Source organism: Lactuca saligna, chromosome 8 (assembly GCF_052625555.1).
Source record: "Lactuca saligna cultivar CGN05327 chromosome 8, ASM5262555v1, whole genome shotgun sequence".
In the NCBI taxonomy this organism is placed as follows: Eukaryota; Viridiplantae; Streptophyta; class Magnoliopsida; order Asterales; family Asteraceae; genus Lactuca; species Lactuca saligna.
This window is the reverse complement of record NC_136424.1, coordinates 276,803,146-276,875,234: the sequence shown is the minus strand read 5'-3', so window position 1 is coordinate 276,875,234 and position 72,089 is coordinate 276,803,146. Positions and strand designations below refer to the sequence as shown.

Genomic DNA, 72,089 nt, shown 5'->3' with positions numbered 1-72,089 from the left:
AAACCCATATGATGCTCCATGGATGCTCCATGGTGTATTTGAACCCATGGATCCAAGGAAATGGAAGGTCATGAGAATTAGGGTTTACCCTAATTGTATAACTATATAAGCATCTTATTCTTGATCAAAATCGGCCACTAGAGAGACAAAAAAGGGCTAGCCGATTTCATGAAGTGTAGAATTCTCCCAAGTCATTCCAAGTGTATTTGGTGTTGTGTGAACCATTTGAGGTGTTAGACTTGGGGCACTAGGCACTCATGCTTCATGAAGCCATTCTACATCAAAGAGGTATGTATTCTATCTTGTTATATTGATAGTTTTGTATGCTAGATTAGGATAATACCTTGGATGTTCATATTTGCATGTATAATAGAGAAAACATAGATCCAAGGTATTTAGGGTTGCATGTACACTTAGGAGTGCTAGAATGCTCATAACCCAACAATTTTATGCAAAAGGATGTTCAAAGAAATGTACTTTGAGTGAGAGACATCACATCTATGGAATTGTCTTGTAACAATCTCCGATAGAGGACTTTGTAATTTCATTGGCAATAGTCATTGTCATTTTAGTGCAATGACATTACGAAAGGATCATTGCATAAAGGGTTAGAATCTAACATATTCTATAAGTGGCAAGAATTTGATATTCTTACACTTGTGGAAAGGATTAGGAGTTATGAAATGAGTATGATTGGAAATGTATTCATTTGATCTATTTCACAAAAGTAAGAACCACATGTAAACATTGTGTGCATGCTGAGAGCATGGGACAAGTGTTGTAATTCAAGTAAGAATTTGATTACCTGAAACGAAAAATAATGAGTAACCGATATGGTGATAAATAAAAGGTGTTTTATTTATACTCAAGGCTTTGGGGCCATATGGGATTAGTATTATCCTTGTGTTTCACTTTGCATGTTCTGACTTCCTGAATAATTTAATTGGTTAGGAATAGTCAAATTATTCGAACGGGCCACAGTCGTTCATATGCTGGAAGTAGGTATGAATGAAGACTGTCATGAATTGGTGTGTGAATGTCTAAAAGAGTATTAGACATAAGCAAATGTTTGCTGCAACGTTCATGAGTGCTTAGGAATATGATTTGAGCATTGGATTAAACCCACACTCACTTGGAACACTTCATGGATTTTTATCACGATTGATTAGTGAGACGATAACATCTTATATTCTTGAAACCGAGATGTGTGAGTTGTACGTTGTGAGTCTGTTGCACATTGATAATATGTAAACGCACTAGTAACTTGGTGTTATAAAACATATTGTTATGTGTAATTCGGTGAGTGAATGCAAGCGAGCATTGAGTCAAAGTTTATCCGTTCCTTTTATTCAAAGTAGGATAAAAGCGATATCTTTGGGCCCCTCAATGATTTAGTGATGACAAATGTAAATGCTCGGCCGGGCTAGGGCTAATTTGATTTGTTCAATTAGTCAGTTGTCATAAATCGGAAATCGAGAAATAGTACAGAAAGAATGATTTGAAATCATTTCTTATACGATATCTAGAATGGAGGAATAGATGATCCCTTATCTAAAGGACACGCGTATCTGATATGATCAGAGTTGACAGCGGTTTTGGAAAGCTATGATTGCAGATTAGGATCTGAAGTCATATGCAGTATAGTTATTTGACTTACCGAAGTGGGAGACTGTTATATTAGTGTCTAAGTCCATAACTATTTTGGTATGTACTTGACCCGATGGTGCATGGTCCTTTTGGGTTGCCTTCACCAAAGCAACTTGATAGGATGAATAATGGAGAGAAAGGATTAAATATGATTTATTAATATATTATGGGAAAAATATATTAAAGGAGAAATCATATTGTTTAATTAATATTAGTCAAGAATTAATAAGAATTAAGTTTGTGACTAAAAGAGATTAACCAAACTTAAGGGACTGGAATTGTAATTATAAGATAATCGCAATTGGGCTATGGATTACCTTATTATATAAGGTTGGACAAATTCTATCGGAAAACCCATAAGAAATCGTCCAAGTGCCTTAAATAAAAGGAGTCCATGGTTTGCTTAGGGCTTAAGCATCCAAATTAGGGTTTCCTTGTTAGATAACCCTAATAGCCTTACTATATATAGATCCCTTAAGCCCCAAAAACGTGGGGAACTTGTTCTCTAGGGTTTTGGACAGTTTTGGGCTGCCTCTTGCTCTTCTCTTCTTCATCCTCTTGCTCTTGGTGTTTGTGAACCATTAGAGGAGTGACATTTGTGACTCTAAGCTTCCTAAAGTCATTAAAAGAAGGATTTGTGATTGTTATTGGTACATAACAATCAAGGCATGATCTAAACCCTAATTATATGTTATATTGATTATCATATGCTAGATCTAGGGTTTATAGTCTTGGATAAATTGCATGTACAATAGAGAAACCTAGATCCAAGCATTAGGGTTTGTATGAGCACATAGGATGTTCTTATGACTAAAACCCATCATTTAGATGATATTCGAGACTTAGGGCTTAAGTTTGGACCCTATTAAGCCATGTAAAGTCATAAAGTAAGGAACTTTATGACTTGAGATATCCCTTAGAGGTTAGATGGACATACGTATGATGGACGTACGTATGCATACGCTTAGCGTAATTCATGGCTTCCTTGATTCCTCATTTTGGCAGGTTGTACTCTAAGCTTCATCATGTAGTATGTGGAACGTACTAGTCTGGTACGCACGGTGTACTTGTGAGATGCTCTTATTGGACCTTTTTGACCTAAGGTCTTTTGGGAGTAGGGGCATGAGTTTTGGGTCAGATATAGGAAGGTTAAAATTTTCTTTCATGTGTTGGAATGGTATAAAATGAATCGGACATTGGATTATGAGGAATTATCTTAATTATTGTGTAGGAATAATTTGGTTGTGGTCAGTGTGAGGAACCCGATAGCAGCAACACATGTGTTAGAATTATATCGGATTGAGTTGAGTCTCGTCACCATAATCATGGGTCGAAGCCACCAATGTCAGACCACTAGGATATGTTAAGTGCTTGTTGTAACGCCCGTAGATCCGGGCTAGTCAATTTAGAGGCAATAGGGGTCGAAAATGACTTTTCAAAAAAAGATTATTTAGAATAAATAATCTTTACCAAGTTGTGGAATATGTCACAAGGTTTCCGTACATATAAAGAACGTCGAAATCAGAGTTATAACGAAGAAGTTATGGCCCGTCGAAGCTGTACGGCAAAACCGGCACGGCACTGGGAAGCGTAAATAGTGAATTTACGATAGAGCGAGATTTATCCTTAGCAATCTAAACGAAAGTCGTAGAATATGTTAAACTAAGAGCGTCGATAAAAAGAACGCCCAAATCTGACTTCGTATGAGGAAGTTATGATTTTTCTAACATTCGGCTTAGTAGTGTACAGCCCGAAACTCGAATTTTAGTTTGAGCGGTTTTTGGCTTACGTGCCCTAAATGAGAGTTGAAGGTCTCATTAATAGGAACTAAACGGTAAAAAGAAAGATGAAAACGGAGTCCGTATGAAGGAGTTATGATATCTTCGCGGTCATTTAACAGTCTAAACGCCTCCTACTGTTAAATTTGAGATTGGTTAAGAATTAGCTGACGGAGTCTAAACGAAAGTTGTAGATCTTGATTATACCTACGCGTGGATATAAAGAACGTCAAAAACGGAGCTCATATACGAAAGTTATGATTTTTCTAAGTTTGAAGGCTAATACACGATAGGGGGTGATGTGGCACCACCAGAATTGGACACGTGGCACCACCAGAAGGCCACCACATGGACCAACTCGGCGAGTAGGTCCCCCCTACTCGGCGAGTAGACCAGTCAGCACCCCTATAAATAGAGGTGTCGGGTTCCATTCATTCTCACACCTTCAAACCCTTCTTTCTCTCTCTAAACTCTCTCTCTAAGCCCCTAACCCCCCTAAAAACCTAGGTAAACCCCCTAGCACCCGAAGGAAGCCCCGAGGCTCCCGAAGTCCCGAGAGAAGAGCCTTTCGGCTCGGGAACGCTGCTCCAGCAAAGCCCTGTTTTCAAGAAAAATCCGCTGTAAGTGAGCTGTACCTATCCTATCTTTAGTTTAGCATATATTTTAATATAAGAATGTTATTAGGTCCTTAAAATAATTATTTGGGCTATTATTATGAGTTATATTGAGTGTTATTAACGCTTATATAATAATAATAATAGTCAGATAATTAATTAGTCGCGGTTATCGTTATACTAAACCCTAGTGGTGTTGATACTAGGTTTTATCGAAGGAAATTGTTTTGAGGGTATCGAAGCGGTGTCCGAGTGTTGAGTCACCACCTATCAAGTGAGTGCATAGTCCCTTTCATCTTACACATAGATATGAAGTATTTATTGTATAATTTACGTGTTGTGAGTGCATAGTCCCTTTCATCTTACACATAGATATGAAGTATTTATTATATAATTTACGTGTTGTGAGTGCATGGTCCCTTTCATCTTACACATAGATATGAAATATTTATTATATAATTTACATGTTGTGAGTGCATCGTCCCTCTCATCTTACACATAGATATGAAGTGTTTATTATATAATTTACGTGTTGTGAGTGCATAGTCCCTTTCATCTTACACATAGATATGAAGTATTTATTATATAATTTACGTGTTGTGAGTGCATGGTCGCTTTCATCTTACACATAGATATGAAGTATTTATTATATAATTTACATGTTGTGAGTGCATAGTCCCTTTCATCTTACACATTGATATGAAGTATTTTAATATAAATTACGTGCGGTGTGTGCATATTGTCTGAATACTTGTTGTTTATGCTGGGTGAAAGATTTTATACATGTTTTAAATGATTTAAACTATATATGTATTTTATATCTACGAAAATGTTGGGGTAAAACATGGGTAGATATAATAGATGAAATATGAGTTGGATGATGATTTGAGAGGTGATATAGACTATGAGGTGTGGGTGAGAGGTGTACGATGTGAGAAGCCCTTTCCCAAACGATGTCCCCGTCATTCAGCAGAGTATGGATGACAACCATGGACTATCCTAGATAGTCCAGTGGAACACTAGCAGGCTCGCAACATGTAGGTGTTGTGAACGATGTGTTCACCCGGTGTACTCAAAACCTTGGTGATCATGCAGACTTGATACCTAGACCCTGGCGATCATGCAGACTTGGTGACAAAACCTTGGCGACTATGCAGACTTAATGCCTATTGTATAAATTCTGGCGACTATGCAGACTTAGTGCCTAAACCCCGGTGATGTGGACTTCGTGCCGATTCCTTAGGATGATCCTTCGGAATGTATGAACGAGGAATAGTTGATTCTTGGGGTAGATCCTTAAGAATAAAATAGATAATGGGGATGGGTAATTGGGTTGATTGTTTGATTGTTTGAAAATAATAATTATATTATTGTGGGTTGAAAACCCTATGTACTCACCAGGTTTCCCAACCTGACCCACTCAGTTTATTTATATCACAAGTGTTGATACGAAGTCACTTTACACTGAGAGATTTAAAGAGATGTAGATCACTAGTGTAAATAAATGTAAGTTCTGTTTATGCTTATGTTTCTATATTAACGATGACATCCCAAACGTTTTGAAATGAATAAAATACGTTTCTCCGAAAATGTTTTAATAACGTATTTATCATGTTTTTCTGGGAACAAATTCCGCAACATTTTTATTAAAAGAACTCTGATTTTTATAAAGCATAAACAAAATCGGTCTTTTCTGGCCGTGAAAATGGGGATGTCACAGTTGGTATCAGAGCATTAGTTTAAGCGAACTAGCAATGTGGATTTATTTCTAGACTTAAACTTAGAATGCTAAGCAATGATTGTGAGGAGTGTGTTTAATAAAATTTAGGTAATACACCTGAATAGACACAAGCACTAGCTTATTTAGGGAAAATTCCTAACATGCTTTTATGTGTTAAATGATTTATGTTATGCATTATATGATCTGATCTATGGTCTGTTGCCGACCGGATCTGAAAATTTTATGTGCTCAGGTTTCTAAAGGTTTAATTACGATATTAGAACTGGCATGTAACTTTTTGGAGAAATAAGGAGGAATACGTGTCTAATTCTTCCTCTATCTATATTCTCGTCTCGATACACCAACCGCTTTCTTTGGAGAATAGAATATCATGATAAGGACTCATAGAGAATTGAGTAAGTGGATGAAATGAAAAGGCTTACGATAGTGAGTGACACCTATCGGAAGATATCATAAGAGTGGTATCTTGCCTTTAGAATATGTCATGCAGTACATTTAGAGGAGTACAGTACGTCCGAAGTACACCTTCGATTGGCAGGATGATGGAATGATTGGCGTAATTCATGAAGCTGACCCATCGTATGGTATTTCCACCGAGCTGAAGCAGAATTGATGATTGAAGATACGCATAGAAGAAGTCCTAGTAGAGTCTAGGGAAAATTTTGTGATTGTTTGGACACATTTTTATGTGTTAAAAATTGTTTTGTGATAATAACTTGGGAAACTGCGAGACAATACTTGGGTCGAGTATGAGTAGGTGTGAAAGGTAGTAGATGCATATACTACCGGAAGCATAGGACTCACGCTTGGATCAGGGAAAGTCACAAGGTTACCAAGAAACTAGTAATTGATTTCGATTTATTCAAGTGTGATGTTACCATTGTTTCGGTAATGACTAAGACGATTGTTGATATTCCGAACCTAGTGGTCATATCGAATTGAGTCCGACTACGATGAGTATGTTACATGGTTCAGAGAACCAAGTTTGATGTAGCGTCCGACTTAAACCAAACGATTGAAATCAAAGCGATCAATAGAAGTATCGTGCTCGTTGTTAAAAGAAGATGGTTGTTAGAGATGCTACCTTTTTAGATGTGACTAGAACATGAAGGAAGGTATAGACTGTTTTGGAATTTGACTCTAAGAGACCTGAGTCTGAGCATTGCAACATACGATGAGAGGTCATTAGAATATGACACATCGGTCCATTGTATTAATAAAAGAACTTATCTTAAGTTCGTATCCAGGGAGGATCGAGATTGTGACTTGAAGGTCATAATTTGGAGTCTAACGTGAGATAGAGAGCGTATGCAAGATCGAGCACCGCCTGTAGTCAAGGAGTGTAAGAGTTAGATACACGTTCGAAGAAACATCGAAGTTATGACTTAGGATGAATAGATAACAAATGTAGTCATCATGTGAGCCCTGTTTAGTTGATGATTCCGGGACGTAATCATCCTAAGGGGGAGATAATTGTAACGCCCGTAGATCCGGGCTAGTAAATTTAGAGGCAATAGGGGTCGAAAATGACTTTTCGAAAAAAGATTATTTAGAATAAATAATCTTAACCAAGTTGTGGAATATTTCACAAGGTTTCCGTACATATAAAGAACGCTGAAATCCGAGTTATAACGAAGAAGTTATGGCCCGTCGAAGTTTTAAGGCAAAACCGGCACGGCACCGGGAAGTGTAAATAGTGAATTTACGATAGAGCGAGATTTATCCTTAGCAATCTAAACAAAAGTCGTAGAATATGTTAATCTAAGAGCGTCGATAAAAAGAACGCCCAAATCTGACTTCGTATGAGAAAGTTATGATTTTTCTAATATTCGGCTTAACAATGTACAGCCCGAAACTCGAATTTTAGTTCGAGCGGTTTTTGGCATACGCGACCTAAATGAGAGTTAAAGGTCTCATTAATAGGAACTCAACGGTAAAAAGACACACGAAAACGGAGTCCGTATGAAGGAGTTATGATATCTTCGCGGTCATTTAACAGTCTAAACGCCTCCTACTGTTAAATTTGAGATCGGTCGAGACTTAGCCGACGGAGTCTAAACGAAAGTTGTAGATCTTGAATATACCTATGCGTGTATATAAAGAACGTCAAAAACGGAGCTCATATGCGAAAGTTATGATTTTTCTAAGTTTGAAGGTTGATACGCGATAGGGGGTGACGTGGCACCACCAGAATTGGACACGTGGCACCACCAGAAGGCCACCACATGGACCAACTCGGCGAGTAGGTCCCCCCTACTCGGCGAGTAGACCAGTCAGCACCCCTATAAATAGAGGTGTCGGGTTCCATTCATTCTCACATCTTCAAACTCTTCTTTCTCTCTCTAAACTCTCTCTCTAACCCCCTAACCACCCTAAAAGCCTAGGTAAACCCCCTAGCACCCGGAGGAAGCCCCGAGGCTCCCGGAGTCCCGAGAAAAGAGCCTTTCGGCTTGGGAACGCTGCTCCAGCAAAGCCTGGTTTTCGAGAAAAACCCGCTAAAAGTGAGTTGTACCTATCATATCTTTAGTTTAGCTTATATTTTAATATATGATTGTTGTTAGGTCCTTCAAATAATTATTTGGGCTATTATTATGAGTTATATTGAGTGTTATTAACGCTTATAGTCAGATAATTAATTAGTCGTGGTTATCGTTAGACTAAACCCTAGTGGTGTTGATACTAGGTTTTATCGAAGGAAATTGTTTTGAGGGTATCGAAGCGATGTCCGAGTATTGAGTCACCACCTATCAAGTGAGTGCATAGTCCCTTTCATCATACACATAGATATGAAGTATGTATTATATAATTTACGTGTTGTGAGTGCATAGTCCCTTTCATCTTACACATAGATATGAAGTATTTATTATATAATTTACGTGTTGTGAGTGCATGGTCCTTTTCATCTTACACATAGATATGAAGTATTTATTATATAATTCACGTGTTGTGAGTGCATAGTCCCTTTCATCTTACACATAGATATGAAGTATTTATTATATAATTTACGTGTTGTGAGTGCAAAGTCCCTTTCATCTTACACATAGATATGAAGTATTTATTATATAATTTACGTGTTGTGAGTGCATGGTCCCTTTCATCTTACACATAGATCTAAAGTATTTATTATATAATTTACCTGTTGTGAGTGCATAGGCCCTTTCATCTTACACGTAGATATGAAGTATTTATTATATAATTTACGTGTTGTGAGTGCATGGTCCCTTTCATCTTACACATAGATATGAAGTATTTATTATATAATTTACGTGTTGTGAGTGCATAGTCCCTTTCATCTTACACATAGATATGAAGTATTTTAATATAAATTACGCGCGGTGTGTGCATATTGTCTGAATACTTGCTGTCTATGCTGGGTGAAAGATTTTATACATGTTTTAAATGATTTAAACTGTATATGTATTTTATATCTACGAAAATGTTGGGGTAAAACATGGGTAGATATAATAGATGAAATATGAGTTGGATGATGAGTTAAGAGGTGATATAGACTATGAGGTGTGGGTGAGAGGTAAACGATGTGAGAAGCCCTTTCCCAAACGATGTCCCCATCATTCAGCAGAGTATGGATGACAACCACGGACTATCCTAGATAGTCCAGTGGAACACTAGCAGGCTCGCAACATGTAGGTGTTGTGAACGATGTGTTCACCCGGTGTACTCAAAAACTTGGTGATCATGCAGACTTGATACCTAGACCCTGGCGATCATGCAGACTTGGTGCCAAAACCTTGGTGACTATGCAGACTTAGTGCCTATTGTATAAATTCTGGCGACTATGCAGACTTAGTGCCTAGACCCCGGTGACGATGGACTTCGTGCCGATTCCTTAGGATGATCCTTAGGAATGTATGAACGAGGAATAGTTGATTCTTAGGGTAGATCCTTAAGAATAAAATAGATAATGGGGATGGGTAATTGGGTTGATTGTTTGATTGTTTGAAAATTATAATTATATTATTGTGGGTTGAAAACCCTATGTACTCACCAGGTTTCCCAACCTGACCCACTCAGTTTATTTATATCACAGGTGTTGATACGAAGTCACTTTACACTGAGAGATTTAAAGAGATGTAGATCACTAGTGTAAATAAATGTAAGTTCTGTTTATGCTTATGTTTCTGTATTAACGATGACATCCCAAACGTTTTGAAATGAATAAAATACGTTTCTCTGAAAATGTTTTAATAACGTATTTATCATGTTTTTCTGGGAACAAGTTCCGCAACATTTTTATTAAAAGAAGAACTTTGATTTTTATAAAGCATAAACAAAATCGGTCTTTTCTGGCTGTGAAAATGGGGATGTCACACTTGTTGTCTTTGTAACTCTTAATGTATGTATGTATGCTTGTTAGTTACATGTATGTGGGGTGAAATGAACCAATGGTGAAATAGACACGATACAACCTTAAGTTGACACACGAATTGAAATAGACTCGGGGGTGAAATAGACCTGGGGGTGAAATAGAGCTGGTACAACCTTAACATGACTTATGAGTTGGAATAGACTCGGGTATGAAATAGACATGGTACAACCTTGATCTATCATATATCTATGGTATGTTGTGTTTTGTGGAACTCACTAAGCTTTGTGCTTAAAGTGTATGTTTATGGTTTTAGGTAATTCTGGTTCGAAAGGGAAGGGCCTGGATTGATTGCAATGCATTTACCCATGTTTCCGCATTTTATGATGTTGGGATTTTACTCTGATAACTAATTTCACTTTGGCATGCTTTTAAATGGTTGATAAGAATAAATGGTGTTTATATCTTGAAATAAAAATGAGATTTTTACGTTATGGTTTTTGGGATGTTACAAGTTGGTATCAAATCCTTGGTTTGACGGATTGGTACACACTTCTAGTATTTCTGAAATCAAACTAAGGAATTGATAATCTTTTTAAAGAAAATGAATTGTATAAAAATATTATAGAGAAGAAGATGTGTGATGCATGCATTCAGCCGAGCTTAAGTAAGTATTTCCCATAGTACCCATACATGTTTTTTATGTTATATGCTATGAGAATTGGATGATATACTAGGGATAAGGATCTACATAGGATTCCATGCCAAGAGAGATGCAATTGTATGCATGTTGATTGAGTTTTTAGAATTGCGCACTACTATGGATTTCAGATGATTGGGATAGATTGGCCTGATTACGTTATACACTGGTTAGAGTTTTCGATGCTTGGATGTTACATGCTTTGTGCTTTGTGGCACTCATATTAATGTGAAAAAATTATTTCATGAATATGTTAAGTTGCAAGTTGTGAAGGATAACTCTTGAGGAAAGTATGGATAAGTGTGGAAGGTGATATTCAACCCATACTACTAAATGTACAAGATCCATACTCAAATCAAGGGGAGTCACGGATAATCTAGGAATCTAGTGGGATGAAGATTCCTTGAGTATGTTCTATTTATAGTATGATTGCTTTTCAGTATGGTGATAAGAACTTGTGGCGAAGGATCTGGTTCAGGATTCAGTGCTGCCACCGAGACGATGGATGAGTGGATGTGGGGGATCATCTCATTGGAGATCACCCTTGGTATTTTGGAGTAGAGTCCTGTGATTTTTTGTCCCATCAAGGAAGGGTTCATGGAGATGATTCAGGGGCGTCAGAACGCGCACTGCACTGGGATTACAGAGTTGCTGGATGAGCGAGTCGGGGCCGTTTAGACCGAGATCATGAGAATACATTTGGGATCGCATACTCCCTTATTTTGGGAGAGAGCTTTGTTTGTTCCGCATTATGCGGAAGACGAGTAAATGAAGAAGGCGAGGTATCATGATATGTTGAGGGATGACATAAGTGAGCTTGTGAGCTTGTCGGGGTGCAATACCCTTAATTATATGATTTCTAGAGCCTCATAGTGGGATATTGATCTGGAGGAGCAGATTCAGACGGTAGTGGGCCATGTGAAGAGGCCCATTGTTTATGATTTGTGTTTGGGAGGCCAAAAGGGTTGGGGCCATTGTGGCAAGTGTGGGAGGCTTTCGGGAGACAAGGATAAGATGCTTCAATTGCGTTTAAATGGGTCATTTCAGTAGGGATTGCCCTCGAGGATTGATTATGATGTGTTTTCACTGCAACTAAGTGGGCCACAAGAAGGCCCACTATCCATAGTTGATGAGGGGAGCTCTGAGGGCACCTGCTCTAGCCACCTTGAGGATTACTGACAATTGCATGGGCAAAGTGGATGTTCTTGTGGTGATGAGTCGACCATTGCAATCATGGGCCAAAGAGATCCAAGTTCCACCAGTCGACGTTGCGGGTATCTGTTGTAGTAACTTCTTTCATGCCTTTATGAATAATTTTGTTTATGATTATTTATTTTAGCATGAGCTGCTATGTGTGGTTTTCTTAAGTCTCCACCAAGAATTCATAATTCTTCTCATGATGGTTTCGGCATTTTATTTTGAGAATATTCATATGCCCTTTTGCATACTGAGAGCCTTGTTATGTGGATATTCGAGTAAACAAAATTTGGATTTCGATGTTGGAGGTATTGACAAACATCAGAACAAGCTTAAAGTGGGGGAAGATCAACAATTTGTTCGATACTTGGTGGTATCAACAAGAACTCAAGGAATCTGTAAGGTGGGTATGTCAGGTTTAAATGCAGGATATGTAAGGGTTCTTCTTGGTTTCAAGGCAATGAGGAATTGGTTTGATCGTGTGTGTCAGATCAGCAGTTTCCAAGTTCACACCTTCTAAGCATGGTCAGTTTTAGGTTCACATGGTAATCACTCTAGTGCAATTAAGTTGTTGAATTAGTTAGGTACATGTTTCGATAACTGAGATTTTGGTTCTTCATCAACTGATAAAGTCGTTGAGGACTTGTATTAGATTAAGTGGAAGGTTTCTTAGGGATGTTGAGTTCATTAAGATACTCGGGCGTGTTCATCTAATTTTGGAGTGTGTGGTTGCTAGGATTGGCTGGCCAAGTAATGTTAGTTCTTGTAAGGCCAGGTTGTCGACAACTTTGGGTAGTAAAGTTGTTGGATGGATAGGAAGTATATCAATTGTGTGGTTGGAAGAGCCTAGTCAACTCCAAGTATGGGAGAATCGTTCATACTACAAGTTACGCAAGAATGGATATCCAGGTTACATTGTGTATCTGTGGTGGTGCATGGTGGTTATGTGATCAGGTTTAGGTTGAGGGATGTGTTAGAACCTTTCTTCATGTTCTTGTTTAAGAAAAGATTTGGGTTCAAAGCATAACCCAAACACTTTCTTGGGGTATAGTTGGATAAGGGTTCGACTCATGATTATTATGATTGTTATGGTAAGACCATGGGTTGGGTCCATGGTAGTTGTGCAAGTGTTGTAACACTACGGGGTGGCCATAACATTCACTAGATTGGCAGGTAGTGATAGAAGAGTTGTAAGATTGTAGGTAGGCTGTAGCATTCACTAGATTGGCAGGTGGTAATAGAAGCGTTGTAAGACTACAGTTTGGACTTAGTATTCAGTAGATTCACAAGCAGTGATTGAGGTGATGTAAGACTACGGGGGTGGCCGTAGCATTCATTGAGTTGATAAGTGCTCATTAAAGTTTTTTAAGTCTAAGGTGTGACCCGTAGCATTCATCTAGTCCATGAGCACTTATGAAAGTGTGGTGATTTGTGATTTGGCTCATAGTTTCCTCTAGTTGAGATTAAGCCACGACAGGGCAGGTAGTGAGACTATGGGAAGGCCACAATATTCATGAATGTAAGCAAGATTATGGGCCATATTAGGCTGGTTGTGATGTAAGAATATAGTTAGACATGAAGCATTCATGTGTAGAAAATTTGATTATGTTGCATTGGTATAATGGTAGGTTATGTTATCCCTAGTTAGATCAGAAGGACTGTTGGAGCCATTATCGCGAGTAGGCTAGAATAGCTCTTGAAAAGGAGGTCTCAATTATATCAAAAATTGTAATTATGGGACAATAAGATGAGCCTGATATGGTACCGATGACTAAGACTCGTGTTAGGAGTCACCTTGTTACCGATTGAACGGTTTCCGATAGTGATAAATGGTCATGGATTCTTTTTCCACTGGAAAACAAGATAATAATTCAGGGTCAGAATGGTTTACGTTGGGTTTGGGTTACGAAGTGGAGTTGTATTGAAAATGATTGATAATGGTTTTGTATGATAGGAGGTCATATAATGTATTGGATTCTTGGATTTCAGCTGAGTAGTGATGGATGTCCTTCATTGGTTATGGTTATCGGGAGCAAGGATTCGTTTATCATCAGTATGTGAGTTCTACTAAGGATGGGTTCAATTATTGGAAGGCTCTTGTATGTTACGGTCGACTTTTATTAGTGATGTGGATGAATCTAGTGGATCGTTTGATTGCCTAAAAAGTAGCAAGGAGTGATTTCAAGGACGAAATCAAACTTAAGTGGGGGAGAGTTGTAACACCTTGTTTCGAGTCGTTTCATAATTCAGGGTCGTAACCCGAAGTTCAAGTATCATTAGGATTTGGGCTTTGGTAAAGAGAGGTTTAGAGCCATTTAGATGTGGGTAATGTAGGTCATGGGAAACGAGAGTATAGTTTGAGATTTGGAGCCCAAGGGTATAATGGTAAAAGTGATGGATTGGGCCTTTCATTAGTTAAGGATTATAGTTTGATGTGTTTTAAATGAAATGTAATAAGATAGGGTTATGGAGATCCTCAATACCTTTCCATGGATATAAGGATCCTTGAAAATGAAATTGGAAAAAAGAAGTTATGACTATTTTAAGTTATAAGGGTTTTAGGCTAATATGAGTACGTTGGCGTATAGGATGTACCCTGGGCGTACTATTTTGGGATGATCGTGGAGTGCCATTGAGGACGTTGGGCATAACCAGAGTACGCATGGCATACTCGAGTTAGATACAAACCCTCCAATGGTGGTGGTTCTTATGAGTAGAAGTTACTCTACAATGTTTGAGCCTAATATTTGGTTCTGGTTGAGGTCATTAAGTCCTAAAAGTTGGATCTCTATTAGTATAATAATTCCATGCATGAAATGATGGTCTTTAGATGAAGTTTGAAACTTAGGGATTTAGTTTATAGATCATTAAGCCATTTAACGTCATCAGGTCATGAACTTTACGACTTAAGACATCCCTTAGAGGTTACATCTGAGTTTGGATGTTATGGTCTTAAGCATTAAGTCCTAAAATTGAGAAATGGTCACCAAGGAGGTACGTTGGGTATACATATGTGTTGGACTAGATGTCTAAGCCCCATAACTGTAATTAGTATGTACTTGATCCGATAGTAGCCTGGTCTATTTCGGGTTGCCTTCACCATAATTATAATTAGTGAATTATTAAAATATTATAAGGATAATATATTAATCAAGAAATGATATTATTTAACTAGCATTGATCAAGAATTAGTTGGAATTAATTGAGTGATCAAAAGAGACTAGTGAAGTTAACGGGGATTGATTATGTAAAGCAGTGATACATATGGTTTGGGCTAATGATCCACGATTGATTTGTGATGGGCTAAGCTTATGAGTTAGTCCATGAAGTGTTAGTCCAAATCAAAGTAGTAGCCTGCTCCATATTGGGTTGCCTTCACCATACCTATAATTAGTGATTTATTAAAATATTATAAGAATAATATATTAATCGAGAAATGATATTATTTAATTATCATTCATCAAGAATTAATTGGAATTAATTTAGTGATCAAAAGAGACTACTTAAATCAACGTGGATTGATTATGTAAATCAGTGATACATATGGTTTGGGTTTATGATCCATGATTGATTGGTGATGGGCTAAGCTTATGATTTATTAAAATATTATAAGAATAATATATTAATCGAGAAATGATATTATTTAATTAGCATTGATCAAGAATTAATTGGAATTAATTTAGTGATCAAAAGAGACTAGCTAAATGAACGGGGTTTGATTATGTAAATCAATGATACATATGATTTGGATGTTATTGTTTAAAGCATTCAGTCCTAAAAATGAGAAATGGTCACCAAGGGGGTACGTTGGATGTACGTATGTGTTGGATTACGTGTCTAAGCCCATAACTATAATTAGTGTCTACTTGACCCGATAGTAGCCTGGTCCATTTTAGGTTGCCTTCACCATAACTATAGTTACTGATTTATTAAAATATTATAAGAATAATATATTAATCAAGTTAGATACAAACCCTAATTTCAGGTCTTGACCCTATTTAAAGACCTTAACTCATTTCCGACCCTCCTTATCTTCAGCCTCCCTCACCTTAAACCCTAAATTCGAAACCCTAGCCCCATTTGGAAGGATATTGAGCATTTGAGTGATTTTTAGTTGACTTTTGTGCATTTGAAAGAAGATGAACTCCTTAGAGTAGTGTTGGTTGCCATGGAGCTTATAGATCTAGACCTTGTTCACCTTGATCTTTATTTTGGAGGTATAAAGCTTTAATCTTGATGGAATTCTCATGTAGATTTAGTTTGGGTTATGGTTTGTCATGTTTTGGTCCCATGGTGGTGGTTCTTATGAGTAGAAGTTACTCCATAATGTTTGAGCCTCATATTTGGTTCTGGTTGAGGTCATTAAGTCCTAAAAATTGGATCTTGATTAGTATAATAATTCCATGCATGAATTGGTGGTCTTTAGATGAAGTTTGAAACTTAGGGATTTGGTTTGGAAACCATTAAGCCATTTAAAGTCATCAAGTCTTGAATTTTATGACTTAAGACATCCCTTAGAGGTTAGATCTGAGTTTGGACGTTATGGTCTTAAGCATTAAGTCCTAAAAATAAGAAATGCTCACCAAGGGGGTACATTGGGCGTACGTATGTGTTGGATTAGGTGTCTAAGCCCATAACTATAATTAGTATGTACTTGACCCGATAGTAGCCTGGTCCATTTCAGGTTGCCTTCACCATAACTATAATTACTGATTTATTAAAATATTATAAGAATAATATATTAATCGAGAAATGATATTATTTAAATAGAATTTATCAAGAATTAATTGGAATTAATTTAGTGATCAAAAGAGACTAATTAAATGAACGGGGATTGATTATGTAAACCAGTGATACCTATGGTTTGGACTAATGATCCATGATTGATTTGTGATGGGCTAAGCTTATGAGTTAGTCCATGAAGTGTTTGTCCAAATCAAAGTGTTGGATCATAAGCTTAAGTGTAAGAATTATGGTTATACATATGAATCTTGGAATTCTACACTATAAATGTATATGCTAAGCCCTAAAAATCGGACACCTTTGCATTCTCAGAAGAGCTAGCCGATTTTAGAGTCTCATAAACCTCTCTCATATTCATCTAGTTGTTTATTGGTGTTTGTGACTTATTTGAGGAATCAAACACGAGGTAATAAGTTCTCTTAAGGCGAAGATTCTACAAGCTACTGTTGGGTTTTGAGCAATCTAACACTCCTAAGTCTACATGCAACCCTAAATACCTTGGATCTATGTTCTCTCCATTATACATGCAAATATCAACTTTCCAAGGTATTTTACTATTCTAGCATACAAAACATTGAATAACACAAGTTAGAATAACATACCTTTTGTTGGTGCTTGTCTTCATGAAGCTTGAGTGCCTAGTGCCCCAAGTGTGACACCTCAAATGGTTCATACAACACCATAAGCACTTGGAATAACTTACAGAGAAATTAGAACACTTCATGAAAACATCTAGCCCTCATACACACCCATAGTGTACGATTTCTTGAGCCATGGGATTCTTTTATATGGTGGCTATTAGGGTTACACTACGTAACTCATGACTTTACCCATTCCTTATGCTCCATGGATTTTAACCTCCATGGAGCATCTATGGGTCACCCCATGGACTTAGTCCAACATAAGGAATCTTGGATCACAATCCCACATATATAAGAATGAATGATTTATACAATCAACCCATATATTTAATTAGTCTCCTTTTGATCACTTAATTAATTCCAAATTAATTCTTGATCAATACTAATTAAATAACCTTATTAATATATTAGAACTTATAATATATTAATAAACCTTAAGTGTTATTTCTCTCATTTTAGTCTATCCAAGTGCATGATGCTATGCAACCCAAATGGACCATGCCGGGTCGGGTCAAGTTTTACCAATTATAGTTATGGACTTAGACATTAATCCGACAGTCTCCCACTTGGATAAGTCTAAAACTATTATTTCAAGTATGACTTCAAAACCCGACTAGCAATCGTAGGTCGCAAAAGCTTCGGTCGAACTCTGACCTTGTAGATGAACTCTGACCTTTGTCAATGACTTTTTCATTAGATATGGGATCATATATTCCTCCATTATAGATATCAAATGGACTGAGACATGGATTATAATCATTCTCTCTGTCCATTTGTTGTTTCCCAATTTCTGATTTATGACGACTGACTAATTGAACAAATCAAATAAGTCCTGGCCCGGCCGAGCACTTCCATTTGTCATCATCAAATCATCGAGGGGCCCACATATATCGCTTTTATCCCGAAGGTAAAAGGAATGGATAAACTTCGACTCATATGCTTGTACTAAATATTTGTTGAATCATACACAAAGGCACGTTTTATAACATCGAGTTAACAATGCATTTACGTGCAATCAATGTATAACCAACTCATAGTCAACAACTCATATCTCTAGGTTTGAAGAATATAAGATATTATCATCTCATGATTCACTCGTGATAAAATCCATGAAGTGAATCCAAATGAGCGTGGGTTGAATCCAATACTCAGCCCTTATGAGTACTCATGAATGTTGGAGCAATTATTGCATTGTCTAAAGCACTTTAGACAAATCATACAAGCGAAATTCACGACAGTCTTGATTCAAATCTACTTCCAACATATGACCGACTGTGGATGGTTTGAATAACTTGGTCATTCGGGAGACTGACCTAGTTATTCTAGAAGTCAAAACATGCAAAGTGAAACACAAAATAATACTAGTCCTATATGGCCTCAACACTTTGAGCGTAAATAAAACACCTTTTATCTAAGCACCATATTGATCACTCATTATTCATGTTTCGATTAATCAACATAATACTTGAATTGAAACAGTAGTGATGCCATGCTCCAAGCATGCATACTATGTTTCTCTAAACAATAGCTATGCCATACTCCAAGTATGCACACTATGTTTACATGTGGTCATCTCTTTGTGAAATGTATATCAATTGAACATAACTTCAATGATCCTCATCTCACAATCCCAATCCTTATTGTAAATGTAAGAATACCAAGTTCTTGTCATTTACCGTAATCTATGCAATGGTCCTCTTGTAATGATATTCACACAAGTCACAAAGACTTGGCAACAAACATTACAAAGTATTCCAATGGAAAGAAATTCCATGGAGATGAAGTCTCAAATTCAAAGTACATTCCTTTGAACGTCCTTCTTTGCATAGATTCAAAGAATAACTTCTACCTATGTAAACAATTCCATATTCCCATCTTGACCATCACTTTTGAACAAGAGTTGCCTCTTTCCAAAATATGTCAATAAGATCCTTACTCTATACTTCCAATTGTCCATGAGTAACCAAACTGTGGAAAACCCCAAATTGTTCGCGACAATTGCTTAATCATCTTAGTCATATCCAGTTCTAATCTCTTTTCCCTTCTTAATGCCCTAAGCATTAGGAAAATTTAGAATGGATGAATATTATAACACATGCAATCGATCCTATATCTGAAGCATATGGGATACGATTCATGCTATAATTATTTTATTTGCCATGTTCTCATAATTCAAACTATGAAGAGGGATGCCGTAATCATAATCGAATTTTGAGAAAGCAACATATATAGAAATTCCTTATCTTGAACCATTTCAACATAACATTCATATATATTCTTGACTAAAGTTGATTAAAATCTCAATCTAAGCTTGTAGAATTGAAACGACGTATAAATTTCTCTCCCTTAATTATAGTAAAACAACTTTTTCAAAGCGAGTTGAAACTTTTTGTTTTCTATAATTAACATTGCTAACTTTCAACATAATCATCATGCTCCCACTAGCATAATGATTATTATCTAACTAGCATAACACTTTTATGCTCCCACTAGCTTTGACATGTACCTAGAAATCAGTCAGATTTCTGATACTAGATTGCCTTGATAAGACTTTATCAAATCATACACCTGGAGTCCTAAACCTTTCCTTAGATAGCTCAAATGTGAGTCTAAACCTTTTCCATTCTCATTAGTTAGTGTGCCGGTTAACCACGCACACTCCACTAACGACATGAGGATGCAAACTTCACACTTGCTATCCACTTAAATTTACTTAGTGAAAGAGTTTCCTCACTATCATTTTCATGAATCGGAGAGAAACCTTATGACACTTAGATTTAATGGTGTATGTGTTCTTATCCATGTAAATTTTCAAAACCATAGTCACAAGACAAGGATAATGACAAATCCGAACTCATATGGACTGAACTCAATCTAATTTCTTGCCACCTGGCAGCTCAAGGGCCTGCCATTGCTTCCAAGTTGTTATGCAACCAGTTGAGAACTCTTAGAACTCCAATGCAAAACCAACTTTAACTGGAATGGGCACAGAATATCTCAACACGATAGGTTACAAACCTCAAGTCGTGGTCTAGTGATTAACAAAACTCTTGATTATTTTTTGAATCTATCTTAAGATCCTTTTAAGGCTCCCACTGACCTCTTGACATATACGAGTTTTTTTTGTCAAGAACCATTCCTTGACAAAAACGAATATTCAAGAGTTAGTGCAAATTCTTATCAAGTTAAACAATTCTCACAGTTGGTCTTAGTTGGTCTTTGTTTTATCCAAAACATCACAACGTACCAATTTCAAATGTACAAGAGTAAGAACACATTTTACTCTACATTTAACAAGTGTTATAAACCTTTCTTAAGATTATGTCAATCAAGGCTTAATCTTGGAGTATGACTCTAAGATTTAATTTTGGAACGAAGTATAATTTATCTTTTGATCTAACCATTTCAACAATTCACGATTCCTCTCCTTAGTCAAACAAAATGAACTAAGGTGTCCTCAGAGGATCAATTGTGACATGGTTTCATAATCACTAAGATAATCATAACACAAATTACACAAGTACTCTCCCATCTCTTTAGATTGGAGAAACTTTTATCTTTCTGCCTTATTTGATTCTTCTTTTCCATTCTGCCATACATTGAAACTTTTCGAATGTTTCAGCATTACACTTAAACTTGTAAGCATAATCATATTAACTAAACTTTAGTAAATCTTATCAAGTCTTTAAACCTGTGGGATAGGGAGATTTATTGGAGGAGGTGGATTAAGTGAAGTATGATTTCTGGTCCTAGAAATGCCCAACAAAGGGATTGATCTTTCACCTTCATTGCCATTTGGGATATCATCTTCATTAGGAAGCTTGTTCCTAAAGATTTGGGAAGACCATAGCTGTCTAAACTAGACATCTATAATGGGAGAAATTCAAGTTAGTTGGTTTAAATTCCTTAATACAACACCCAATATGAAGTATTAAGGCTAGGACCCAATAACCTATTTATAACTGGAAGAGGGATGCCGTAATCCAAGTTATAAAATAGTTAAAGGTAGGAAAATGACGATTTACCAATTTCCACCATGAAAACGAAATATTTTATTATTGGGTTTTATTGGTTTTCGAAACTCCTAGATCTTTTGAGATACATTGAACTTTCAATGGCATGTTTGAATCTCGATTGTGCCCTCTCAAGTTTGTGACTGGGATGCCGAGGATCACAAACAAGGTGTGAATAACCATACAAATTGACTTTGTACCCTTAACAATATTACCTAATCGATGTGTCGGTTAACCACAAACGCTCCACCGATCTATAATAAAGTCAAGTTACCCTTTGCTACTCTTACTAGTCCATGTTAGTGTGCCGGTTAACCACACACGCTCCACTAACGACTTGATAAGGTACAAAGTGTAATTTTTTGGGCTAGCACCTTTTCACATTTTCCTAAGTAACTAAGATTGGGAATTTATAAGTTTTTAGTTACTTAATATTTTTCATTATACTTTTAATGAAGGAAGAATTATAGTCCATTCCTACCCGTTCGGCTAATGACCCTCCACCAGTCAAGGAAGCGGTGGGTGAGAGTGGACACCCATTAAACTGCCATTTTATAGGCAGTAACCTTATACCCCCCTTATAGACTGGCTTCGTGAATGAGGCCTACAAACGGTAAGATTGACTTCCTCTTCAACATCCATAACTTGAGGAGAAGTTATGGAGTCATTAAAGTATTTAATGGAAAAAACTCTTACATTTTATGTAACCTAATAATATTCATAAATATGACTTTTCACATAACTTGAAGACAAGTTACAAAAACATATTTTATGAACTTCTTTTAGACTAATATGGATTGAAAACAACTAAAACATAATGTTTCATTATCAATCTAAACTAACTCATAAATCAAGGAAACATAAAATTCTTTAAAATTCATAACTTGAGGACAAGTTATGAACTCCATACAATTTTTCAACAAGATCACGAATTATATCAACAAACAATTTGCACACAATTCCAATGATCTAGCAAAACTCATAAGCATGATTATTCATAATCAACAATTTTCAAGAATAACATGAACACATATAAACTTGAAATTTTTATTATAGCATTGAAATTGGTTTAACATAATCATTACCACATTCAAAACAAGTTTTATAAGCCCAAAACAGTCAAAGGTAATGATTCTAGACCAATTCCAGCACCAAAACTCGAAAATATGCTGTCTGGGGGTCCAACTCGTCGAGTGCATGAACAAACTCGGCGATATGGATGCATTTTCCCTTGGACTCGTCGATTCCCTTAATGTACTCGGCAAGTCTGCTGGGCAGACAGCACCAAAAGTCAATTTTTAAGCAGTTTAAGAAAGTACAACAAGAAAACAAGCCTTGTCTATAATACCACTGTTGGGTTTTGAGCAATCTAACACTCCTAAGTGTACATGCAACCCTAAAATACCTTGGATCTATGTTTTCTCTATTATACATGCAAATATCAACTTTCCAAGGTATTGTACTATTCTAGCATACAAAACTTTGAATAACACAAGTTAGAATAACATACCTTTTGTTGGTGGTTGTCTTCATGAAGCTTGAGTGCCTAGTGCCCCAAGTGTGACACCTTAAATGGTTCACACAACACCATAAGCACTTGGAATAACTTAGAGAAAAATTATAACACTTCATGAAATCGTCTAGCCCTCATACACACCCATAGTGTACGATTTCTTGAGCCATGGGATTCTTTTATATGGTGGCTATTAGGGTTACACTATGTAACTCATGACTTTACCCATTCCTTATGCTCCATGGATTTTAACCTCCATAGAGCATCCATGGGTCACCCCGTGGACTTAGTCCAACATAAGGAATCTTGGATCACAAGCCCACATATATAAGAATTAATGATTTACACAATCAACCCATATATTTAATTAGTCTCCTTTTAATCACTTAATTAATTCCAAATTAATTCTTGATCAATACTAATTAAATAACCTTATTAATATATTAGAACTTATAATATATTAATACCTTAAGTGTTATCTCTCTCATTTTAGTCTATCCAAGTGCATGATGCGATGCAACCCAAATGGACCATGCCGGGTCGGGTCAAGTTTTACTAGTTATAGTTATGGACTTAGACATTAATCCAACAGCTACTACACAAGTTAATCTTCTAACTAGTTTTTGTGATTCTAGTATCACCTTTGCATGCTAGTTAGGCTTCATGCTTTGGAAAATGAATATTGCATGTATAATTAGAGAAACCTTAGATTCAAAGAATTATGGTTGTATGTGCACAATAGGAATGTTAGTGTACATAAAACCCAACAGTATGTCTACGCCACCGTAATGCATGCTTTCCTCGATTCCTCGTTGTGAATGGTTGTACTCTAAGTTTCAGCATGTAGTATGCAGGGCGTACTAGTCTGGTACGCAGGGGGTACCCATGATTTGCTCTTTTTCTTCTTTCTGGGTCAAGGGTCATTTTGGGAGTTGGTGGATTAGATATGGGAAGGGTAAAACGGTATTTTGCCTATTGGAATGATAGAAAATGAAATGGACATTGGATTATTGAGACTTATGTTAATTATTGACTAGCGATAATCTACTGGTGTTTAGTATGAGGAACCCGATACTATTAGTGATTGTGTTTCAGTTATCTTGGATGGTGAGTGACCTCACCATACTCACGGGTCGAAGGCACCGATGCCGACCCACTAGGATATGTTATGTGCTTGTTGTCTTTGTGACACCTGATATATGTCTGTATACCTATTTGTTACACGTATGTAGAGTGAAATGGATCTGGTAGAACCTTGAGCTGACACATGAGTTGAAATAGACTTGAGGTGTAATATGTGACATCCCTATTTTTCGCGGCTAGAAAAGACCGATTTTTTTTATGCTTTATAATAAAATTATAGTAACTTTTTAAACAAAAGTGTTGCAGAATTTGTTCGCAGAAAAACTTGACAAATATGTACTCAAAGCATTTATATGGAAATGTATTTTATTCATTTTAAAATTTTGGGATGTCAATGGCAATACAGAAACATAAGCATAAACATAACTTACATTCATTACACTAGTGATCTACATCTCTTTAATCTCTCGACGTAGTGTAGCATTATATCGACACCTGTGATACAAATAAACCGAGTTAGTTGGGTTGGGAAACCTGGTGAGTACATAAGGTTTTCAACCCACAATAATAAAGTTATTATGTTTCATCATCAAACAAATAACCTAATTACCCATCCCGATTATCTTCTTTAATTCTTGAGGATCTGCCCTAAAAATCATCTATCACTCATTCCTAAGGGCTTTTCCTATGGAATAGGCATGAAGTTCATCGTCGCAAGGGTTTATACAACATGCACTAAATCCATAGTTTATAGGGTTCATCTATCGGGTGCTACATTCATAGCTCACATTTATCGACATGATTATTTGTGGGAGTCCACCTGTGATACATGTCAATGGGTTTTTAGAGTACACCGGGTGAACATATTGTTCATAACACCTACAGGTGGCGAGCCAGCTAGTGTTCCACGAATCATCTAGAATAGTCTATGTTTGTCATCCATACTCGACAAGATGATGGGGTTATCGTTTTGGTAAAGGTTTATCTCATTTTTCAACCACATCCTTATATCATGATCTATATCACCCTTTTTCATCTCGTCCACGAACTCATTTTTCATCACACACCAACTTATTTCATCTATCCATGTTCTACCCAACATATTCATAGATATAAATTACATATACAGTTCAGATCTGAAGAAAAAGTTTATATTTGTAAAGAAAATACACATACGGTTCAGATTTGAAGAAAAAGTTTGGAATTGTAAAGAAAATACATATATGGCTCATATCTGAAAAAAAGTTCAGATCTGAAAAGAAAGAAGTTTAGACAGTTTAGATCTAAAAAACTTATATTTGAAGTGAGAAAGTTTAGATCTGAAGGGAAAACTTTCAGATCTAAGAGAAAAAGTTTAGAACTAAAAAAAAGTTTAGATCTGAAAAGAAAGAAGTATAGATCTTCATCCAACATACATCTCTGGTAAACATGTAATACACACACACACACACACACACACACACACATATATATATATATATATATATACACACACACACACACACATATATATAGAACATAATTTATATAAAGTACTTCATATCTATGTGTAAGATGAAAGTGACCATGCACTCACCTGATAAGGTGATGATTCGGACAACTCTTCGCTTCTTAAAATGATCTTCTTTGATGAAACTAGGAGGTTTGCTTGAAAACCAAACTCTGCGCGAGCAGAGTTTCAAACCGAAAAACTCTTTTTCTCGTAGCCTTCGAGCGTTCCAGGGCTTCCTTCAAGTGCTAAGGAGGTACCCTAGGCTTTAGGGGTTAAGATAGTCTAGAGGTGTAGAGAAAGAAATAGAAGTTGGAAGATGTGAGAAAAACGCATGGATTTGCACCTCTATTTATAGCCTCTAGACTTCAGATTACGTTGGGTGTAGTCTTCGGGTATGCAGGGTGTTCCTCGGTACGCTGGACGTACCTGCATGTGCGGAACAAAGGAGCGAGGGTCATACAATGCGTGGCACTCTTCGAATAGATCTACATGGCTTGTTTAGGACCATGCAAGGTGAGACCGCTGGTCGTAATCTTCTCGTACGATGGGCGTACCTCGGACGTTGGGCGTCCCTTCTCTACACGGGGCGTACACTCGCACCCAGTCTCGCAATTTTGACATTCCAACTTTAAAAATTCATAATTTTTGCATACAAGCTTCATTTTCGACATTATTTATGTCCACACATAGGTGGGACCATACTCTACAACTTTAGTTTAGACTTAGTTCGCTAATTTTGAATTTATTTTTAAAATTATATTTTTAACAGGCCGGGATACGAAAAGTTCGTTAAAAATTCATAACTTCTTTATGTGACGTCTGCTTTTGTCTTTCTTTTTACTGTTGAGCTACTATTAACGAGGCTTTCGATTCTTGTTTTGGTTTTGTCTCCCAATAATCGTTTGATCTACTATTCAAACTTCGAGCTGCATACTACTAAGCTGAAACATGGAAAAATCATAACTTCCTCATACGAAGTCATTTTTGGGCATTCTTTTTATGCACACTCTCAATTTAACGAATGCTACAATTTTCAATTAGATGACTAAGGATAAAAAGTATCCTATCATAAATTCATCATTTATGTCTCATAGTGTCGTGTCGGTTTTGTCACGAAAGCTCGACAATACATAACTTCTTCATTATAATTTGGATTTCGGCGTTCTTTATATATCCGGAATCCTTATCACGACCACTACAACTTGTTTCATCGATATCGGGTTTATCTCATACTTTATTTATGACGCTTATTTTCATTTTTCACATAAAATTGTATAATTCATATAATATTCCAGTAATTCCTTTTTATTACTTTAAAATAGGTTTCAATGGTTAACCTTGACTATTACATTATCTTACTAATGCATACCCTAGAAACATGGACGTTACAAAATAGACCTATGGGTTAAATAGACTCAATAAAGCCTTGAGCTGACATATGATTTGGAATAGACTCGAGGGTGAAATAGACCCGGTGGTGAAATAGATCCGACATAGCCTTGAGCTAACATATATGCATGGTAACTGGTATTTTAGGAACTCACTAAGCTTTGTGGTTATGAATTATGTTTAGGGTTTCAGGTACTTCCGGTTCGAAAGGGAAGAGCCTTACTTGATCGCATCACATCCACCAATGTTTCCCCTTTTTATGATGTTAGGATTGTACTCTGATAACTATTACCACTTTGATGTGCTTTTGAAAGCTTGATAAAAATAAATGGTGTTTATATGTTGAACTAAAAATGAGATTTTTACCTTATGTTTTTGGGACTTTACATGGGGTGGGGGGGTAGGTTTGGGTTCCTTCTTATATTTTTAATTTCATAAAATATTAAAAAAAGTGATTAAAGAAGAAATTTCAATTGAACTGCCCTTAAACTTGACACTTAATTTCAATTCGAACAACGACCTCATCTACTACAAAACCTTCTAAAAAGGACGGAATTGATAAGTTGGAAATTTTTTGGAATTTAGTCAAATAAAATTGCAAACCATTGTGACCATTTTTGAAATTTACTCTTTGAATTTTGATCATAATAGAAAAGAGAAAAACAATGTAGCTTGAGAAATATATGCAAATGATATGTTGGATGGAACTGTTCATTATTTTATTTGGGGGGGGGGGGGTTACGTTTACTGAACAAAATGAATAACATGTTAAAAATCCAAGAATCCAAACATGCTTTTCTAATTAAATGAAAAGCATATTAAATAATGAAAGATCCATGTTATAACTTTGGTACAAAATTTTATTACCTTTTGTTAATATTCAAACAACATATTGTAATGGAGTTTTCTTCATGGTTTTGGTTCTTCACAGGGTTAATCTTAATGGTTTTGCAGCAGTTGTTATGGAATAGAATCTTGTATGCTAATGGATGCTATACGTCCATCTTTAGCTTTGTCGACTCCGTAGCCGACACGGGTAATGTTAAACAACTCGCCGCCATATCCCACAAAGATGTTCAGTCTCTTCAGTTTCCTTACGGTGAAACCTTCTTTCATAAACCCACCGGTAGTGCCTCTAGAGGACACCTCATCATCGATTTCCTGGGTAACTCATCATCGATTTGAAATGATTCATAGTTTTAGATATTTGATATCTTGTAAATAGTATCTAATAGAGTACGTACTATAATTGGATTAAACATCGCATTTAATTTTCTAGGAATAAAGTTATTCATGTGCTATGTAAATTAATGACTTTGCATTTTCTTGCTGTTCGTGAAGCTGAGAGTCTTGGGTTGCTACTAATACTACCGTTTATGCATGGTGCTGAGAGTGACAATGTGGTGGCATTGGGACCAGGAGTTAATTATGCAGTTGTGGCAGCAACAGCATTGGATACATCATTTCTTGAAGCAAGAGGGATTGTTGGTCCTATAGCAAAAAAATCTTTAGGAGTTCAATTGACATGGTTTAAGCCATAATTGGTTTCTATGTTCAGTAACGCCTCTAGTAATCGCACATTATTGCATATATTGGGATTTTATTGTATACACGCACATGCATATACAATACTAGAACATGAATTATAATATTTATATTAACTCTTCATATTTAAATCACGAATCTCTTCAAATACATTAATGTTTTTATTGACCAAAACTTTACAACCTTATAAAAAAAAGAAAAATAAAAAATTATTATTGATTATTAATTAATAATCATAAGTTAAAAACTCTTAAGTTGTAACAAATAGATATACATAAATTAGAAACTTTTGAGTTGTAGTGTGAGTTTCAAATGAATGCGTATTATTATTATTATTATTATTATTATTATTATTATTATTATTATTATTATTATTATTATCTAAATAATTGGTTTTGATGTATCATTTTAATCCCTTCAATTTATTAAACATAAAGATATTTAATTATAAATTTATAACATACATAGGTGCATATATGTGCTGAACAAATCACATATAATATATATTTTGGTAAATGTCATATGTAATTCTTGTACTAATATGGATAAATTACTTTCATGTGAAGAACATATCATGAGAAATCAATCATAATTACATATCAAACTTTATAAATTATGTTATTTTTTAAATATTGTTTTGTAAATATATTGTGTAGGATAACCCAACAAAAAAACATAACTGAAAATAAACATAACCAAAATAGAAAAACTACAATCAAACAAATAAGAACACTGGGTGGTTGAATATATAAAAAAAATGTTACATAAATTTTCATTTAAATCAAAAGAAAAAACTAACATTCGTCTACTTTGCTCTAACAAAAAATAAACTATATCTGTTTTCTGAATCTATTCTCTTCATTTAACATCATTCAACCATAGAAACTTGATGACAATTCTTCACTAACCTACAATCAAAATGTTTTTTTCTTGAAAAAGAAAACTCAGAAAGATATTCCAAGCAAAACATTGATGTGTGGAGAGTCACATTCAAGATTGAGTAATAGACACAAATCACAAATAAAGATCAAATGAGAAACTAAATATAAAGAAAGAATAGAATAGCTTCAATTGTTTTGGTTGAAAGAAAAATCATATTACAATTATCATCGATGCGACATAACCCATTTCTTCAAATTATCATATTTGGATCGTGAATGTTTCAACTATATGAAAGGTTTTGAATCACAATACCTTTAACCAAATGATGACTTTTTGTAAGAAAAATGCACTGTCACACCCCAAAACCACGAATGGCGGAAACGTTCAGGGGTGGAGGATGTCATGTACAGTATGACAATAGTGTAAAATAGTAAACAAGCAACAACATCATCCATCACATTATAAGTAAAGTTTTAATACATGTGTGTTCTTTCATTGTAATAAGACACCAAAAATACATAATCAAAATAAAAGACGAGACTTGTCTGCTCCATCTTCTCAAAACATGACCACCATACCTGTCTACTGATGACCTGAGAATACAAGTTATTTTGAAACAGAGTATCAGCTTTAAAGCTGGTGAATTCATAAGTATTTAAGTGTCATTTTCTTGCTTTGATAAACTGTTATGAATGTCATGTAAAAACCTTTAAGTAAGACAGTTGATATAAGTATGAAAAACCCTAAGAAATCCCTTATTTCCTAGTAGTATGAAATGTAGTCTTCTACCAAGACCCGAATGTTTTGTTATGACAATGTAGTCTTCTACCAAGACCCAAATGTTTTGTAAGTAAAATGATAGTTTTCCTTCTTTTTTACTACTACAAACAGTAATTGGTCTAACTTATTGTTTATGTGAATATATCACAAAATAAAGTAAATAGGAAAAATATAACATGTAAGTGTTATCCCTGGATACTAGGACTAACACGCCATCGCAGTAAGCGATATGAATAACCTAATGAACATCCGATGATTGTCCAATTGTCCTCTGCAGTAGCAGCAGGTTGGAGGAAGGGTTAGTTCCGTAGCCGAATCCTAATACAAGTGGTAACCTAATGATCATCCGAAGATTTTCATCTCATCCTCTGTTGCAACAGCAGGATGGAGGCATGGTTAGTTACGATATCAATCTATCTATTATAAGTGATAACCTTAGACATTCGTGGATGTTCATCACCCAGTGGTGCTAACAGCTGGGTTCCGCAATGGTTAGTCCCATCTAGACATCCCATCGAACAGGGATAGGCAGGAAAATTTACACAAAAGGTACGAATAAATCTTCCTTATAACTCTAGGTACAAGTATCCAGGTAAGTGAATATAGGATAATGTATCTATGTAACAATACTCATGTATGGTATTCATGTATCATGTAAGCATATGTAAATGTACTCATGTATCATGTAATCATATGTAAATGTACTCATGTATATGGTAATGTACTGGTATTGACTCATGAATGAACTGACTCTGGTGTGATTCCTTATAATAGGAATAATGTTTTGTTTCTTCTAACTATCCCTATGATAATTAACTGAAAGGCAATTGTTTGTTCAAGAAGGTAAATGTAATGGTTTTGCAAGGTATCTAAGAGTTTTGAATAATAATTTAGAGTGACTTGATGTCATGTTAATAAACATTGCAAACTAATACTTTTGTTATCAAGGAATTTTAAGATGGAAAACCATTTCATGCATCACATTTTGTAGTGTGTGAAATCTGCTGGATGAAAACATAGTTATAAAATACATATGAGTGATTTAATAACATGTTGTTTTCTACTTGTATTCCCCCCCCCCCTCATTAAAGCATTTAAAATCATTTCAAATATTCATTTAGGGGTATGAACTCATCTGTAGATGGTGGTTTGGATAAACTGGACGGTGTAGGATTGTTAGGTGTCAAGTGAGGACTTGTACACGCACTACGATCGTAATGAACATATAATCACACATATATGCACTCAATTAGTCTTAAATTACTAATTGATAATGTTAAGACATCCTAGAACATAATAAACACTTTATATAAGTGTTATAAGCCCTAAGGATTGCATCTAAGCTATTGTGGGACAAGGCACTTGGGTTTAGGGTTCCAAAGGACCCTGTACTTGAGTTTACTCTCCAAATAACCTCACACATGGAGTTTACTCTCCATATAACCTAACACATGGAGTTTACAGTTGTAAACTCTTGACTTTACGGCCGTCAGCTCCAAGACTTAATGTTCTTGGTTGTTTTGAGGTGTTAAATGATCCCTAGAAGTATTCCAACTTGGTGGTTTAATTCTTGAAAGGGTTTAAGGCATAGAAACACTCCTTTGAGGAGTTTACGGCCCTAAGGCCATTTCCTTTGGATTTTACTGTCGTAAACTCCCTTTGAATGGTGTTTTTGATGGTTTCAATTCTCTTGCACATGTGGTATGGGTCTTAGACTTTTATCCCAAGCATATGAAGGCCTTAGGCACACTTTGGTGCCTTTGTTTGATCTTCACGGCCCAAGAACCTTATTAGGGACGTGAACTCACTTTGAGGGGTGTTTTGATGTGTTCAGGGTCCTTGATTTAAGTGGAAACAATTCCATGTAAATGTCTAAGGCTTTAGGTGGCTTAAAAGCACCCTTTTGTCCATGATTTTGGAGTTCACGGTCCAGGATAATCTAGGGCCGTGAACACCTAAACATGGGTGATTCTTTGTTGTTTTCTTGTCCCTAATACACTTGTATACAAGTCCAAGGTAGTATCATATCACGGGGATAGGGCTAGGATTTATTTCGGGAGTTTACCTCCCAAGAACACCTTGGGGAGTAAACTCCTAAATCTGGTTATTTAGCTATCTCAATCATGTTATAAACACATAATAAGCTTTGTATCAATACTAGAGAGAGTTACTCACGTTTTGGGATAAAAAGCCGAAGATCCGTGAGAGAGAAAATGGCTTTTCTCTAGTTGGAAATGCGAAGAATGAATGAATTTGGTTCAGAATATAATAGAGTGTTGGAATAACAGTGTTGCACAAAACCGTAGTGCATCCACTCTCCTGATATTTCCAGAAGTGTAAACCCTAAATTACTCAAAGTTATACGGAAAAGTTTGAAAGTTTTCTATGACTGATACAACTTCTATTGAAGTGATATTGTTTATACAGAATGGAAATTCAGGGTTGTCACATCATCCCCCCGTTATAAGGAATTTCATCCCGAAATTAGAATTTATGAAAATAAGAAGTTACAATTAACTATGCAAAAAGATGAGGGTATTTTAGTTTCATCTGATCCTCTCGTTCCCATGTGAATTCAGGTCGACGCTTTACGTTCCAACGTACCTTCACTATCGGGATACGACTCTGCTTTGTTTGCTTGACCTCTCGGTCCATGATCTCTATTGGTTCCTCCACGAAGTTGAGGCTCTCGTTGAGTGGAATAAATAAGAGTCTCGTCGGATAGACACTTTTTCAAGTTCGAGACGTGGAAGGTAGGATGTACGTTACTGAGTTCGTGCGATAGATTAAGTTTGTAAGCTACAGGGCCGATTCTCGCGAGAATCTCGAAAGGCCCTATGTATCTTGGATTGAGCTTCCCACTCTTTCCAAAGATTATTAAGCCCTTCCAGCGTGAGACCTTTAGTAGGAATCGGTCGCCTACCTGGAATTTTAACGGTTTCCTTCGCTTGTCAGCGTAGCTTTTCTATCGGTCTCTAGAGGCTTTCAATCGTGCACGAATTTGAACGATCTTCTCTGTCGTTTCCCGAATGATCTCCAGACCCGTGAGAGTGCTTTCGGGAACTCGTCCCTTAGCTAACTGGGTATCACCCACCTCAGCCTAGCACAGAGGGGATCTACACTTTCGGCCATAGAGGGCCTAGAATGGAGTTGCCTTTATGCTCGTGTGATAACTATTGTTGTAGGAAAATTCAACGAGGGGTAAATGGGTATCCCAAGCTTTTCCAAATTCAATCACACAGACACGCAACATATCTTCTATGGTTTCGATAGTTCTCTCACTTTTCCCGTCGGTCTGTCGATGGTAGGCTTTACTCATGTCCAGCCTAGTTCCTACGGAACTTTGTAATGACTGCCAGAACCTCGAAGTGAATCTACTATCTCTGTCTGAGATAATAGATAAAGGAACACCGTGCAGCCTTACAATTTCCCTAATGTAAGTTCTTGTAAGTTTCTCCATCTTGTCTGTTTCTTTGATCGGCAGGAAGTGTGCAAGTAATATTCTTTCCGACTTAGGGCGTCGGCTACCACATTTGCTTTACCCGGATGATAACGAATTTCGCACTCGTAATCACTGAGTAGCCCTAGCCACCGTCGTTGTCTCATGTTGAGCTCTTTCTGGTCGAAGATGTGTTGTAGACTCATGTGGTTTGTAAAGATCGTGCTTTTTGTACCATACAGGTAGTGTCTCCAGATCTTTAGAGCAAATATGACTGCTCCTAGTTCAAGATCACGGGTGGTGTAGTTAACCTCATGTGTCTTCAGCTGTCTCGAGGCATAGGCTTGATTTACCTCGCTGCATCAGAACACATCCGAGTCCTTGATTGGATGCATCGCAATAGACAATGAAGTCTTCTATCCCTTCAGGGAGGGATAGTATCGGTGCAGTGCACAAGGCTTGTTTGAGTGTTTGGAACGCTCTTTCCTATTTCTCTTCCAAGTCAAAGGCCACGCCTTTCTGGGTCAAGGCTGTATTCCTTCTTCGCTAACAACATGACCCAAAAATTGACGAATTTCTGTGATAGTAGCCAGCGAGACCTAGAAATTGACGAATTCCTGTAGGTGTCTTCGGTGCTGACCAGTTCTCAATGGCCTTGATTTTGGAAGGGTCCATGTGTATTCCTTCTTCTCTAACAACATGACCCAAAAATTCGACTCGTCGAATCCAAAATTCGCACTTGCAGAACTTCGCATAGAGCTTCTCCGCTTGCAATGTTTCTAAGATTCTAAAGAGATGTTGACTATGATCCTCCTTACTTCGAGAGTAGATGAGTATGTCATTAACGAAGATGATGATGAACTGATCCAAATAAGGACGACACACCCTATTCATCAGATCCATGAATACTATGGGTGCATTAGTTAATCCGAAGGACATCACTACAAACTTGTAGTCTCCATAACGAGTTCGGAAGGCTGTCTTGGGAACATCCTCCTGTAACACTCGTAGCTGGTGATATCCGGATCGTAGATCTATCTTCGAGAAGTAGTTGGCTCCTTGAAGTTGATCAAATAAATCGTCAATGCGGGGTAAAGGATAACGATTTTTAATGGTAAGTTTGTTGAGTTCTCTATAGTCGATGCACATGCGAAACGATCCATCTTTCTTCTTGACGAACAAGACCGGTGTTCCCCATGGTGAGAAGCTTGGCCTAATGAATCCTTTCTTGAGAAGTTCATTAAGTTGACTGGAAAGTTCCTGCATCTCGGCTGGTGCCAGACGATAAGGAGACTTGGCTACTAGGGTAGCTCTTGGCACTAAGTTGATTCTGAACTCAACTTGGCATTGCGGTGGTAAACCGAGAAGTTCTTATGGGAAGATGTCTAGAAAGTCGCGTACCTCTGGGATGTTCTTAATGTCTTTCATATCTTGACTCGTATCAACGACGTGTGCGAGGAATGCATGATATTCCTTTCGCAAGCACTTCTGGGCTTGAATGCATGAAATGATGCGAAGGCTTGTACTAGGTTTGTCGCAGTAGATAATTAAGGTTTCATTGTTAGGAAGATTAAGACGAACTGCTTTTTCAAAGCACATGATGTCGGCACAAAGAAGACTTAACCAATGCATGCCGATGATAACATCGAAACATTTAATTTGGATTGGAATGAGATCTATCTTGAAGGTATGGCCATCTAAAGTTAAGGTACAACCTACGTATATGCGGTTAGTACTCTCAGTCTTCCCGTTAGCCATTTCTACCGTGAATGAACTATCTAATGCACATGTTTTTGTTTAAGCAGGTGTGCAAATTTGTGACTTATGAAACTTCTCTCTGCTCCACTATCGAAAAGTATGCAAGCATAAGAGTTATCGAGGAGAAACGTACCAGTAACTATCGTAGGATCAGCTACCGCTTCCTCGTGGCCTAGGGCCATAACTCTTCCTACTCCTCCAGCTATCCCCGCTTTAGGGCAGTTCCTCTTGTACTGGCCCACTTCGCCATAATCGTAGCAAGTTTGGCCCATACCAGCATCAGGAACCTGGGCGGCCTGAGCTGTGGGAGTCGTGCAGAAACGGACTGTGTGTCCCTTCCTGTTGCAGTTAGAGCACTGCATCTCCTTGCAAGGTCCGTGGTGGTGGAAGTTGCACTTGGTGCACTTCCGAAGGGTTCCGGGATATGGTTTTTCCGGTAAGGGGTTCCAAGGGACAACAGGAGTTACTGTGGCAGCATTGATTGCCACAAGTTGTTTTCTCTTGGAGGATTCTTGCGAAGCCCCTCTTTTCCTCTTATTCCACCCCTTCCTGTTGTTGTCAGGGTTGGATTTTTGTGGTACGGATTTAGGGATTGTTGGGTTCTTGTGTTTCCCGTGGTCTATGAGAGGTTGTGCCAGCTCCTTGGCACTATCAAAAGTGACAGGCTTGGAAGCTAATACACTTGATTGGATCTGGGGAGACAGCCCCCAGATATATCTCTCCATCTTCTTGCTTTCGAGAGCAACCATATTAGGGCATAGGATTGCCAGATCACAGAACCTATTAGTGTAGGTTCCTATGTCGGATCAAACCATTTGCAGGCTCCAGAGTTCCTGCTCGAGTTTTTGTATTTCTCCCTGAGGATAGTACTCTCTCATCAGCATGTCCTTCAAGTGTTCCCAGCTGATGGAATGTGCCACAAACTAGAGTCAGATATTTAACTTGGTCGTTCCACCATGTTAGTGCCCTGTCAGAGAAGGTACAAGCTGCGAACTTGAACTTGTTGCTTTCTTGGCAAGCGCAAATTTCAAAGACAGATTCCATCTTTTCAATCCACTGCCTTAACACCATAACCCCACCAGTACCATTGAAGCTGCGGGGCTTGGCGTTCGTGAAGTCTTTATAGGTGCATTCCTGAGGGTGTCCATAGCTTTCGCCCTGGTTCGAAGGAGGCGCACATGTTCCCAATCCACTAGGGATAGGAGTGTTGATTGCTGACACAGCAGTTGCAATTGCTGCTGTGAAAGTTGCCTGGAACATGTTGGCGTCGAAGGGGTTAGGTGGTTGAGGAGGTTGAGGTTGTGGTGGTGGTGGAGGTGGTGGTATCGGTGCATCGTTGTTTGGGTTACACCTGGGATTTCTATGTGGTGGCATCTTTAACTATATGTTTAAAAGGTGACGGCATGGATAAGAATAAATGAATAATGACTGTGTCTTATGGACTAACTCCCCATAGCCCAACAACAAATGAATAGAATGACTAAATGAAGATGACAGCATTTGGATAATAATTTCCATATGATTAGATATCTGTCAATAATACTGGAATTACAGATGTAACTAGTTTAGGAAAAATGGCCTAGAAGCAGGCCTTACATCAACCAAGATGGAAAATTTTGACAGAATTAAGACTAGATCAAGACCTAATAGGTCTAAGATTTCTAAAGACAGGAAATTAGACCAAAGTTTTACATAAACTAGGTTATATACAAAAGATGAGTCGTCGAGATTCTATCGGCGACGAGAACTGCTAGCATGAGTTGTTGATCCTGATAGTAGACGTTCCATGTCCCTCATACGACTGTCATCTCTTGCTTGCTGAGCTCGAAGTTCCCTAACTTCAGCTCGAGTTTGAGTAAGTTCCCTCCGCAGAGCTATATTGCAGACTAGAGTTCTTTCATGAGCAGACTCTAGTTGGCGAATGCGGATAGTGTTAACGCCAGAGTTGGCGTCAACCTCCAAGACTTGATTGATAGTTGCTTGGGTCATTATCGTGTTTCGAGAAATCCTATTAACCATGATTGGTAGGACTCTATCAGTAGAACCTCCTTCAGCGAGGTTGTAGAGACTTCAGTCTCCATTGTAGGGAATGGGTTGACCCTGTTCATGACTACATGTATTCAAGTTAGTAGCCACAGAGGTGTGGGTCCTTGAAATGCAGGACGAGGGTTCAGGTTAGGTTTTTGAGCATCTTGGGGTAGGTTGTTGACTTCAAGCTCTAAGTTAGAACTATCGGAAAAAACCTCAGCATGGTGATCATCCAAAGGGATTGGGTGATCATCTTCTGGTTCTGCCTCTAGCCAACCAGAATTGCCTTGGTTTGGAAAGTACGGATCGCCATGGTGAAATCCATCCATTAAAATCTACGCGAGAAAAGGGATATAAGAAATAGCTATATAGGCGAACTAACTAAGATAATTAGAGTAAGATCAAATACCCTTATGGTATTTCTTTATGGTTGTGTTGGTAAGTTTTTAAACTTGTTGCCACATCACAACCATTCTTGGGCATATGCTAATCACTCCTTGGACCAGCATAGTTGATCAGGCTATGCCATTCCCAAGACTGACTATATATCCCCAGGCTTACTTGTGATATTCAACAATCGTAATACTTTTGTTCTGGTCATTGTGACACTGGTTTTAGTATGAATGCAGGCTTGTATACTTTATTAAATATTTTATTATTTAAAAGTATTACACTTAGACAGATTGTTTTAATCCCAATGTATTTATAGTTAGTATATCTTTTATGGGTTGATATACTATATTCACTATAAACAATGCTCTGATACCAATCTGTCACACCCCAAAACCATGAACAGCAGAAACGTTCAGGGGTGGAGGACGTCATGTATAGTATCACATCAGTGTAAAATAGTAAACAAGCAACAACATCATCCATTGCATTATAAGTAAAGTTTTAATACATGTGTGTTCTTTCATTGTAATAAAACACCAAAAATACATAATAAAAATAAAAGACGAGACTTGTCTGCTCCTTCTTCTCAAAACCTGGCCACCATACCTGTCTACTGATGACCTGAGAATACAAGTTATTTTAAAAGAGCGTATCATCTTTAAAGCTGGTGAATTCATAAGTATTTAAGTGTCATTGTCTTGCTTTTATAAACAGTTATGAATGTCATATAAAAACCTTTAAGTAACACAGTTGATATAAGTATGAAAAACCGTAAGAAATCCCTTATTTCCTACTAGTATGAAATGTAGTCTTCTACCAAGACCTGAATGTTTTGTTATGACAATGTAGTCTTCTACCAAGACCCGAATGTTTTGTTATGACAATGTAGTCTTCTACCAAGACCCGAATGTTTTGTAAGTAAAATGATAGTTTTTCCTTCTTTTTTACTACTACAAACAGTAATTGGTCTAACTCATTGTTTATGTGAATATATCACAAAATAAAATAAATAGGAAAAATATAACCATGTATGTGCTATCCCTGGATACCAAGACTAATGCACCATCGCAGTAAGTGATATGAAAACCTAATGAACATCCGAAGATTGTCCAATTATCCTCTATAGTAGCAACAGGTTGGAGAAAGGGTTAGTCCCGTAGCCGACTCCTAATACAAGTGCTAACCTAATGATCATCCGAAGATTTTCATCTCATCCTCTGTTGCAACATCAGGATGGAGGAATGGTTAGCTCCAATATCAATCTATCTATTATAAGTGATAACCTTAGACATCCGTGGATGTTCATCACCCAGTGGTGCTAACAGCTGGGTTCCGGAATGGTTAGTCCCATCTAGACATCCCGTCGAACAGGGATAGGCAGGAAAATCTACACAGAAGGTACAAATAAATCTTCCTCATAACTATAGGTACAAGTATCCAGGTAAGTGAATACAGGATAATGTATCTATGTAACAGTACTCATGTATGGTATTCATGTATCATGTATGTATATGTAAACGTACTCATGTATCATGTAATCATATGTAAATGTACTCAGGTATCAGGTAATGTACTGGTATTGACTCCTGAATGAACTGACTCTGGTGTGATTCCTTGTAATAGGAATAATGTTTTGTTTCTTCTAACTATCCCTATGATAATTAACTAAAAGGCAATTGTTTGTTCAAGAAGGTAAATGTAATGGTTTTGCAAGGTATCTAAGAGTTTTGAATAATAATTAAGAGGGAATTGATGTCATGTTAATAAACATTTCAAAACTAATACTTTTGTTATCAAGGTATTTTAAGATGGAAAACCATTTCATGCATCACATTTTGTAGTATGTGAAATCTGCTAGATGAAAACACAATTATAAAATACATATGAGTGATTTAATAACATGTTGTTTTCTACTTGTATTCCCCCCCCCCCCCCCCCATTAAAGCATTTAAAATCATTTAAAATATTCATTTAGGGGTATGAACTCACCTGTAGATGGTGGTTTGGATGAACTGGACGGTGTAGGATTGTTAGGTGTCAAGTGAGGACTTGTACACACACTACGATCCTAGTGAACATATAATCACACATATATGCACTCAATTAGTCTTAAATTACTAATTGATAATGTTAAGACATCCTAGAACATAATAAACACTATATATAAGTGTTATAAGCCCTAAGGATTGCATCTAAGCTATTGTGGGACAAGGCACTTGGGTTTAGGGTTCCAAAGGACCCTATACTTGAGTTTACTCTCCAAATAACCTCACACATGGAGTTTACTCTCCATATACACTAAAACATGGAGTTTACGGCCGTAAACTCCAAGACTTAACGTTCTTGGTTGTTTTGAGGTGTTAAATGATCCCTAGAAGTATTCCAATTTGGTGGTTTAATTCTTGGAAGGGTTTAAGGCATAGAAACACTCCCTTGAGGACTTTACGGCCCGAAGGCCATTTCCTTTGGAGTTTACTGCCATAAACTCCCTTGGAATGGTGTTTTTGATGCTTTCATGTCTCTTTCACGTGTGGTATGGGTCTTAGGCTTTTATCCCAAGCATATGAAGGCCTTAGGCACACTTTGGTGCCTTTGTTTGATGTTCACGGCCCAAGAACCTTATTAGGGTCGTGAACTCACTTTGAAGGGTGTTTTGATGTGTTTAAGGTCCTTGATTTAAGTGGGAACAATTCCATGTAAATGTCTAAGGCTTTAGGTGCCTTAAAAGCACCCTTTTGTCCATGATTTTGGAGTTCACGGTCCAAGATCATATTGGGTCGTGAACACCTAAACTTGGGTTATTCTTTGTTGTTTTCTTGTCCCTAATACACTTCTATACAAGTCCAAGGTAGTATCATATCACGGGAACAGGGCTAGGCTTTATTTCGGGAGTTTACCTCCCAAGAACACCTTGGGGAGTAAACTCCTAAATCTAGCTATTTATCTATCTCAATCATGTTATAAACACATAATAAGCTTTCTAACACTACTAGAGAGAGTTACTCACGTTTTGGGATAAAAACACGAAGATCCATGAGAGAGAAAATGCTTTTTCTCTAGTTGGAAATGCGAATAATGAATAAATTTGGTTCAGAATTCTATTTATAGTCCTGAGATCTTTGGCAGAAAATATTTTATTCCGGAAATGATCTCTAATATAATAGAGTGTTGGAATAACAGTGTTGCACAAAACCCTAGTGCATCCACTCTCCTGATATTTCTTGAAGTGTAAACCCTAAATTACTCAAACTTATACGGAAAAGTCTTAAAGTTTACTATCACTGATATAACCTCTATTGAAATGATACTGTTTATACAGAATGGAAATTCTGGGTTGTCACATGCACTAATATAACTACATACATAATAAGAGAATGCAAAATATTATAGGAAATTTATAGATATTATAAATGTTATTAACTAAGGAATATAAAAAGATATGTAGGTTTCAAATCAATATGGTTTGAGAAAACAAAATATCTCTAAACATATGATTTTGAATGTTATGGTTTGTGAAAACAAAATATATCTAAACATATTATTTTGAATGGTCTCCTTTATACTACTGGAAAAAATATATAACATGATCAAACTATGAGTAAAAAATGATACATTCATCCAGAACCTTGACTTGTAGAGCTTTTTTAGAGACTCCATCACTGCAAATACATTCTAAAAGAATTATGCCTATTAAAATATTTACTTTTCATTTTCTTATGACATCCTTCTTACATGTAAGAGTTTATATAGCATATTTGATGTTTAATGCTAAATTAATTACTTAGAAGACATTTGAAAAGTCATTTGAAAATATGAAAAGACAAAGGAGTTTCAAATCAATGTAGTGCTTAGAAATATAGTAATTTGAAAATATGAAAATACAATGGAGTTTCAAATCAATGTAGTGCTTAGAAAAAATGCTTACATTATAAGATATATAGATATAGATACAGATTATAATTGTCTAAAAAGTCAAAGATTATTGTTTATAGTTTTGAGATTCAAAACTATTTAGTGAGTCCTATTGGTAGACTGTATAAAGTCAATTGGACGTTCTTTGATCCTAATGGGATAGATACGAGGAACCGATTACAACACTGCAATATTTAACTATAATCCAATTGAGGAGGTCGAATCATACGTTCCTCTTGTTATTGATACCATCATCTCAGCAGTCAATCTAACTAATCAAATCATTCAAAATATATCTTAAACTATCACCACCAACAAGAACACCACTTACAATTTTAATTTCCTTTTAATTCTAGTGTATGATTTTGTCAAGGATTTTAAATACAGGAGGTAATTGATATGGGGGCTCCAACACTGGTTGTTCCAGGAACCTTTCCAATTGGGTGTTCTAGTTCAAATCTAATAGTTCGTGCTTCTAAAAATAGAAATGATTATGATAACAGAACCGTTGTCTCATCAGGTATTCTCCACTTGAATTTGGTACAAAACATGTTATAATATTGCTAGTGCTCCACGATTTACCATGTTATTGAGTAATTTAGTACCTTGATTTGCGTTCTTTTTGGGATGGAATTCAAAATTTTCAGGATTCACAAATCCGGTTTTGAAGTTGTGTTGTGGAGGTGGAGGCCTATACAACTACAACATCAATCCATCATCGCAATATGGACATGTATTTGCGACTGTGTGTGATGACCCAGATGCGTATGCTTACTAGGATGGAATACACTTTACAAAAGATGTATATAGAATAATTTTCAAAAGTTTATTTCAAGGCTAATATACATCACCCCGCTTTAATTCCTTGTGTCCTACTCCTACACCTACATTAACATCACAAGTTGGTATTGCTTTATCGAGATCACAAATACAACATTGACCTATCAGAGCATGCAAAGACATGTACTTTCCACTTAAAATGCATTACAAATATTTCATAAATTGTTAGTGTTTATGTAAACTACATACATAATTAAAATAAAATAATTGGCATCCACAATTCGTATAGTTTAATGAAAAAACTTGAATAAAATAGAATGTCTAGGAATTATTGTAATCATTTAATGGATTAAAATCAACCAAATTGGTTTAAAATAAATGGCGTTTAATGGATACTGGTTATGACCGAAAGCGGGAGTGCCCGGTTCATTGTTTTTAATGTAGGGATATTTGGTACTTGTATTTAAATTCATGTGATGTGATTGAAATTGTATAATTAACTAAATAATGAATCTATTGAATTTAATAACATCAAAGAAAAACAATATATATTCCAAAAGTACAAAAGTAAAGGCCATTTGGTTCAGAAGATGTTTATGAAAGGATTTGGAATCCAAAGGAATTGTAATTCGCCATTGTTTTGGTTAGATGGAAATGAAATGAAACTCCATTACATTTCTTTGCTATTTTATGATAGATTTGTGAATTGTCACAACTGGCGTTTTTGCTAAGAAATTCTATCCGCATGAAAAACATCATCTATTGTAAGGCTTGTATTCTAAGTGAATACTACACTCTATGCTCGTTCATATACATCTCATATATGCAAATAAGGGTTCGAAACCCTAGAAATCCCGTCTCAAGTTCCTTTTAGACTAGGATTCTCTTATTGGGTGTAAAGGACCAATAAATCATTAATTCATCGATCTATAATATTTTGGGCCATTTGAGCCTAGAATGATGCATTCTACGTCCAATGGACCATGATGGGTCATAAATGATTTAATTAATCCTAATGGGCCATAAACCCATTCATTTTACCATTTTGGGCCGTGAAACTATAATCAAGGCCCAATGGGCCGAAAATCTCATCGTTTATACCCTTTTGGGTCATAAACTCTCAAATGGACCAACGAAAATAGAAAATTCCTAATGGGCCCATGTAATTTAAGACACCTCATCTTTAACTAGAGGTTCTCAATGTAAAATACATTACATATTTCCATGAATAGGCCCTCAATCCACCATGTAATGACCATTCTTCTCACTCTATTTCCTCCTTCTTAATCTCGGCCATAACTCCTTTCCCTCACCACTCTCCGTTCCACACTTCCAACACTATAATCCTCCTCTAGAATCTATCTATGTTTCTCACATTTTCATCCCTCAAAAATCCATGAATTAGAGTGTGTTCACCAAGGTTTTTTTCAAAGATCATCACTTATTTAGTAAGCTACTCTTTAAGCTTTATGATTAATGACATTTTATGAAAACTACATATATACAGTTTAGATCTAAAAAGTTTAGATCTGAAGTTAGAAAGTTTAGATTTCAAGGGAGAAGCTTCAGATCCAAGAGAAAAAGTTTAGATCTGAAAGATAAAGTTCATATCTGAAAAGAAAGAAGTATAGATCTTCATCCAACATACATCTCTGGTAAAAGTGTAATATATATATATATATATATATATATATATATATATATATATATATATATATATATAGACACACATAACACATAATTTATATAAAATATTTCATATCTATATGTAAGATGAAAGTAACTATGCACTCACCTGATAAGCTGATGATTCGGACAACACTTCGCTTCTTAAAATGATCTTCTTTGATGAAACAAGGAGGTTTGCTTGAAAACCAGACTCTGCGTGGGCAGAGTTTGAAACCGAAAAACTCTTTTTCTCGGAGCCTTCGAGCACTCCAGGGCTTCCTTATATTGCTAAGGAGGTACCCTAGCCTTTACGAGGTTAAGATAGTCTAGAGGTGTATAGAAAGAAAGAAAAGTTGCAAGATGTGAGAAAAACGCATGGCTTCAGACATCTATTTATCGCCGCTAGACTTCAGATTACGCTGGGCGTAGTCCTCGGGTATGCGGGGCGTTCCTTGGTACGCTGGACTTACTTATGTACGCAAAACATAGGAGCGAGGGTCATACAATGCGTGTCGCTCTTCAGATATATCTACATGGCTCGTTTCAGACCATGCAAGATGAGACTGATGGGTGTAATCTTCTCGTACGTTGGGCATACCTCGGACGCTAGCCGTCCCTTCTCTATGCGGGGCGTACGCTCGCACCCAGTCTTGCAATTTTGACATTACGATTGTAAAAATTCATAACTTTTGCATACCGGCTCTGTTTTTGACATTCTTTATATCCACGTGTAGGTGGGACCATACTCTAAAACTTTTGTTTAGACGTAGTCGGTTAATTTTGAATTTATTTTTAAAATTATATTTTTAACAGGCGGGACACAAAAAGCTTGTTAAAAATTGATAACTTCTTTATCTGACGTCCGTTTTTGTCTGTCTTTTTTACTGTTGAGCTACTATTAACGAGACTTTCGATTCTCGTTAATAGTTGTGTCGACCAATAATCGTTCGATCTACTATTCTAACTTCGGGTTGCATACTACTAAGCCGAAACTTGGAAAAATCATAACTTCCCCATACGAATTCATATTTGGATGTTCTTTTTATGCTCACTCTCGGTTTAACGAATGCTATTATTTTCGTTTAAATGACTATGGATAAAAAGTCTCTTATCGTAAGTTCATTATTTACATCTCGTAGTGTCGTGCCGGTTCTGTCGCGAAACTTCGATAGGCCATAACTTCTTCGTTATGATTCGGATTTTGGCATTCTTTATATATCCGGAATCCTTGTCATGACCACTACGACTTCTTTCATCGATATTCGGTTTATCTCACAGTTTATTTATGACGCTTATTTTCAGTTTATCACTTAAAATCGTATAATTCATATAATATTCAAGTAATTACTTTTTATTACTTCAAAATATGTTTCCATGGTTGACCTTGACTATTACATTATCTTACTAATGTATAGCCTAGAGACATGGGTGTTACAAAATAGACCTAGGGATAAATAGACTCAATACAACGTTGAGTTGATATATGGGTTGGATTAGACTCGGGGTGAAATAAACCCGATAGTGAAATAGATCCGGCATAGCCTTGAGCTGACATATATGCATGGTATCTGGTATTTTGGGAACTCACTGAGCATTGTGCTTATATTTTATGTTTAGGGTTTTAGGTACTTCCAGTTCGAAAGGAAAGGGTCTGACTTGATCGCAGTGCATCCACCAATGTTTCTGCTTTTTATGATTTTGGGATTGTACTCTGATAACTATTTCCACTTTAATGTGCTTTCGAATGGTTGATAAAAATAAATGATGTTTATATGTTGAACTAAAAATGAGATTTTCACCTTATGTTTTTGGGTCTTTACATGGGGGGGGGGGTGTAGGTTTGGGTTCCTTCTTATATTTTTAATTTCATAAAATATTAAAAAAACCGATTAAAGAAGAAATTTCAATTGAACTGCCCTTAACCTTGACACTTAATTTCAATTTGAACAGGGACCTCATCTACAACAAAACATTCTGAAATGGACGAAATTTATATGTTGGAAACTTTTTTGGAATTTAGTCAAAGAAAATTGCAAACCATTGTGACCATTTTTGAAATTTACTCTTTGAATTTTCATCGTGATAGAAAAGAGAAGAACAATGTATCTTGAGAAATATATGCAAATGATATATTGGATGGAACTGTTTATTATTCTATTTGGGGGTACGTTTAGTGAAGAAAATGAATAACATGTTAAAAATCCATGAATCCAAACATGCTTTTCTAATTAAATGAAAATCATATTAAAATGCCAAAATTTTAATTACGTAACATTTTGTTTTCATTTCATTTATCTACATAGTGATGTGTTTATATAATGAGAGATCCATGTTATAACTTTGGCACAAAATTTTATTACCTTTTTTTTATATTCAAACAACATATTGTAATGGAGTTTTCTACATGTTTTTCGTTCATCACAGGCTTAATCTTAATGCTTTTGCAGCTGTTGTTGTGGAATAGAAGCTTGTATGCTAAGGGATGCTATACGTCCATCTTTAGCTTTGGTGACTCCCTGGCCGACACGGGTAATGTTAAACAACTCGCTGCCATATCCCACATGGAAGTTCAGACTCTTCAGTTTCCTTATGGTGAAACCTTCTTTCATGAACCCACTGGTCGTGCCTCCAACGGACGCCTCGTCATCGATTTCCTGGGTAACTCATCATCGATTTGAAATGATTCATAGTTGTAGATATGTGATATCTTGTAAATAGTATCTAATAGAGTACATACTATAATTGGGTTAAACGTTGCATTTAATTTTATAGGAATAAAGTTATTCATGTTCTATGTGAATTAATGACTTTACATTTTCTTGCTGTTCGTGAACCTGAGAGTCTTGGGTTGCCACTAATACCACCGTTTCTGCATGATAATGAGAGTGACAATATGGTGGCGTTGGGACCATGAGTTAATTATGCAGTCGTGGTAGCAATAGCATTGGATACATCATTTCATGAAACAAGAGGGATTGTTGGTCCTACAGCAAACATATCTTTAGGAGATCAATTGACATGGTTTAAGCGATCATTGGCTTCTATTTGCAGCAACGCTTCTGGTAATGACACATTAAGTCATTGTGATATATACAATTATCTGATAATTTTATAAACTATTTTAAATTGTCTAAATTATATACCACACATATTATAATCTATATATAACGGGTATCAAAATGTATAAACAAAAATATATATTACAACATTCAGTAAGATAAAAATACAAAACATCTATTATCACATTTGTATTAAAAGAAGATATATATACAACGAATAATAAAAACTATAAAAAAAAAAAAAGGCAAACACTACAACTTTTAAAAGCATAAAGACACTAAAACATTAGTTATAATATTTATGTGAACTCTTCATATTTAAATCACGAATCTCTTCAAATACATTAATGTTTTTATAGAACAAAACTTTATAACCTTATAAACCAAAGAAAAATAAAAAAAAAAAAAATTATTATTGATTATTAATTAATAATCATAAGTTAAAAACTCATAAATTGTAACTAATAGATATACATAAAATAGAAACTCTTGAGTTGTAGTGTGACTTTCAAATGAATACGTATATTTATTATTAGTATTATTATTATTATTATTATTATTATTATTATTATTATCTAAATAATTGGTTTCGATGTATCATTTTAATTACTCCAATTTAGTAAACATAAAGATATTTAATTATAAATTTATAACATATATATGTGCATATATATGTTGAACAAATCACATATAATATATATTTTGGTAAATGTCATATGTAATTCTTGTAGTAATATGAATTATATACTTTCATGTGAAGAACATTTCATGAGAAGTCAATCATAATTACATATCAAATGTTATAAATTATGTTATGTTTTAAATATTTTCTTGTAAATATGTTGTGTAGGATAACCCAATAAAAAAATAATAGAAAATAAACATAATAAAAATAGAAAAACTACAATCAAATAAATAAGAACACTGTGTGGTATATTATATAATTTTTTTTTATGTAAATGTACATTTAAATCAAAAGAAAAAACTAATATTCGTATACTTTGCTCAAACAAAAAAAAAACTATATTTGTTTTCATAATCTATTTTCTTCATTTAACACTATTCAACCATAGAAACTTGATGACAATTCTTCACTAACCTGCAATGAAAATGTATTTTCTTGAAAAAAAAAAAAGAATCAGAAAGATATTCCAAGCAAAACATTGATGTGTGGAGAATCACATTCAAGATTGAGTAGTACACAGAAATCCCATATAAAGATCAAATAAGAAGCTAAATATAAAGAAAGAATAGAAAACCTTCAATTATTTTGGTTGAAAGAAAAATCATATTACATATCATCGATGCGACATAACCCATTTCTTCAAATTATCATACTTGGATCGTGAATGCTTTATGTTGAAGATAATTGTGTTTCGTCTTGGGCCCTTTTGTTTTACAACCGGATTGGGCTTGTCAATCCGTGTTCAACTAGATTAGCCTTCTTTTTCTTAGGAAAACTGTTAGGGATTCATTATAAATATATGCATGCATGTATGCGTATAGTAACGGTTGTCACTCTCATTGATTATTTGTAAAACCTAAAATCCTCTACAGTTGATGTTCTTTATCGAGCTCTTCTGAGGATTGTTTATCAAATCATTCGACACCTTTTGATCCATTCACTTGTTCTTAATTGATTATCTAAGCTGTTTCTTTTCCTGTTTCATAGATCTAATCGATCTTCTAGTTTGTATTAATTTCAACAATTGGTATCAGAGCAGGAGCCTGTGTAATCGATACACTTCTTTTCTGTGAAAAAGCTTCGATTAGGGTTATTCCGCATTCATTGATATTTATTGAGCCGTCATCTCATAATTGACGTATCTCAATATTTATTGTTTTTGCCCTAATTTTATATATTACAAGTCTGATCTTTGAACAGGGTATTCGATCAATTATGGACGAGTCACAATCCAATCCCATCAATATTTCAGACAGCATTGGATCAACAACTAAGATTCCCATCCTGTACACCCATGATTATGAAGTCTGGGCGAATCACTTTGAGGATTATGTCATAGGATCTGAGGATAATGGATACCTCATCTGGGAAGCAATTATCTCTGGACCGTTTTCTCATTCAGCAACTTCAAGGATTATTAAAACTCAAAAGGAGTATAATGATCTTCTAAAAGATGTTAAAGATGTAGCGCAAGACGAAAAAGTTAAATTTCAATGCAATATCAAAGAGCTAAGATTGATCAGATTTGCTCTTCAATCCGATACTTTTAGGCTGGTAAGTTCATGCACGACTGCAAAAGAAATATGGGACAGGCTACGTGAATTGTACTCTAGAGATGAAGATCTTGAACACTCCATTCAAACTTTACTCTTGTCTGAGTTTTGGTGAATTCAAGCAAGGAGCAGAAGAAACGGTGACTCAAACGTTCGATCGCTTCAATCATCTTCTTAGCAAGATGATCAAACATGACATAGAAAGAAAGCTTATTGAACATAAGGTTACGTTCTTGAATGGACTCACGTCTGAGTGGAGAGTAATCGTGTCCACAGTTAAAGCACACGAGCAATTCAAATCCTATTCTTTGGCGAAACTGGTGGGCATCCTAAAATCTCAAGAAAAGATCGTATTACAGGAGAAAATCGTGGTTTCAAGTCTAGGTTCGTTGTCCCTCCTATCGAAAAGCAAAGCTGTGATAGAGGACGAAGAGCTCAACTTGGATGATTATGATCTCACGTCTGAAGACTACGCTATGATGGTGTCAAACCCTAAGAGATTCATCAAGACGAGATTCCCCACCAACAGGAACCGAAACTGGCAAGGAAGCTATAGCGCTGAAAAGGTCAAAGATGAACCGAAAGCTGAAGAATCAAAGAAGGAACCGAAGGCTGAAGGAGATTCTGGAGTAAGCTGCTACTATTGTGGAGGCAAGAACCATTATGCAAAAGATTGCGTCCTCAAAAAGATGGCAGAAAAGAATGAAGAAAATGATGAAGAAACTGTGTTGATGAAAAATCTTGATGAGTTAAGGAAGAAGAAATCTGCTGCTAACCCTTCTATGAATGCTTTAATTGTGCAGGGCTCGGTAGCTGATGATGAGTTCGGTGGCGTGGAGGTCTGGTCAACCGACTCCGAAGATGAAGAAGTAAGGAAGCCCTCACATAGAAAGGCCTATGTAGAAAAAGAAGAAAGTAGTGGAGGAAGATGCTTGATGGTGTTTGACGTTTCTCAAATGAGGGGATACAACACTGATGGTGGAAATAATGACAAGGAACAGCAGAATCTGTGCTTTACTGCCAAACCACTCAGCGTGCAGTTCAACGAACTTGATGAACTGATCAAAAAGGTACAATCCGTTTTTGTCTCATTTAAAGTCCCACTATGCTCTTATGAAAAGGAATTAAAAAGTGTTAATTCGAGAATCTCTCATCTAGATAGTAGTTTAACTCAAACTCGGGTCACCAATTCTAACCTAACTGATCAATTAAGTAGGGTGTCTTCGAAGAGTGAGGAACGGCGGATGTGGATCGAACTGAAGGAGTCGGAGTTAATCAAAATAAAAGATGAAAACATTTATTTGCAAAGAGACAATTTAAAGCTTTTGAAACAGTGAAATGTTTTTTTTGTCTAATTGCCAAACGTCTTTATTCTAATATTTCTCAGCTTCATTTGAATTGTGAAATAGGGCAAAAGATTAATCGCATGATTTTACCCTTTCTTGAGTTTAAGGAAGATGAAATTGATGCTGATGCTTATAATTGTGAGAGTATTATTTCGTCTGAGGATGTTAATCCAACATATTTGTATGGACTGGAGAAAATAGAATCTTTCATAAAATCCAAGGACCACAAGAACATGCTCAAAAATATTTTGGATGAAAATGATAAACAGAAGCTAAGAACCGAAACCATACAAAAATTTGACTCACTGAATGTCAATTTGAGCTCAGAAAATAAGATTGATGTTGAAAATGCATCTGAGCTTAATGAAGACGATAATATGAGTGAAATTTCTGTAGAGGACATGGTTGATTGTTCAGAATTTGTCAAGAATGAACCAGAGAACCACAAAAATCTTATTTCAGAAAATTATGTGGAGTTTGCTCGGTTGTCCCAACAAAAGTCCCCGACTCTTGTAGAGAAGGCAGTTGTATACCAAAAGGTTAGAACCACTCCGAATCAAGTGTACAAAGTCACAGGTGTAACCGAACATCAGACTATTGAACTAACAGCTATTGTGAACGAAGACAATGCTGATGGCTGTGATGAGTTCTTCTGGTCAGCTCCCATTGACAATGCTAATGAAACGATAGGTTTGTCAGAATGGACTTCATGGAAAAGCAAAGGCAGATACATACCAGAACCTTTAAATAAACCTGATGTCTTCAACGTGGCGAGTACCAGTGGAACTAAAGATGTCCCTCAAGAGAAAGAAATTCCTGCAAAAGGAGTCACATCTCCAAGTGCAACTACATCAGTTCAGAGTGAATCAGTCAATGAAAATCAAAAACATAAAGCTAACATCCATCATCAACCAAAGCAGATGAGAAATCAAAAACGAGAAAGGAATCAGAGATACATGAAGAATCTTTCAGAGAGAAAACAATTTTGGCAATCGCAAAATGCCTATTTCTCATATCAAGACAGGAATTTGAAACCAACAAAAAATCTTGTTGGATCAACGGAGCAAAGTAGTAATCGAAAGCAGAGTCTCGGTTCTGAGCAAAGTAGTAACCAAAAGCAGAGTCTCGGTTCTGAGCAAAGTAGTAACCGAAAGAAAAGTCTCGGTTCTGAGCGAAATAGTAACCGAAAGCAGAAGCTCAGTTCTGAGCAAAGCAACAACCGAACGCATAGATTCGGTTCAGAGAATGATTTCTACCAAAAGTACAGGTTCGGTTCGGAGAGCAAAAGAGACCAAAAATCTAGGTTTGGTTCCACTGATAATCAAAACCGAAAGAGTCACCTAGAATATCAAATCAAGAAATCTCATTCTTCTTCTCAATCTCATCCTAATTCTTCCAATCATTCCTCATATCAATCTCATTCTAAATCTCCAACTGACCTAAAAGGAAAATCTGAGGTTTCGTCAGTTAAATCAAAGACTAAACCAAAACCTCTAGATCCCACAAAGATTAAGGTTTACACCATCAAAAAGAAAAGTGAAACAACTTCGATAAAAAGAACATTTTTGGTTGATATCTCTTTTTCTACTCCTATTTCAGTGAAAGGCTCACGTGGACCCAAGAAAATTTGGGTTCCTAAATCTGCTTAATTTTTGCAGGTAATCAGTGACGAGCAGTATGACGAAGAATGGTACATTGATAGTGGCTGCTCGCGTCACATGACAGGGAGGAAGGAAGAACTAAGGGAATTCAGATCTCTTTCAAACGGTGGAAATGTCAAATTTGGGAACAATTCCTTCAGAACCATTAAAGGCTACGGGATGATTACAAACGGTGATTTCTCAATCAGGAAAGCTGCCTATGTAGAGGGACTACAACACAATCTCATCAGTGTATCTCAGCTTGTTGGAGGTACTGGTCTCAAAGTCTCATTCGATGATGAAGGTTCACAAATTATTGAGAAGAAGACGAACAAAGTTATTCTCCAATCAGAGCGCAAAGGTGAAATGTTTCCCCTAAATCTCAAACCAATCAAAGGAAACCCAACCATCTGTCTGTTATCCAAAGCACCATCTGACGAAAGCTGGCTGTGGCACAGAAGACTCTCTCATCTCAACTTCAAAGATATCAACAAACTTGTCACGGGAGGTCATGTGAGGGGTCTCCCACTGCTCAAGTATGACAGAGATCATCTGTGTGCTGCATGTGAAATGGGGAAGCAGAGTCATCAAAGTCATCCATCCATAATAAACACTAAAGTCGTTGAACCACTTGAATTACTTCATATCGATTTATGTGGTCCATCTTCTATAGAAAGCATTGGTGGTAGCAAGTATATTCTTGTTATTGTTGATGACTTTTCTCGTTTTACATGGGTGTTCTTTCTGAAGCTTAAATCTGAAGCGACTCACAAGCTAAAAGTGTTCATCAAGCAGACTGAAGTACAGCTGAAGAAGGTCGTTCGCAACATCAGAAGCGACAATGGGTTGGAGTTCAAAAATAAAGAACTTGAAGAATTCCTGGAAGAAAAGGGAATCAGTCACAACTTCTCAGCTCCCTACACACCTCAACAGAACGGGATTGTCGAAAGACGAAACCGATCCTTATGTGAAGCTGCCCGAACAATGCTAAGTTTTGCTTCCTTACCTTTATATTTTTGGGCTGATGCTATTTCTGCTACCTGTTTTACATAGAACAGGTCGTATCTTAACAAACGCTTCACTCTCACTCCTTATGAGATCATCAACAACAGGAAGCCAAATGTGAAGTTCTTCCATGTATTCGGTTCCAGATGCTTCATTTTCAATTCCAAAGAACACCGCAACAAGTTTGATGTCAAGGCTGACGAAGGGATATTTCTGGGTTATTCTCTTACTTCCAAAGCATACAGAGTGTTAAACAAGCGTTCAAGGAAGATCGAAGAAACTTACTACGTGACTTTTGATGATAGCTATGTTAAGAAGCTAAAGGCCAACGAAGACACAACTGGAGAAATCTTTCTTCAAACTGGCCAAGTCACAGCCTCGGTCGCTAATCTATTCGAGAAATTCATGGAGCTTTTTGATGAACCAGAGAAGGCCACTCTTCCTGAAGCCAGTGCAGTAGACAACAGTGTAGATCACTTGAAGCAACTTATTAACGATGTTGCAAGAAGAATGAATGAAGAAGAATCGAGTTCACAAGACTCTCCCCAACATAATGCATCAGTAGAGGGGGAGTATCCACTAGCATCCCAGCAAAGTTCACAAGTTGAGGGGGAGCTAAGGTCTCAACCTCCAACCGAGAGTGCTTCACCAACCGAGAGTGTCTCACCAACCGATAGTGCTTCACCAACCGAGAGTGTCTCACCAACCGAGAGTGTCTCACTAACCGAGAGAGGCTCACCAATTGAAAATGCCCCACCAACCGTAGGTTCATCAACACCTGGAAGATCATCACCTCAAGACACCACTATAGCTCAAGATTCACAAGACATTCCTGCAAGATCACATGTCGAGGGGGAGCATGCTGATATGTCATACGACTTCGACAGTCTGTCCGAACCAGAAGAAATGATAAATGCTGAATTGGATCCATCCTTTGATCCAAACTTCCCTCCTCTCACCAAATGGACCAGAAATCATCCTATCTCTTAGGTTGTCGGTAATATCTCAGAAACAGTTCTGACCCGATCTCAACTCAAGGCAAAACAAGCATTCTTGTACTCAAAAGTCGAATTCTGCATGTTTAACTCATTCGTATCTAAAGTTGAACCAAAGACAGTTAAAACTGCTCTTGATCACTCTGATTGGGTTCAAGCAATGCAAGACGAACTGAATGAATTTGAAAGGAACAACGTCTGGCGTCTTATTCCAACTCCTCCACATGCCTCGGTTGTTGGTCTCAAATGGGTCTTTAGGAACAAACTTGACAAGGAAGGGAACGTTATCAGAAACAAAGCTCGTCTGGTCGTCAAAGGATACTGTCAGGAGGAAGGCATTGACTATGAAGAGACATTCGCTCCGGTAGCTAGGCTGGAATCTGTGAGAATATTTCTTGCTTATGCTGCTCACAAAAACTTTGAAGTCTTTCAAATGGACGCCAAGTGTGCATTTCTCAATGGAGATCTCGAAGAGACTGTGTATGTGGAGCAACCTCCTGGATTCGTGAATGAAAAGTATCTCGATCACTGTTACATTTTGGATAAAGCTGTGTATGGTCTGAAACAAGCACCGAGGGCCTGGTATGAAACGCTAACTAAATTTTTAAAGATGTCCAAATTCAAACAAGGTTCGGTTGACCCAACCTTCTTTCGCAAAAAGAAAGGTAACCACCTTATGATAGTTCAAATTTACGTTGATCATATCATCTTTGGCTCCACGAATCCAAGCCTAACAGCTGAATTCAGAAAGCTGATGGAGACTAAATTTGAAATGAGCTCAATGGGTCCCATTAACTTTTTTCTTGGTTTAAATATCAGACAGGGACCGGAAGGCATCTTTATCAACCAGGAAGCTTACACAAAGAATCTCTTAGCAAAATTTGGCATGATGGGAGATTCAAAGGTCAAAGTCCCAATGGCATTCGGCACTAAGCTCACTCCATCCCTGGACAAACCGGCTGTTGATCTTACACTTTATCGTCAAATGATAGGCTCTCTAATGTATCTTACTGCTAGCAGACCTGACATAATGTTTTCTGTTTGTTACTGTGCTCGGTTTCAGGCAAATCCAAGGGAACCTCATATGCTTGCAGTGAAAAATATATTCCGTTATCTCAAGAGAACTACCTCTTTAGGTCTATGGTACCCTTCTAACTCAGGCTTCTTCGTTCAAGCCTACTCAGATGCAGACCTTGGTGGTTGTGGTCTCGACAGGAAAAGCACCACTGGCGGCTATCAATTCCTCGATGGGAAGTTAGTTAGCTGGCAGTCAAAGAAACAAACGTGCGTGTCTCTGTCTACTGCTGAAGCAGAATACATCACCGCTGCTTCCTGTACCTATCAAGTGATTTGGTTCCAGAGTCAACTCCGAGACTATGGACTCAATATGAAAAAGATCCCACTATATTGTTACTCTGAAAGTGCAATTAGGATTTGTCATAACCCAGTGCAACACTCCAAGACCAAGCACATCGCACTGCGGTATCACTTCATCAAAGATCACGTGGAAGATGGAAACGTTGAAGTACACTTTGTTCGAACCACTGATCAGTTGGCTGATGTCTTTACTAAAGCTCTTCTTGAAGCGTCTTTCAACAAAATTCTACAAGGCTTAGGTATGATGGTAGGAGAGTCGGTCCCAAATCCTTAACTCTCTAACTAAGAATCAGGAACCGAAGTAGACAGACCGCTCGGTCTCTCTCTGTTCTGAAGATTTCATGGATCCGAAGTAAACAGACCGCTCGGTCTCTCTCTGTTCTGAAGATTTCATGGACCCGAAGTAAACAGACCGCTCGGTCTCTCTCTGTTCTGAATACTTAATGGACCCGAAGTAGACAGACCGCTCGGTCTCTCTCTGCTCTGGTGATCTAATAGAACCGAAATAGATAGACCGCTCGGTTCCTCTCTGTTCTAAATTTTTTTTTATGTCACCGAAATACACAGATCGCTCGGTCTATCTATGCTTCAATTTTTTTTATGTTGTACATTTTATCTTTTTGTTTTTATTTCTTTTTCAGAAAAATTTCAAAATCACAAAAACATTTTCTCTCTCTGTTTTTATTTCTTTTTCAAAAAAAAAAAAAAAATTCCAAAATCACAAAAATAATTTTTTTCTTTTCTTTTATTCCGTTTTTCTTACTTATTTTCAACTACTCGCATGTTCTGGTTGGTATTTGATTTGTGCAGGTCACTTCAAGTATCACCTTCGATAGTGTTCACCCAGGTATATTTTATTTTTCTCTCAAACTAGTTAGACGTCCCTAGAAGCATGCTGCTGTATGTTGTCGCAAGCCTCTATGACCTCGAGTACGCCTTAATGATTCGATCAATTCCTATCGTCTCTTCCCAATCAGGCTCTTCTCTCACACTCGGTCTAGAGCTACCTTACTCTACTCATTTGATACATGAGTTCCTCTGCTTTGTCCCACTTCTGTAGCAGAAGGTACGTTCGGTCTCTTAACCACCTCCTCAAATTCTCCATTTAACTTCGATTCCCCAAAGTAACCCTTGATACTTTCGGTCTTTACCACTGAGGCTTATGGTTACACAACCTCTGTGTTTATGATCTTGGATTCGTTTACCACATTCCTCGTGAAACCCAACATCCAATACCTACAATGAATTGACGGAGTGTGTTATACTCAAAATGTTACTTGAAAATCTCATTTTCTGTTTGCGTGTCCTTTTATGAAATCGTCTCTACCTAAGACATTTCTTCCCAAAGAGGTCCAGTTTAATTTTTTTTTTGAGATTTCTATTTTATCCCATGCTTGTCACTAAATAATTCCCACCTACCTGTTCAACAGATGACATCGATCTCACAGGTACCTCTGCCAACACTCAGTTTCATGTTGAAACTTGATGTTCGGTTCGAGAACAGCCACCCCACCTCCTATGCTCAAAAGATGCCTTTCATTGTTTATTCACAGACAATTGATCGTATTTCTAGGGAAACCACACAAGCACTTCAAGTCTCTCTTGGCTTTGAAGGAAGTGATTCTTGCCTGGAATCTTCCGTCTTCTGTCTTCTTCATAGACAACACTCACATCTCAAACACCTTTGATTTATTTCTTTATCTTTCACACTCTTATGCACGAAAATTAATTTTTTCCAACATTCTGATTGTTGTTTGGTATATGGTTTTAAGTTACAGATGTAACCAAACAAGGGCGAAAGGAATTTCAAACGGTACAAAAATGATTTGGGCGCATGCAATTGATTCATATCACACCCACGTGTGCTGACGTATTCCTGGGATACACCATAACTTCGAATCACGCTTTTTCAGGTGATCGTGTTCTTTGGCATTTATCTCCCACGTAATTCTCTCTCTCTGAAAAGTTTCCACTGTTCATCTTCTTCCTCAATTCAACAATGGCGACTTCTTCTTCTGCACAAGATCAAACGGCATCTTCATCTTTGCTCTCCATCAAGCCCAATCAAAACATGATTATAGAGATGACCCCGTTCTTATATGATTCGTACATGCTACACGTGGTGGAATGCCTAAAATATTCCCCATTGCTGTTGGCACTCACGCAGGTGGAAGCCGTTCCAATGTCCCTGCTTTCTCAAGTCTACACAACAGCAAACTACGACAAACATAAAGATCGCATATACTTCACCATCCATGACAAGAAAACCTCCGTATCAAAAAACAAGTTTTGCTCTCTTCTAGGGCTTGCGGTTGATTCTTCCGTCATCTCACCGGATTTTGTTACTACGACCCAACTGTTCTCGATGATGTACGAGATGGATTATACCGATGTTCTTACATCGATCGCCAAGGTCAAGAAATCCTGTCTTCCTTCTCAGTGGAATGGCTTGCTTACCCTTCTAATCAAGGGTTTAGCGGAACGTTGTGGTGGTTCTGATACCACGAGTAAAGGATTTCTCACCATTCTTTATGGTCTTTACAACGGCATCAATCTAGATTATGGCTCCATAATCTGGTCTCAAGTCGTTCAGAGTCTCAACACCTCTACACGGTACTCTGAGATATCATGCGGCCGTTTCTGGACGCTTATCACAAAGAAGGCTATGGATTCCCTTGAAATCCCGGTGATGAAGGATGCTCTTATGGCTTCAATTGCCTCTTACCACACTAAGAAGATCATCGTTTCTGATCCAAGTAAGTTTCTCCATTATGGATTAATCCCTGAATCCATGTACAGGTGTGTCACGCCTCACAGCCAAATCATGGCTGACTATAGCACCAGAACACCCTTGCCTCCAAGGGTTCTATCCGATGAACAGAGAGCTGCACTAGAAGCCCTTGATCAACCTGCCAACCGTGGCAAGAGGGCCGACCAAAAGGAGAAACCAAAGAAGAAAGAAACTGAACCGAAAAAGGAGAGAAAGCAAAGATCCTCCAAACGCAAATCCGATGTAGAGGAACCTTCTCTGTCCAAATCAAAGAAGGTCAACAAGATGGCTAAAAGAGCCAAAGGGTCTCCTTCTCCTGGCTCTGCTCCTAATGACCCATCCGACACAGAGGCTGCTGCTCCTCCAACCGATACAACAATTGCTCAGTCTCCTCAACAACCATCTTCTCCTACAGGCATTCATCTTCCCTCTCCACCAGCCTCTCCCAAAATTACCAAATCACCCACTCTCCCAACTTCTCCTAAAATTCCTACCCCACCCCAATCACCAACACAGAAGGTCCCACTTTCTGTTCCTATAACCATCCCTCCTACTAAAACAGAACCAACCATTCCCTTCTCTGTTACTCAACCTACATCCTCTATCCCCACACCAATTATCACCGAATCAATTACTATCACCTCTTCCCAACCACCAGTAACAGTCAATGTATCTGATACAGGGGCTACTACTATGGTTGATACCCCCGTTATCAACATCCCACCATCTCCTTCTCCATCCTCCAACTCCGGTGCTACCTTGGGCGGTGATGATGAAGAGTACGATTCTCTTTATTATAGCCCATACCGGATTCCCACAGACACTGATGCCGATACCCCTGTTACTAGTCAGCAAATTCAAGAAATTCACGACAAACTCGATAGTCTGTTGGCTGGTAATAAAGCCTACGGGGGTGTCGTGCTGAAAGCCTTCATTGAGTCTGCGATCAAGACATACACTGACGCTCTGGATCGTTCCACTGATGCCATCGACAACTCAGCTGCTTCATGCTCCAAAGCCACAAAGGAAGTTTCTGAGGTTGTTCACACAACTCAGATCTTTCTTGATTCTCTAAAAGCACATGCTGATTCCAGTGCGGCTAAATTTCAGACGTCAGTCGACTCCTTCTCGGCTACCCTTCAGGGTGAAACCTCCAAGTTTGAGGCTCTGCGTGCTGACCTCAAAACTGAATCCACCACCTTTCTCAAATCTTTGGATTCACGTTTTGCTTCTCTAGCAACAGACAGCACCTTAAAGGAAGATCTTGTCAAGCATCAGGCAACTATCGACCTACAGAAGATACAACTGGCCCAGGCACAACAAGAAATTTCTTTGCTGAAAACTCAGCGGTCAGTTCTTCAAGGTTGCGCTGGTGATGTCAAGAATATGTTGACAAATGTTCATGACACTCATGATCCCTTCCTTACCCTTACTATCAGACAACATCTCCAGGCTAAACTCCTTCCTGCAATTAACATCTTGAGCGAAATGAAGGGTGTTTCGGAGAGGCTTGTTCTTCCGCGACAAGGGGGAGAGGAAGGTTTATCAAAGACAGAACCGAAGGTTAATGTAGCTTCGGGTTCTGGGAAACAGTTCCTTGTTGAGAGCGAGTCAGATACAGATGAAACTATCATTGAAGCTCTTCAACGAAAGAAACGGGACAAAGAGCTAGATGAAACTCTTAAAATAGCTCGAGAGGCCGAGGCTAGGGAAAGAAAGACCAAGGAGGATGAGGAAGCTATACAAGCCAAGAAGACTCTGTTCCCAGAATGGGATAGAGACACACTCATCAATCAAGCGATTGAGTTTCCCTCCATATATTGGTTGGAACCGATTGCATCTTTCGAGTGTGAAAATACCAAAGAATCGCAGTTTGACATGCCAATCACGCGAAAAGCTTTTACATTTCATTGCTTTGATGTCACTGCCGATGTCCCTCATCCAAACTTGAAGGTTGACAGAGAATTAATAGATTTCTATTTGAAGTATTGTCAACCGCAGTACTTGACATGGAGTGCACAGAAGATAATCAAAGTCAAGGTACTGAAACCAACACAGGCTGGGAAATTTGTGAATGTTAACTTCAAAATCAACAGAGGATCGGCCAACACAGAACATTTTATTTCTCTGGCAGATCTTCCCAGTCTGAATCCGCATGATTGGATTCTGCTATACAACATTCTTCTCTCTAATCAAAGAGAGTATGAATCGATTCTGAAACATCTCAAAAGAATGTTGGCTTCCTATATCCATGAGCTCGCCACTATGGATCAGGAAATAGCAAAAATCATGAACAAGAAACCGACCGTCAAGCCTACTTCCAAGACAGGAGACGTACACAAAATGAAGTTAGGCCAAATTGATTCTTCAAATCTGATGGTCATGTTCACAAGAGGCGACAAGCACAAGTTTCTGTTTGCACTGGTAGACAAGCTTCTGTTTTCAACAGATTGTCTGGAGCATATCATAAATATCATTCACCGATGCAAGCAGAACTCCACAGCAGATAAGAAGAACTTCACTGATATGCTTCGATGGTATATTACCTTCAGGCATCACATTCTGGCTATTATACCGAGGATTTTTGAGACGGTAAAGAAGCCTTCTGCTGTTAAAAGAGAATGAAGATTATGTGCCAAAGACGCAAAGGGGGAGATTGTTGAAGATAATTGTGTTGCGTCTTGGGCCCTATTGTTTTACAACCGGATTGGGCTTGTCAATCCGTGTTCAACTAGATTAGCCTTCTTTTTCTTAGGAAAACTATTAGGGTTTCATTATAAATATATGCATGCATGTATGCGTATAGTAACGGTTGTCACTCTCATTGATTATTTGTAAAACCTAAAATCGTCTACAGTTGATGTTCTTTATCAAGCTCTTCTGAGGATTGTTTATCAATTCATTCAACACCTTTTGATCCATTCACTTGTTCTTAATTGATTATCTAAGCTGTTTCTTTACCTGTTTCATAGATCTAATCGATCTTCTAGTTTGTATTAATTTCAACACTTTAACTATATGAAAACTTTTGAGTCACAGTACCTTTAACCAAATGATGAGTTTTTGTAAGAAAAACGCATTAATATAACTACATATATAATAAGAGAATACAAAATATTATAGGAAATTTATAAATATTATAAATCTTATTAACTAGGGAATATAAATACTTATGTAGGTTTTGAATCAATATGGTTTGAGAAAACAAAATATCTCTAAACATATGATTTTGAATGGTCTCATTTATACTACTGGAAAAAATATATAAGACGATCAAACTATGAAAACAAAATGATAGGTTCATCCACAACCTTGACTTGTAGAGCTCTTTTAGGGACTCCATCAATGCAAATACGTTCTAAACAAATTATTCCTATTGAAATATTTTCTTTTCATTTTCTTATGACATCGTTTTTACATGTAAGAGTTTATATAGCATATTTTATGTTTAATGCTAAATTAATTACATAGAATACATTTGAAAATATGAAAATGACAAAGGTGTTTCAAATCAATATGGTGCTAAGAAATATAGTAATTTGAAAATATGAAAATACAATGGAGTTTCAAATCAATGTGGTGCTTAGAAAAAATCTTATATTATAAGATATATAGATGTAGATACGGATTATAATTGTCTAAAAAGTAAAATATTATTGTTTATAATTTTGAGATTCAAAACTATTTAGTGAGTCCTATTGATCGATTAAAATTGTTGGCAGATTGTAGAAACTTAATTGGACGTTCTTTGATCCTAATGGGAGAAATAGGAGAAACCGATTACAACACTGCAGTATTTGAATATAAGCCAATCGAGGAGGTCAAATCATACGTTCCTCTTGTTATTGATACCATCATCTCAGCAGTCAATGTAACTACTCAAATCATTCAAAATATATTTTAAATTATCAGCACCAACATGATCACCACTTACAATTTTAATTTCCTTTTAATTCTAGTATATCATTTTGTCATGGATTTTAAATACAGGAGCTAATTGATATGGGGGCTCAAACACTAGTTGTTCCAGGATCCTTTCCACTTGGGTGTTCTAGTTCATTTCTAACAGTTCGTGCTTCGAAAAACAAAAAAGATTATGATAACAGAACTGGTTGTCTCATCAGGTACAATGAACTTGTCGAATACCACAATGATCTGCTAAAAAAGAAACTAAACCACCTTCGAGAGGTTCATCCGAATGTCATCATCATTATGATGACTACTACAATGCTGCCATGCAAATTATCTATTCTCCTCTTAAATTCGGTACAAAGCATGTTATAATATTTATAGTGCTACACGATTTACCATGTTATTGAGTAATTTAGTACCTTGATTTACGTTCTTGTTGGGATTGAATTCAAAATTTTCAGGATTCACAAATCCGGTTTTGAAGTCGTGTTGTGGAGGTGGAGGCCCATACAACTACAAAATCAATTCGTTGGCGCAATGTGGACATGTACTTGCGACTGTGTGTAATGACCCAGATGCGTATGCTTATTGGGATGGAATACACTTTACAGAAGCTGCATATAGAATAAGATTCAAGAGTTTATTTAAAGGCCAATATACTACACCCCGCTTTAATTCCTTGTGTCGTACACCTACACCTACATCAACATCACAAGTTGGAGTTGCTTTATCGGGATCACAAATACAACGTTGACCTATCATAGCATGCAAAGACATGTACTTTCCGCCTAAAATGCCTTACAAATATTTCATAAATTGTTACTGTTTATGTAAACTACATACATAATTAAAATAAATAATTGGCATCCACAATCCATATAGTTTAATGAAAAAACTTAAATAAAGTAGAATTTCTAGGAAGTAATGTAACCATTTAATGGATTAAAATCAACCCTAATGGATTAAAATAAATGTTGTTTAATGGATACCGGTTATGACCCAAAGTGGGAGTGCCGATACATTTTTTTTTAATGTAGGGGATATTTGGTACTTGTATTCAAATGCATGTGATGTAATTGAAATTGTATGATTAACTAAATAATGAATCTATTTAATTTAATAATGTCAAAGAAAAAGAATATATATATTCCAAAAGTACAAAAGTAAAGGCCGTTTTGTTCAGAAGATGTTTATGATAGGATTTGGAATCCAAAGGAATTGCAATACGCCATTGGTTTGGTTGGATGGAAATGAAATGAAACTCCATTACATTTCCTTGCTATTTTATGATAGATTTGTAAATTCTAACAATAAGGGTTGAAAACCCTAGAAATCCCAACTCAAGTTCATTAGGGGCTAAGATCCTCTTATTGGGCGTAAAGGTCGAATAAATCATTAATTCATTAGTCTATAACATTTTGGGCCTAGAATGATTCATTCTACCTCCAATGGACCATGATGGGTCATAAATGATTTAATAAACCTTAATGGGCCATAAACCCATTCATTTTACCACTTTGGGCTGTGAAACTATAATTAAGGCCAAATGGGCCGAAAATCTCATCGTTTATACCCTTTTCGCCATAAACTCTCAAATGGACCCACAATGTCACACCCCGAAAACTGAAGGCGGAAACAATTTCGGGGTTAACTCCACGTTGAGTATCAAATCCAATGCACATAGTAATCAAAGTAGACAACCATTACATTACATATATGAAAGTTTACATTTGTTTCAAAAGTAAGTTGTACAATTGTGATACATAGTATATATGAACAAAAGAAAGACGTGTCTTCTACGCACTCCATCTTCACCAAAAGAGATCACCGGGTACCTCTGTAATGCGGTCCTGAGAATACAAGCAGTTTGAAAATCAGCATAAAGCTGGTGAATTCATAAGATGTTTGTTTTCTGAAAAATGTACAAGTTTCCTTTAGTTTTCCGAAAAGGTTTGTTACCCAAGAAAATCCCATATTTTCTTATGTAAAACAGTTTAGTTATCATTCGTTACCAGTTCAATTATGCGTTATATGTTACCCCAGGAAAATCCCATATTTTCCTAAATGCAAGACCGATTGAATATCACAGAGTATAGTTTAACACACAAAACTATATATTGAGAATCATGGGATTACTATCCCGAATTATATATGAAATACTTTAATATACGTGAACTGTAGATGAAAAGTAGTTTGAAAACCTTGGGACTAACATCCCGTACTAAATATAAGATAGTTTGATATACATGAAAAATATGTATTGAAAACCATGGGACTACCATCCCGGACTAGACATAGATTCATAACCATGGGATTACCATGTGGTACAAGATATAGTTTCAAAACCATGGGACTACCATCTCATACAAGATATAGGTTGAAATCATGGGACTATTATCCCGTACTAGATATAAGATCAATAGACTGAAAACCATGGGACTATCATCCCGTACTAGATATGGAAACTATATATAGAAAGTAGATATGGAATCGAAACAAAGTCAAAACCAAACCCAAAGCGATACCATGAATAAACTTATATTAATACGTATTGTGAGTTGGGTAACCATGCTGATACAACAAAGAGACCCCCTTGACGTTTGTCAGACGTCGAAACTCTACCCAAGAATTTGTCACCTCAGGCGTGCCCGCCTAACTGTAGCTAGCAGTTAAGGTGTGGGATTGTCAGTCCCGAATAGATCTATTCACAAATTCCATGCTCCCCCTCCTGGAGACTCTGGTTACACTTCCGGGGAGGATTTACTGATAACCCAAAAAAGGTAATGAAAAAACTCACAAGCTAGTACTAAATTATTCACAGGGTTCTCATACGATATCAAACATACAAAATATTATGAAACATAATACAGTGAATATAGACACATACAATGAAACTATCTGACAATACATTCAAATGAAACGGAGATAAACTGAATCGGACATAGTTTATCTAATAACTTTGTATACATATCAGTACATGATGAAACAAGAACTAAAGAACCCCAAATTATTCCCATAATAATTTGATTAGTTTGGTTATTTCCTTAACTGAAATTCATATAGTTGTGGTTGATAAATCATCCCTTATGCTCAACATAATACATAAGAGGTAAATATATCTATAATTTTCCAGATATTTATTGAAATTCATCAATGTTATGTTTTGAAAACATTTGTAATTTGCTTGTATCCCCCCCCCCCCCTAAAAACATTGAAAAACCATTTAAAAAGGGTAGGGGTATGAACTCACCAATCGTGCAATAAGTCGGTTTGGATGCTAAACGTCATTTCTAGGTTTGCAAACGCACAAGGTTCCTATGAATTTTGAAAAGATACACATTTGTATCTAATTAGGACTTATATTATTTATTTGCAAGGGACAAACACTTCTAGTTGCGGAAACACCTCATTACAAGTGTTTGGAAGGACCCGGGTAAAGTTTGATGTCACATAAGGCTTGGATATGGCGTTTACTCTTCAAGAGTAAACTCATAGAGGAGTTTTTGGCCCCTTAACACCTCATCCATATGAGTTTACGGCCGTGAACTCATAGATGGTGCTTTTGGGTGCAAAATGGCTTCACAACATTTGGGATTAATGCTAGGCTTGGGTTTTAGGCTTTGGAAGGAATTAACACTCACTTAGGGACCATTTATTGGAGTTTACGGCAGTAAACTTGGAGCTTACGGCCATAAACTCCCCCACACGTAGAATCCTTAATGTTTTGGTCCTTAAACAATCACATGTGATTCCAATGATTTTTCCCAAGGCTTGTATGGATTTTTAGGGGACTTTTGGCATGGATTTAGGAGTTTACGACCCATGAAGCCCCTCATGGCTGTTAACTCCTTAGATGGGGGATTTAATATGTTTTAAGGTCCAAATCTTGGTTTTAGTCACTTCTAGAATTTATCCAAAGGCTTATGGTGTGTGTAAATGGCATTTTAACACATTAGAAGGAGTTTACTCCCCAAGATAATGAGTTTATGGCCCAAGCATGTTCTTGGGCAGTAAACTCAAGTTTACTCCTCTAAATTAATGTTCAAGGTGTTCCAAGGTTAAATCCAATATTCTAAAATTCATATCTAAGCTTCAATGGATTTTTGGAAGGGTGTAAGGGCATAAAAACCCCATTTATGTAAGTTTACGGCCCAAGCATGCTCTTGGGCAGTAAACTCATGTTTACTCTTCAAAATCCATGTTTAAGGCATTCTAAGTCCAGTCCATTAAGCCATTAAGCCATATCTAATCTCCAAAGGTCGATTGAAAGGGTTTTTGGGATCCAAAACCCATTTTATGTGAGTTCACGGCCTAGGACTGTTCTAGGGCCGTAAACTCATGAATATGGTCCTATTCCATGATTTGAACTTGAATTTGAAGGCCTAAGATGTTATACTAGGAGTTAGGGTAGTTACCTTGGTGATTTGGAGCTTCAATTTGATGATTTTGGATCCTTAAACTTGGTTTGAGGAGAGAGGTTAGAGAGAGAGTAGAGAAATGAAGAAAGCTTCAAATGAAAGCTTGGACATGTTTAACTAGGTCTCAAAACTCGGACACGGTGGAATTCTACCCGATACCGACATTAAACGGGGCTTTTGGTCGCACCCGATTAAGTTTCTGTAACCCGGTGAGGATGTTTCTAAACTTTTTGAAATAAACATTTTGGGATAATTTGATGTGTTCCTAAGGGGTTTGGACACTCATTAGATTATAATAAACATATAAGTTTAAATAATTTAACCCAAAACGAAAACGAAACGAATTGATAAATGGCGAATTTTTACGGGTAGAACGGGTTCTCGACGATGGAAAACTTCGGGTTGTTACATTATCCCCCCGTTAGAGGGAATTTCGTCCTGAAATTCAAAGATTAAGATATAGATCATGAATTGGAATGAGATACGTATGGATTTGTTGCCTCGGATCTTCACGCTCTCAAGTGGAATCGGGTCTCCACCTGGCGTTCCAGTGAACCCTCACTATCGGGACGTGTCATTGTTTCGTACATTGACTCTCTCAATCCATAATCTCAATTGGTTATCCCATGGAGGTTCCACCCTTGATGACTTCGATCTTCTCAAAGGAATCACTAGGGTTGCGTTGGGTAGATACTTCAAAGGATTCGAGACGTGAAGTACCGGATGGATGTTACTAAGCTCTGAGGGTAGCCAAAGTTGGAAGGTTACGAAATCGATTCTATGAGGATCACGGAGGGTCTAAGGTATCACAAGAGAAGTATCTTACACTTCTCAAAGCATGTCATGCTTTTCTGGGATAAAGCCTTCAACAGGACACACGTTCCAACAGGAAAGCACATCTTCATTGAGTCGAGTAGCTAAGGGTCTGATGGCTTTTAGAAGAAATTTATGGGTAGGTCTGCGATAATAGTCGATGAGACCAAAGAATCGACAGCTTTCTATGGGTATTTCCAGTGCCGACTAATTCCTTATCGCTTTAGCTTTTGGAAAGGTTCACGAGTACGATTGCTTTGCTTAGCTACATGATCGAGGAAAATGATTTGACCGAAGGATACCACTACTAACTCGTAGTGATCATATCAATCCTTGGTCACCATCTTGGACACGTCATTCTTACTGAAGTTCAGTTACGAGGTGGTTCTAGAGATTAGGTCGGTGCGAGTCTAGACTAGACGTTCGGAAAGAATTCTCGGGAATCCTTCGGGAAAGAAACTTAGAGAAAAGAGTTGTATACTTCTCGTTTCCGATGATCACAGGCATGAGGGATACGCGACAATTCCTATAGGGAAAACTTTTTGAGCTTCGATGCACAAAATGATGCGAGGATTGGATTTAGGTAGGATGCCGAAGATTGCGAGAGTCGGGTTGAGGAAGGATCTGGACGTGCGATCCTTTCGAAACCAAGAATAACGACATGAATGAGACTTGGTCATTTCATGTCAAACATAGCATCAAAGCATTTCGTGAAAAGTTTTTCTATTAAATCGAATGGAACAGAATAATCCTCCGAACTGAGAATACAACTTATAGGTACGAAGTTAGCGTTCTCTATCTCATTGGTTAGCTGTCTCGACGATACACATTTTCGATTACTAATGAAGGATTGAGTTTAGCATGATGTTTAAATGGATATATAGCAGGTTTCCCTTTTAGCACTAGAATCAAAAAGAGTTGCAGGCATAAGAGTTGTCAAAAAAAAGTATACCTGCAGCGACAGTGGGATCAACGGTTGACTCCTCTCGTCCTATTTCTAGGACTCTTCCAGCATTGCCAGTTGTTGCTTCCTTGGGGCAATTTCTTTTGAAGTGCCCTACTTCACCACAACTGTAGCGGGCCAGACTGATTCCTATTCCGGATGATTGGTTTGTTGATTTGGCTGGTTTTCTGCAGGTTCAAGCAAGGTGGCCCTTCTTGCCACAGTTGTCACAGATTCTTTCGCGACATGGACCAGGAATACGGTGATGATAGCTGCACTTACCGCACCAAGGAAGGGTACCAGTGTATCCACTGGTGGGAGTTTGGACCGTGGATCCGACAGCTGAAACAGCAATAGGGGCAGTAACAGCATGAACTGCTACCGTTTGCTGTTTCTTAGAGGAACCATGCGTACTTTGGGCCTTCCGCTTGTTCCAGAATTTCTTTTTACTTCCACCTCCACTTGTGACTGGCTCAGGAGTGGTAGCCTCCTCATCAGAGTTGTCTTCGTGATCGATCAGGGTTTGCGCAAGACATTTAGCGTTGTCGTAGGTGTCTGGCTTTGCACCCAAGATATTCCCTTTTGTTGGCTGGGTCAATCCCCAGATGAATCTCTCAATCTTTTTACTCTCCGGGGTAACCATTCCCGGACACAGTAACGCCAGGTCATCGAATCTTGATGTATAAGCGGCTATGTCGAAAACCTTCATCTACAGGTTCTAGAGTTCGAGTTCTAGCTTCTGTATTTTGCCCTGAGGGCAATACTCTGCAAGCAGAATCTCCTTCATAGCTTGCCAACCCATAGCATTTGCTACAGGTAGAGTTAAGGATTTGACTCGGCCGTTCCACCAAGTCAGGGCTTTGTCAAGGAAGGTGCAGGCAGCAAACTTTACTTTGTCAGATTTCGAACATGCACATATTTCAAAGATTGATTCAATTTTCTCAAACCATCGAGTTAGGGAAATGACACCTCCACTGCCATCGAAGGATGTGGGTTTCGCATTCATGAAGTCTTTATAGGAACCCCCTTTTTGGTGTCCCTGGTTGTCTTCGGGGTTTTGCGGCTGGGGACCACCTCCTGAGCCACCGGGGTTTATTTACGACATGGTTGCTACCATTGCGGCAGTTAGAACTGTCTGAAGCAATGCAAGATCAAATTGAGGAGGAGGTGCTGGCGGAGGAGAATTGTTGTTGTTCTTTGAGCTTTGTCTCTTTCTTGGAGGCATCGTGATCTAAAAAGATCAGGAAAGAGAGGATCATGAGTCCTCTGAATTGAATCAAGAGATATGGAACAGGGGATATCTCATCAAGACAGATATAGCATCAGATTAAACGATAAAGCAGGAAAGAGTTATCAAAGCAGATAATTTTATCGCTAGAGGAATGACCAAGAAACAACGCATATATGAGGATTTTCTACAAAGTATTGACTCGAGAAATACTCCCACAGTATTGATGGGATTTGATCATTCTAACACTTCCTAAGTGTACATGCAACCCTAATAACCTTGGATCTATGTTTGCCTAATTATCATGCAAAGTTGAATTTCAAGGCTATATTCCTATCTAGCATACACGGGGAACAATTTTTAACTTGAATGATAGATAGAATAACTTACCTTGTTGTTGCTTATGATCCTTGAAACCTTGTGAGCCTAGCACCCCAAGTGTGATGCCTCAAATGCTTCACACAACACCAAATGCTCTTGGAAAGACTTTTGATAGAATGCACACTTCTTGAAATCGGCCTAGCCCTCTTGTTTCATATGTGTAGCCGATTTTGGTGGAGAATGGGATCCTTATATAGTGTTGACACATCTAGGGTTACACCATGTAAACCCTAATGTGTCATGAATCTTCATTTCCATGACCCATGGGTTTGTAACTCCCATGCAGCATCCATGGAGCATCCTATGGGTGGAACCCAACTTGATAATCCATGGAGCCTCTAAGCCCACTATATAAGATATGGATGATTTACATAATCAACCCATATATTTAATTAGTTATCTTTTGATCACTTAATTAATTCTAAATTAATTCTTGATCAAACTAATCAAATAATATTATTAATATATTAGAACTTATAATATATTAATAATCTCCAAATGTTATTTCTCTCATTTAATCTATCCAATTGCATGGTGCCATGCAACCCAAATGGACCATGCCGGGTCGGGTCAAATACATACCAGAAATATTTATGGACTTAGACACCTTATCCAACAGTCTCCCACTTGGATAAGTCTAATAACTATTACTGCAAGTATGGCTTCAGGAATCGATCGGCAATCATAGCTCTTTTCAAGGTTTCTCGGAATGGAAAAGATGATGGTACGCCATTTAAGATAAGTGATCATATAATCCTCTGTTCTAGATATCAGCCGGACAAGTACATGGAACAATGTCTTACTTATTGTCCAACAGTTTGTTTCTCGATCTCCGATTTGTTTGACAAAGAACTTAATTGAACACATCAACTTAGTTCTGACTGGGCCTGGTACATAGGTCAAAACGAAATCATCGAGGGGCCCAGAAATCAGCTTCTAATCCAAGAAGGAACAGATAAACTTCGACTCATATGTTTGTTCTACCTCTCATTGAATTATACACAAAATCATGTTTTATAACATCGAGTTACCAATGCGTTTTCGTACAATCAATGCATAACCAACTTGTAAGTAACAAATCATATCTCTAGGTTTGAAGACTTATATGATATTACTGTCTCACGATCACTCGAGATAGAATTCCATGAAGTGATTCCAGTGAGCGTGGGTTGAGTCCAATACTCAGAACTTATGAGCACTCATGATTGTTGTAGCCTTCTCCAACACCTTAGACCTCTGCAACCAATCATGACAGTCTTGATTCATACCAACTTCCGACATATGACCGACTGTGGAGGTTTCAATAATATGTTATTCCAAACAACATTATTCTGGAAGTCAAAACATGCAAAAGAAATATAGTAAATGATTGACAAGAGATAGCAACACTTTACTCATAAATAAAACACCTTTTATTTATCATCTAATGTCAATTACACTTTACAAATTTCGAGGTTATCTGACTACTAAATCTAATATCATCCTTCAGCCCTATGCTCTGAGCATGCTGGAGATGCTTAACCCGAGTCAGTCCCTTCGTGAGGGGATCTGTTGGGTTCTCATCCGATGATACCCTCTTTGCCACGAGGAGTCCTTCTTCTATTCGATGTCTAATAAAATGGTATTTTCTGTCGATGTGTCTGGATCTCCCGTGATCCCTTGGTTCCTTGGCTAAGGCAACAACGCTTTCACTATCACAGAAAATTTCCATTGGCTCTTTAATAGCTGGTACAACTCCAAGGTCTCCGATGAAGTTCTTTAGCCATATAGCCTCCTTTTCCGCCTCGCTCGCTGCAATATACTCTGATTCGCAAGTTGAATAAGACACTGTCTCTTGCTTGGAACTCTTCCAAGAAATTGCTCCTCCGTTTAAGGTAATAACCCAGCCTGACTGAGAGCGGAAA

General features: G+C 37.2%; 2 pseudogenes; both read left to right on the top strand.

Annotated features, from left to right (window-relative positions):
• Positions 1-27,772: 27,772 nt before the first annotated feature.
• LOC145010678 (GDSL esterase/lipase At1g28590-like) lies at positions 27,773-42,390 on the top strand (annotated as a pseudogene).
• A 4,035-nt stretch (positions 42,391-46,425) lies between these two features.
• Positions 46,426-63,156, top strand: LOC145010677 (GDSL esterase/lipase At1g28610-like; annotated as a pseudogene).
• Positions 63,157-72,089: the final 8,933 nt, after the last annotated feature.